General features: G+C 43.1%; 1 protein-coding gene across 3 annotated transcripts; it reads left to right on the forward strand.

Annotated features, from left to right (window-relative positions):
- Positions 1 to 7,699: 7,699 nt before the first annotated feature.
- On the forward strand, positions 7,700 to 59,217 carry LOC112069982 (four and a half LIM domains protein 3). Of its 3 annotated transcripts, none has more exons than XM_024137381.2 (6): positions 7,700 to 7,991; positions 44,052 to 44,236; positions 45,184 to 45,358; positions 56,018 to 56,187; positions 56,424 to 56,610; positions 56,959 to 59,217. In XM_024137381.2, the coding sequence occupies exons 1-6, from the start codon at positions 7,913 to 7,915 to the stop codon at positions 57,114 to 57,116; spliced, it is 954 nt and encodes a 317-aa protein (XP_023993149.1). In that variant the 5' UTR covers positions 7,700 to 7,912; the 3' UTR covers positions 57,117 to 59,217. The 3 variants fall into 3 exon arrangements, with proteins under 3 accessions (XP_023993149.1, XP_070294894.1, XP_023993150.1); XM_070438793.1 differs by lacking the exon at positions 7,700 to 7,991 and adding an exon at positions 14,547 to 14,677; XM_024137382.2 differs by lacking the exon at positions 7,700 to 7,991 and adding an exon at positions 32,582 to 32,650.
- The last annotated feature ends 12,872 nt before the right edge of the window (positions 59,218 to 72,089 follow it).

Consider the following 72,089-nt stretch of genomic DNA (forward strand, 5'->3'; position numbering starts at 1 on the left):
AGTGTGCAAAGCTGCCATCAAGGCAAAGGGTGGCTACTTTGAAGAATCTCAAATATAAAATATATTTTGATTTGTTTAACACTCTTTTTGGTCACTACATGATTCCATATGTGTTATTTGATTGTTTTGATYTCTTCACTATTATTCTACAATGTAGAAAATAGTAAAAATAAKGAAAAACCCTATAATGAGTAGGTATGTCCAAACTTTTGACTGGTACTGTATGTCAAAACATGTGGGGCCACAGTGCATGAACCAGAACCATGMCGGAAATTACACACTCCCCATCTCTCTCGCACAAAAATAGTTATTATTAATACATTACATATACTGTCACGGGCATCGAAAGCATGCTCTTCTCCTCAGTGACATGGTTTCATGGCCACATCATTCCATGGAGGATAAGGGGGTACAACACCTCCTTGGGGAACACCGCTCTCTCTCGCTCCACTTCCTGATACAATAATCCAAAGAGAGACCAGGCAAAYCCACAGTGGCACCAGATCCCTAATCCCTAATCTCATGTAGAATCTCACTTTGGGAATGCTATGGAAAAAGCTCAAGAAGGAAGAGGGATATTCCACTATTCCACAAACCATCTTTTTTTCTGGATTTGCACTCTCTGTGCTCTATCCCACATGACCACAAAGAATCTGTTTAATATGTGTGAGATTTGCCCAGCGAGCAGAATATTCTGCGGGTGATGAAGAAACCTCTGAATGGGTTCAGTGTTTCCACTTTATGTCACTCACTTGTTTTTCATTTTCATCTCTAATGACCCTACTGTTCGGGGTCTGCCTCGGGGCCACTGTGATATACTAGTCCACTAACATGAGTCTAATTACCAAAACACAGATAGCACTTTAGGATTTACGGGTTAAATAATGTCTGCGTAGATTTGGACTAATCAGCACTACAAGCCCAAATGCCTGTTGAATTATTGTAAGGGGTAGATAGTAGAATGAKGATTGTGAGTCATAACAAGTAGATCCTAGAGTGGGAGGACAAGAGCATTCGCCAAGGGTCAGGGATTTCGGAATACCCTTATGGTGGCAGATCAAATCAAATCAAACTTTATTTGTCACATGCWCCGAATACAACAKGTGTAGACCTTACCGTGAAATGCTTACTGACAAGCCCTTAACCAACAGTGCAGTTCAAGAAGAGTTAAGAAAATATTTACCAAATAAACTAAAGTAAAAAATAATCAAATGTAACACAATAACATAACATCTAAACATATAACGATGGCTTAACCAGTTACGAGTCTGTGTGCGGGGTAAGGTTAGAGGTAATTGTACATGTAGGTAGGGGTGAAGTGACTATGCATAGATAATAAACAGCGAGTAGCAGCAGTGTACAAAATAAATGGAGGGTGGGGGGGCATGGCCTGTGCCATTTAATAATTGTTCAGTAGTCTTATGGCTTGGGGTAGAAGCTGTAAGGCGCCTTTTGGTCCTAGACTTGGCGTTCCGGTACCACTTGCCGTGCAGTAGCAGAGAAAACAGTCTATGACTTGGGTGACTGGAGTCTCTAACAACTTTCCTCTGACACCGCCAATTATATAGGTCCTGGATTGCAGGAAGCTTGCTCCAGTGAGTTACTGGCCGTACAAATACCCTCTGTAGCGCCTTACAGTCAGATGCCGAGCAGTTGCCATACCAGGCGGTGATGCAACCGGTCAGATGCTCTCGATGGTGCAGCTGTAGAACGTTTTGAGGATGTGGGGACCCATGCCAAATCTTTTCAGTCTCCTGAGGGGGAAAGGTTTGTCGTGCTGTCTTCACGGACTGTTTTGGTGTGTTTGGACCATAATAGATCGTTGGTGATGCGGACACCAAGGAACTTGAAACTTTCGACCCCCTCCACTACAGCCCCGTTGATGTTAATGGAGGCCTGTTTGGCCCGCCTTTTCCTGTAGTCCACGATCAGCTCCTTTGTCTTGCCCACATTGAGGGAGAGGTTGTTGTCCTGGCACCACACTGTCAGTTCTCTGACCTCCTCCCTATAGGCTGTCTCATCGTTGTCGGTGATCAGGCCTACCACTGTTGTGTCATCAGCAAACTTAAAGATGGTGTTGGAGTTGTGTTCGGCCACGCAGTCGTGGGTYAACAGGTAGTACAGGGGGGGACTYAGRACACACCCCTGAGAGGCCCCAGTGTTGTGGATCAGCGTGGCAGYCGTGTTGTTGCCTACCCTTACCACCTGGGGGCGGCCTGTCAGGAAGTCCAGGTTCCAGTTAGAGGGAGGTGTTTAGTCCCAGGGTCCTTAGCTTAGTGATGAGCTTCGTGGGCACTATGGTGTTGAACGCTTAGCTGTAGTCAATGAACAGTATTCTCACATAGGTGTTCCTTTAGTCCTGGTGGGAAAGGGCGGTGTGGAGTGCGATTGAGATTGAGTCACCTGTGGATCTGTTGGGGCGGTATGCAAATTGGAGTGGYTCTAGGGTGTCCGGGAGGATGCTGTTGATGTGAGCCATGACCAGCCTTTAAAKGCACTTCATGGCTACCGACGTGAGTGCTACGCGGAGGTATTCGTTTAGYCAGGTTACCTTCACTTCCTTGGGCATAGGGACTATGGTAGTCTGCTTGAAACATGTACGTATTACAGACTCAGTCAGGAAAAGGTTGAAAATGTCAGTGAAGACACWTGCCAGTTGGTCCGTGCATGCTTTGAGTGCACGTCCTGGTAATCCATCTGGCCCGGCAGCTTTGTGAATGTTGACCTGTTTAAAGGTCTTGCTCACATTGGCTACCGAGAGCGTTATCACACAGTCATCCAGAACAGCTGGTGCTCTCGTGCATGCTACAGTGTTGCTTGACTCGAAGCGAGTATAAAAGGCATTTAGCTCGTCTGGTAGGAATATGTCACTGGGCAGCTCGCGTCTGGGTTTCTCTCTGTAGTCCGTAATAGTTTTCAAGCCCTGCCACTTCCGACGATTGTCAGAGCCGGTGTAGTAGGATTCAATCTTCATCCTGTATTGACGCTTTGCTTGTTTGATGGTTCGTCTGAGGGCATAGCAGGATTTCTTATAGGCTTCCGGATTAGTGTCCCGCTCCTTGAAAGCGGCAGCTCTATCCTTTAGCTCGATGCGAATGTTGCCTGTAATCCATGGCTTCTGGTTGAGATATGTACGTACGGTCACTGTGGGGACGATGTCGTCGATGCACTTATTGATGAAGCCGATGACTGAGGTGGTATACTCCTCAATGCCATTGGATGAATCACGGAACATATTCCAGTCTGTGCTAGTAAAACAGTCCTGTAGCGTAGCATCCGCGCCATCTGACCACTTCCGTATTGAGCGAGTCACTGGTACTTCCTGCTTTAGTTTTTGATTGTAAGCAGGAATCAGGAGGATAGAATTATGGTCGGATTTGCCAAATGAGGGCGGGGGAGAGCTTTGTATGCATCTCTGTGTGTGGAGTAAAGGTGGTCTAGAGTTTTTTTCTCTGGTTGCACATGTGACATGCTGGTAAAAATTAGGTAAAACTGGTTTAAGTTTGTCTGRATTAAAGTCCCCGGCCGCTAGGAGTGTCGCTTCTGGGTGAGCATTTTCTTGTTTGCTAATGGCCTTATAGAGTTGGTTGAGTGCGCTCTTAGTGCCAGCATCGGTCTGTGGTGGTACATAGACGGCTACGAATAATATAGATGAGAACTCTTGGTCCACACTCTCTGTGTGGGCTACAGCTTATCAGGCGAGCAATATCTCAAGACCTCTTTAATATTAGACATTGCGCACCAGCTGTTATTGACAAAAAGACACACACCCCCCCTCCCCTCGTCTTACCAGACGTAGCTTCTCTGTTCTGCCGGTGCATTGAAAATCCCTCCAGCTCTACATTGTCTGTGTTGTCGTTCAGCCATGACTCGGTGAAACACAAGATATTACAGTTCTTAATGTCCCGTTGGTAGGATAATTGTAATCGTAGGTCATCCATTTTATTTTCCAATGATTGCATGTTAGCAAGTAGAATTGATGGCCATGGGAGTCTACTCGCTCTCCTACGGATTCTCAAAAGGCAGCCTGATCTGCGTCCTCTTTTCCTTCATCTTTTCTTCACGCAAATGGCGTGGATCTGGGCCTGTTCCCGGGAGAGTAGTATATCTTTCTCGTCGGACTCGTTAAAGGAAAAAGCTTCTTCCAGTCCGTGGTGAGTAATCCCAGTTCTGATGTCCAGAAGTTATTTTTGGTCATAAYAGATGGTAACAACAACATTATGTACAAAATAAGTTACAAATAATCCAGATCTATGGCCTGTTTGGTTTTTAATATGACCCTGTAAAAATAACAGCAGTGAAATAAGCCTGCTGGACAGTGGCTAAGTTCAGGACTCTGGTCCTGTRTCCCTGGCCCTGACCATTGKAGGGCCTTTTTTACAACAGGCCGACCCCGTCAYAAAAGTCCTCGAAAGGAGTTCCTTAGTGTGGTTCCAGATCTGTTTGTGCTGTCTTTCTAACTCCTATGGTCATTAGCGTGACAATGGTCATAGAAGTTGGCAAACAGCCCAAACAGATCTGGGACCAGGTGAGGAGCTTAACATTTTAGTCCCCCAACCAAGACCACAGTATTTTTCCAGCACAATTACATTACGTTTCTATGAGGAGACCCAGCCTCTAAGACATATAGCGCGAGACATAACATTCTTCCTGTCTTTTCTCCCCATCTCCCCCTCTGTTCKTTGAGAGCCAGCAACAGTGACTGCACCCCTGGACCTGATTCCCACCCTCACTCTCCGACCACAAATTCCTATAAAACGTAAATCATCTACAATTAACTGTTAAGTCTGCTGCTTAATTTCTCTGCTTGAGGTTGTGGTGTATATTACTGGATTACCTGTTATATTATGGAGCCTCAGAGTGAGGTAGAGTGGGTGGTGGATGTTGTAAGTCTCCAAAATATGTCTGCAATCCTGAGGTAAAGACAGTTCATCTCAGGCTTCAGCTCAAGCAGCTGTGAGCTCTGGGCCTAGGATTCTCTCATTGTCTTCTACTTATGCATAGCCTACGTTTAATTTTTGGACAAGCAACCAATTGGATATTGCATTTGGACAAGCAACTACCACTTCTTAGACGTGGTCAAAAATACGTGGTCTTAGACATGGTCTATATATAGCTACTCTAGCCTATGGTGACCCATTATGGCTAACTCTCTTGGCAGATGCGACAACACCCTTCAGAAATGAACATTTATTTTTTGTGCCGTTTTATTTGACACACACAGTACATGACAGTCACCTGGCTGAACTCACAACAGGTCATACKAGGTCGTATTCCGAACCGCATCCAAATCTGATTCTAAATTGAATCTAAAAATCTAAATCTAAATCAAAGGTCAAAATGTGTCCTGACATTACTGGACTCTGGTGGAAAATTGGCACTCGTGTTATTTTTGCCGTGACGGTTCCCAACCCGACACCACACACACACACACAAACACGACAGGCTGGGTGCAGAACAGGGTCAGCCGTAAAGCAACACCCCTGGAGCAGTTTGGGGGATAATACCTTGCTCAAGGGCACAATGGCTGTACAATAGGTGGTACCTGAGATAAATGCCAGCCTCCAATGGCCAACTCACTCCATATTTTTCCCATCAGCACGGTAACCCACCCAATCAGGAAATGTATCATACTCATATCTCTAGAGTCATAGGGCTTCAATTAAACTCTGTGCTTCTTTTCCAAAATMGAGACAGAGAGTTGTTCTGTGTTGGGGTATAATATGGATCTCAACATTTCTCAACATCTCTGGGAAGATCACTTTTTCCCTGTGTGAATAGAGCGGCTTCTATTCTCTAATTTGTTGTGCAGGACTGACAGGCTTCCACCTAGGTGTGTAAAATAAGAATMTATAATTAGGGGAGTGAGGTGTTGAGAGGTCCTGACAGTATCAGAGACACACTCTTCCAATTGTCTTGCCTTTGAACCGTGAAGACTGAMGAGTCTCACATGTCTTAGGAAACATGTGAAGAATCCTTGTTTATCAACCCTCATCCTTTTAGGAAATGTGATACAATAGTTTTTTCCATAAGGTTTTGCAACCCATGATGCAGGTTGTAAAATATAAAATAGGGTTTCTAATATGGTTTACATCACATGCGTGTGTTCTTTATCCCATTAAATACAGTATACTGAATCTAACAGTAACTTGCACACTCTTGGTAAGGACCCTGCTTCAATGTCAAGACCATATCCACCCAGTTACTTTTCCAAATTACACTATCTTGTTTTCCATCTATGTACATTGATGATTTCGAGGCAGCACTCAAAACACTTTCTTTTAAAAGCTGCTTTTCAGAATAATCCAASCTGTGCTCAAAACTATTTCCTTGTTCCTTTTTTAAATTATTATTCGAAAACCATAGATTTATTTGATCACATCCATCTTTTTATTGACCAAGTCCTCAGTGAACTGGTACCGTTGGCACCCAGTTGGCARTCATGCCTAGTTATGTCAAATGTGTTTGGACTGAGTGCAGAACCATGTGAAATGGTGATCTGCTAGAGCTAGCCCAGGCACTTGTCTCCGTGTAGTCTAAATAAAATGTGACGGTCAAAACACACCAGTTCAGACCAGAACAATATCATGGTGTAGGGTGATGCATGTGTCAACATCATGTTCTACAGGCTCAGCACAGCTTGCTGATGAAACACTTGGATTAACCTCTCCTCTATTCCTGGGAGTGTATAAAAAAATGTTTCTAGAAGTGCTGATCTAGGATCAGGGACCGTCATGTCCTTATAATGTTATTCGTTATGATCTAAAAAGCCAAACTGATSCTAGATCAGTAATCCTACTCAGAGACACGTTTTGCTGTTGACATTTCTATTGAGAACGCTCCCTCTTGTTGACTCATATAGACAAGATGAGACAAATGAAAAAACGGGGGGAACAGAAGACAAATCGTACGAAAGAGGAAGTGAGATCARTACCCATATTGGGGCAAAGTGCGCCAGATAGATCATGCCTGAGTTAAGAGAAAGAACAGCTGTGCTGTTTTGGGAAAATAAGAGAAAGTACTGATTCTGGTCACACACACACACACACACATATAGGTTTCAGTTTAYCYCGTGTAAAAGCTATCAATAAACTTACAACAAGAAAAAACGTAATGAAAGAATGACCAAAGGATATGAAAGCAATACCAATCCCAGAGGGCCTATTATGCACTTATTAATTAACAACATTGGATGAACTCAACGCAATGGCAATTCAAGTCCATAACACAAAACTATACAGTAGTAGGCTTACTGTCCATATTGTTGTGCAGGTTTGTTTGTCAGTGTTGTGTATAAGCTAGGCCTACTTGTCTGTTATCCCCACCTACCTGTTATGTGTGTCTAGCAAAATAATGATATCAGCTGTAGCCTAGATTGCAATCAAATCACCATTTACATTAGGATATTTTTGGGAGAACTTGCATCTGTGTAAGGTGTGAATATACTTTGTTTGGGCTAATTGAGTGACATAACAATAGAACAACTGCTGAGGTACAACCCAATTTTTGAAATTGCACCTTGTGTATTCTACTATTAGAAATTGCACCTTGTGTATTCTACTCTTCTTACTCAACAGTAAATTGAGACCCCGACTTTTGGAGGGAAATTCATCGCGGGCCTACAAAAGGGGGGCTGCCAGTTTCCCATCCCTGGCCTACATGACCAACGCACAGCACAGCACAGTTCGAAGGTTCGAAGTTAGAGGGAGGAGATTTTTCTCCAATATCGGGGCGGGGTCTTGTGACTCACCATCAACTTCCTCATAGACAGTAGAGCCGGTGAACTGTGTCACACTTCAACATTGTACAGTTAGAGGTCTGAGTAGACTGCAGTGAAAAAGGAACGGGAAAAATTGTACAGTWTAATAATCTGCCACTGGAGTAGCGACCGGCAGAAATTCTCATCGTTTGAATGTCTGGTGACACAGCGCGAGAGGTGGGCTTCGATTGTCAAGTCGCAAAGGTGCATTCAACAGCAGATATAACGTCGGGTAAGCGCGATCACCCACTCTACCTAGAATAGTGAATTACAAACTTTTCGCCATCATATCTCCACTGTTCTTAGGTAGACCTACGCAAACTCTAGAGTAGGCCTACACACACGTTTCTTATTCTTTGCACATGGATTTACTGATGAAAACCATTTTCTTTTTAATCATTCTATTGTGCTATTTTGAGTCCCATTCATTGCGCATTTTAGCGTGATGTCAGTAATGTAGGCATAATATGCATTTATTGAAYTAAATGCGTTTAATTTGAACTTTTCAGTTTTGAACTTTTCATTTGCAATGTGAGGCAGAAAAGAAGTTCAGCAGTGCTCCCGGATTCTGAATGAATGAAGGATAGATACAGCAATGCATATAATGCATGTCAGGACAGGAAGAAAGGAACATCCGACAATTTAGAAAATAACCTACTTTGCAGCTGTTTTGTCCATATTATACTAATGAGACTAAGTAACCTGAGAACAACTGGAAATTGAGACTAGACTATACTTGTAAACTAAAGCTTTCTACTGGACAATGCAACAACGGGAGTTATAAAGTAATTCCATTACAGCATGTACGCTTTTGTTGTCTCACGTCATGCACGTCAGAGCCTCAGAATGGGATCTTGTGCCTGATGATATGTCAATTTCCATATGACGTTTCTACTTACCACATTTCTAAAGCAACAAATGGTCAATAGCTCCCACCTAAACAACTCCAATTATGTCCTTTATAAGTATAGTAGGAAAGGTGACCTAGTAGGCTATATCACTTCATTCGTGGATTTCTCCAAGTCCAAGATATTTAATATGTCTACACATTGTTATTATGTCTACTAACTCAGTATTTAACCATGTCTTCTATACAAGGGTATAGAAGTGCTGAGATAATTGGAGGTTCTCTAGACTTTTTAGTGTCCCTGAACATGCTCCAGTTGCACTGAGGGAATATGAACATTCTTGCCACTTAGCACCTTCAGTAATTACACACAGTGATAACTGGGACTGAAGACAGAGGGAGCCATGAGTGGAGAAGAGAGGGAACGATTGCAGGGAAAAGGGGACTATTCTTGTCACGGAGTMCTGGCCTGTCCAGTGCCCACAGATGGGTTGCATTCCAAATGGAGCCCTATTCCCTACAGTGGAGGCTGCTGAAGGGAGGACGGCTCATAATAATGGGTGGAAAGGAACACATGGAATGGRATCAAACACATGGAAACCATGTTTGATCCCATTCAACTGATTCTGTTCCAGCCCTTACCACAAGCCTGTCCTCCCCAATTAACGTGCCACCAACCTCCTCTGATTCCCTACAAAATATGCAACCCATAGGGCCCATATGGCTCTGGTCCAATGTAGTGCACTATGTAGGGAATAGGGTGCCATTTGAGACGGAGCCATGGAATACTTACCACCACTATTCCCTCTGTTTTTCCCTGGCTTTCGTGCTACATGTCGTACCTCAAGGCTGTCATCAGGACTGGCATGCCTGGGGCATCCTGGCACTGATGGAGGTTGCTAGCTGAGCAGTTCCCCCCTCATTGATTCGGTGGTCAGTCCCCAAGGCTGAGCAGTTCTTGGTTAGAACACTTTGGGAATCAGTATGGAATAAGCAGGAAAACCTGGGAATTTTGCAACCCTAGTCACGTTTCTGTCTCATCTGTTGCCGTTTCACACGTGTTACATTGGGCGAGAAAGGGAAGATGTGGTCACTGGAAGATAAATCATACCCTTAAAATAGCTGTGTTACCAGGCTTACTGTGAGTTCCAGACCGACTAGGTAAGGCGCCAGCGCAGTTGGTTCTCCCTTGCATGCTGCCTGCCTCCTGCTTCACCTGGGACAACTTTAGAGATCCCTGGTTTCCTACACCTAAAAGACTACAATAGACACAAGGCTGTTGACAACCAAAGCAACCATTACTGCAGTTGTTTAGCAGTTAACCCATTTCCTGTAGTTTGTTTCATGTAGTAATTTTATTTTCAATTTCTACTTCAAGTGGCGCACACTTTGTTAATAACATGTATTAAATAATGTCATTAAAATAAGTTGACTCACCCACATAAGTATACCTGGATGCACATGTATCAACTTTGAAATATGTTTTTCTTTGTTTGGCTAATGGCTAGGCTAATGTGGATTCTACCTAAGTGCAGACATGGCAGTGGTAATAGCCTGCAATTCACATCTCCAATGTAGATGGCAAAAATTAGTTTAACTCAGTGRCCGGCCTTTTTCCCTCCAAACATTGTTCATTTAGCAGCATTGCTGCGGGAGCTAGGCGATGGAGACCAGCTACAGCGCTGCTCAATTCACTGCCCTTTCGCCGACGCAGGRGGTGARTCTTCTTCCGTCGGCGGCACCATTTAGGTTGGCCCCTAAGGTATACTTTTTTTTGGCTATGAACCGAGCGCGAACCGGCAGAGTTCCCACATTGGTTGTTGCGTCACCTCGCCTTAGCTGAGGAACGCACCCTTAACCTCTCTCACTAAGGTGTCAGAGGTCTGACAAACTACAGTGTTCTTTGACGGAGCCTCTCTTCTGGGTGTGTTGGTACAATATAACAGATGCTCAAGCTAATTTATAAATCGGCACCATTCCAATTACACTATATATATATATATATATATATATATATATATATATACATACATACATACATACAAAAGTATGTGGACACCCCTTCAAATTAGTGGCTATTTCAGCCACACCCGTTGCTGACCGGAGTATAAAATTGAGCACACAGCCATGTAATCTCCATGGACAAACATTGGCAGTAGAATGGCCTTACTGAAGAGCTCATTGACTTTCAACGTGGTGCTGTCATAGGATGCCCCCTTTCCAACGAGTCAGTTCGTCAAWTTTCTGCCCTGCTAGAGCTGCCCCGGTCAACATTAAMTGCTGTTATTGTGAAGTGGAAACGTCTAGGAGCAACAATGGCTCAGCCGCGAAGTGGTAGGCCACACAAGCTCACAGAATGGGACCACAGAGTGCTGAAGCGCGTTTGCAGCACTCACTACCAAGTTCCAAACTGCCTCTGGATGCAAKGTCAGCACAAGAARTGTTAGTTGGGAGCATCATGAAATGGGTTTCCATCGCCAAACAGCCYCACAAGCCTAAGATCACCATGCGCAATGCCAAGGGTCTGCTAGAGTGGTGTAAAGCTTGCCGCCATTGGACTCTGAAGCTATGGAAACGTGTTCTCTGGAGTGAGGAATCACGCTTCACCATCTGCCAGAAGAACACTACCTGCCCGAATGCATAGTGCCAAATGTAAAGTTTGGTGAAGGAGGAATAATGGTCTGGGGCTGTTTTTCATGGTTCGAGCTTGACTGCTTAGTTCCAAAGTTCTTAATGCTACAGCATACAATGKCATTCTAGACAATCCTGTGCTTCCAACTGTGTGGCAACATTTTGGGGAAGGCCCTTTCCTGGTTCAGCWTGACCATGCCTCCGTTCACAAAGCGAGGTCAATACAGAAATGGTTTGTRGAGATCGGTGTTGAAGAACTTGACTGGCCTGCAAATACAAATACTGGCCTGCACACAGCCCTGACCTAAACCCCATCAAACACCTTTGGGATGAATTGGAACGCCGACTGCGAGCCAGGCCTAATCGCCCAACCTTACTAATGCGCTTGTGGCTGAATGGAGGAAAGTCCCTGCAGCAATGTTCCAACATCCAATTTGTAAGTCGCTCTGGATAAGAGCGTCTGCTAAATGACTTAAATGTAAATGTAAATCTAGTGGAAAGCCTTCCCAGAAGAGTGGAGGCTATAATCGCAGCAAAGGGGGCATCAGCTCCATATTAATGCCCATGATTTTGGAATGAGATGTTCGACAAGCATGTGTCCACATACCTTTGGTATTGTAGTGTATGTCTTATAAAAGATCTCATCAATTATTTTAAATAAGCTATTGATTCATAAACAAGGATGGAAATAAGTGTCTTACCATTGTTAATCTTATGCAAAAACCTTCATTTATTAGCTCAAATACAAAGCTTGTTTCATAAACATGGATATAAATAATAGTAATCCTTGTCTTTGATCTATGCTAAATTACATTTGATTTATAAAATTAGATTAGACGAGAATTAGATTACTTTCGACATCGATGCTCTTAATTTTACTGTGGCATCACATTGTCACTTATGAAAGTCAAAGATCATATCCCCAAGACATGCTAACCTCTCACATTAACAATAACAGGGGAGGTTAGCATGTCTACGGGGTATGATCTTTGTCCCTCTCTAGGGTCCTATAAAATCAGTGTTGCGGAGAACGCGCACGGAATCACAGAATCCAGACATTAAAATGGAATTCAACAATATTAAAACATTTTATTGAGCATAGGAAATCAACTAAATGCAGTAATATGCCAAATGTCATAAGACATGAACAAAATGCATCAGTGAATCACATTTTCCCATAAGCTTTCTGAAGAGGCAACGGCACAGGAATCCCCCTGTCCTAATTTGCGCATTTGTCTACCACTTTGTGTTGCTGTTAGCGATGATGCTAATGTAAGACAACCTCTTCTGGTAGATGGAAAGGTTCCAAAAAACCTTCTCAATTAAATCTTAACTACAAAGTAGCCTATGCCTACCTGATTGTTTGTATCAATCCAGTGGCCYTTTGTTTTGTAAAATCTGCAATCACATGAGCATTACAGAAACATTGCTAACKAAATGGTCTCAGGATGGTGCACAGTTATATTTAAAGGGTAACCACCCAAAAAACGAAATTGTCTTAGATTTTTTCCAGACCTCAAGTGGTCTCCTGATGTGGTTTAAGCATTGTTGTGGACTTAGAACACCCAATTTTGTTGTTTTCTATTAAAGGTGTGATTTTGAGAGCAAAAAGCAGGGGAAAACAGAAACCTGGAAAATAAACACATACTTTTTTTTGGGGGGGGGGGACTAACTGAATCGGGGCATAAGATTTGACAGATTTTTATAAGGCCCTACCTATGTAAATCCAAAATGACACACTACATTATTTACCATTAATATCTCTTGGGCACAAAATAATCTGAACAACAAAACAAACTGCAAATGCATCCWACAAGTTTGTAGTCACAAGCTTGATGTAGTCATTGCGTGCTAGGAATATGGGACCAAATACTAAACTTTTGACTCATTTATTTATAGGAATCTTTAGTAGTGATGGGAAGTTCGGCTCTTTTTACTGACTCTGATCTTTTCGACTCCTTCAGTCAAAAGAACACATCTTTCAACTCATTTTGTTCATTAGAGTCKGTAATGTCCAGAACACGCAGGACCCCTTACCAGTGAACAATGAACTGACAACTCTAAAGAGTCATGGTTCTGCAAGCCTCTCGTTCACATGTCATTCCTCATAAGGGACTTATTGGAGCTGTCGTTTGTCACTGAGACTTGGACATTGTTTAAAGCACAATTACATTTGTAATTGTGTGACCCCAACGATTCATTCTCGAGTTTGAGTTTGTTGAGCAAAGGCTGTGTGTACTGTATGTTTTGGTTCTTCAAATCTGTCCATAACAATCAATAATAAATTAATTGCATTAATTCTTGCACCATGCGATCAGTTATCAGTTCAATACATGTATATAATTGTGTATTTTACCCACCTTTTCTCCCCTATTTCATGATATCCAATTACGATCTTGTCTCATCACTGCAACTCCCCAACGGGCTCGGGAGAGGCAAAGGTCGAGTCATGCGTCCTCCAAAACATGACCCCCAACCCGCGCTCCTTAACATGCGCCTGCTTAACCACGAAGCCAGCTTCACCAATGTGTCAGAGGAGACACCGTTCAACTGACATTAGAAGTCAGTCTACAGGCGCCCGGCCCGCCACAAGGAGTCGCTAGAGCGCGATGAGCCAAGTAAATCCCCCCCCTGTTTTCTTCTTTATGCTGCCAGCAGCATGAAATGTTTCCCTGCGCGCATATATGACAGACAGCTGTTGGTCGGAGCACAGCTCCTGAGCCACTGAGCTGAAGGAGTGCGTATTAAGTCATTAGAATAATGAACTGTTTGCGAACTTCACATCACTAATCAATGTCAGTGTCAATCATTTTGATTTAAAAAAAAATACTTGTTAAACAAAATCTTTCTCTGAGCAATTTCTTTTTGTGTGAAACAGTTTCCCATTTTTTTGTTTTTTTGTTACATACAATATTATTTGAATCATTTATTTTATACAGTCATTATTGCTCCATCTTTATCAAGGGTGTCAATCATTTCTGACCCTACATGGACAGTGGTAGTTCAGCTCAAAGCCACGTACTATCGTCAACTTTGAAATCAAACAAATGGCTCTTCCTCTCACTTGTACACCACAACTCAACTTCCTCCTATGAAGAACTGTGTATCTGTAGTGTCCTGCTGTGCCAACAAGGCCAGTCTGATGGTTTTACAGTAACTTTTTTTCACAAGAGGGCAATAAAAGCCAAAAGTAAACATCCTTTATGTAGTGTCTGGCATTCCAGCCTTGACCCAGCTTATGGAGTATATCATGTATTTGTTTGCCTCCCTTTCCTCTTTTCTCTCCATGGCATTTTAAGCGATCACATTCTGTTCCCCGGGCGCCGAAGACGTGGATGTCAATTAAGGCAGCCGAACCCCGTTACCTCTGATTCAGAGGGGTTGGGTTAAATGCGGACGACACATTTCAGTTGAATACGTTCAGTTGGACAACTGACTAGGTACCCCCTTTTCCCTTTCTCTTTATTTGGAGYTCTCTGTGTTTTGCTGAAGGTTAGCWGTTCTCTGTTTTTGYAGTGGTGCCATAATGACTRGTAATCAAATGTARCAGTCACATACACATTTTTTGCAGATGTTATTGCGGGTGTAGTGAATTGCTAGTGGGTGGGTTTGGGGGCTGACAGTTTCTAGCCCATAGTACAACGATGACGGACAATCCACAGTCAACTGCTTGCAGGTTGTTAGAGACTGGAATGTTGAATTGTAGTTTTGACACTGCACACCTTTCGTTCCCTCTTTCTCCAACTCTGTTGTTGAGGAAGCTACTGGAACCTGTTACTTTTTGCGGTCTGCTTGCTGTCTATTTGCTGACTCTCAAACACTCTAAGGGGAATCAGTATTGCGGTATGTGAAATATTGGTTAAGATGGCCAGTTACTTTAAGACCGATGTAAAAGCTACCCAGGCAATCTGAACACTAGTTCTTCAGAAAATAGAACATTATAAAGGTATTGAGCACACAAGTGATCCTGAAATGAACCTGTCAAGCATTACCTCCAAAGCAGGCTTTTGTTTCTGTATCCTATATCCTCAAACCACAACAGCCATTTCCCCCTTCTTCCTGCCTTCCTCTGGTAGTCASACTAGCCACTAACCAAGCACCCTTCAATTGAGTATGGGGGTGTGTGGCAGGCAGCTGGAGTGTGTCTGGCCTGTCTGTGAATGGGGGGAAGTGACCTCATGTTTCCTGCGTGAGTGGGGGTGGGTGTCCAGGTGCTGCAGTGTTATTGTGAGGGGGCACGGCTTCCTCCAGCGGCTATTTTGTTGGTAAATGGCTGAAATCCGATTCTGAGAGTTTGACCCCCTGCGGGAGGCAACGTYGTTAAAAAATWAAWAWAAAATCACCTTTATTTAACCAGGTAGMCCAGTTGAGAACAAGTTCTCATGTACAACTGCGACCTGGCCAAGARGACGCAAAGCAGTGCGSCAAAAACAACAGTTACACATGGGATAAACAAAAGTACAATCAGTAACACAATAGAAAAATCTGTATACAGWGTGTGCAAATGAAGTAAGGAGGTGAGGCAATAAATAGGCCATAGTGGCGAAGTAATTACAATTTAGCAATTAACACTGGAGTGATAGATGTGAAGATGAGGATGTGCAGTAGAAATACTGGTGTGCAAAAGAGCAGAAAACAAGTACAAATATGGGATGAGMTAGGTAGTTGGTTGGATGGGCTATTTACAGATGGGCTGTATACAGCTGCAGCGATCGGTAAGCTGCTCTGACAGCCGATACTTGAAGTTAGTGAGGGAGATATAAGTCTCCAACTTGAGTGAATTGTGAATTTACTTATTTTTATATATAGTTTTTTGCAATTCGTTCCAGTCATTGACAGCAGAGAACTGGAAGGAAAGGCAGCCAAAGAGGTGTTGGCTTTGGGGCTTTGGGGATGACCAGTGAAATATACCTGCTGCAGCACGTGCTACGGGTGGGTGTTGCTATGGTGACCAGTGAGCTGAGATAAGGCGGCACTTTACCTACCAGAGACTTTTAGATGACCTGGATGGAGTATGTAGCGAGGACCAGCCAACGAGAGCATACAGGTCGCAGTGGTGGGTAGTATATGGGATTTGGTGACAAAACGTATGGCACTGTGATAGACTGCATCCAATTTGCTGAGTAGCGTGTTGGAGGCTATTTTGAAAATGACATCGACAAGTCGAGGATCGGTAGGATAGTCAGTTTTACGAGGGTATGTTTGGCAGCAWGAGTGAAGGAGGCTTTGTTGCGAAATAGGAAGTCGATTTAATTTTGGATTGGAGATGCTTAATATGACTCTGGAAGGAGAGTTTACAGTCTAGCCAGACACCTAGGTATTTATAGTGGTCCACATATTCTAAGTCAGAACCGTCCAGCGTAGTGATGCTAGTCGGGCGGGCGGGTGCGGGCAGCGATTGGTTGAAGAGCATGCATTTCGTTTTACTAGCATTTAAGAGCAGTTGGAGGCCACGGAAGGAGTGTTGTATGGCATTGCAGCTCGTTTGGAGGTTTGTGTCCAAAGAAGGGCCAGATGTAGGTGCTTCCTGCTCTGCTGTCTCTTCTCTGGTCTCTCTCTCAGGTATAAAGGTTATTTAGGCCATATTGTTGTTCACTTCTCCCCTCACCCCTTACACTCTTTCTATCATAAATGTTTCTTTGGTCCCTCCTATGACATCAAGTAATCCTTACTGTCTACCCAATCTTGTCAATGCATGTTGTGTAAGAGTTTGGCTATTCCAATAACATTTTGTGAGAAAGCCCTGTCCACGCTCCGAGCTGCGTTGGCACTGCATGATGTCAGCGACAGCTCCGTGGTCCTGTGACGAAGCAGATGTTTTAGGTGCGTGATTCCTGTCGCGTCATCACCCCCCCCCCAGTCATGTATCCGGCTTTGTGAGTCAGCCATGACTGGTTCCCTGGCTGCGCCCAGACCTACAGCAGGAGGATGTTGTCTACTGCAAGACTATGAGAAGTACAGCTATTGAGTTGTTGAAAGGCATGTAATCATATTTAGGCCCCTTTGCACAAAACAATCATGTGACATAGTACAATTTTTGTTTTTATCCTGTATTTTAAGCCTCATCCAAAAATAAGAATTAGACAAATGAAAGCAATTGGCTGAGGATGATGCTGGACCATCTGACATGGAGAGGACAGTTTTGATAAATAAAAAAAGGTATCAAAAAGAAAAACACATGGCCCTAGTCATGACGCAAGACGGACTGTCTAGTTAGTATCAACACCTCCCTCGTGATTAGTGTTATCCTGTTAGAAAAGGTTCACCATTTGATGGCACATCTATAGCGAGTTAACCTGCCATCTAAGTTGAACTGTTGTGCAACAATAGTGAGGACAGTGTTCAGTCTGGTTTAGGCAGGCTGATGGTTGTTTTCAGCGTTTGGCATGCGTTTCTATTCCCCTCGCCTAGACTTGCAACACTGTTCGAGAATGTGCCCTAGAACACTGGCAGCCACACCACAGTGCCTTGTCAGTTGTAAACATCACTCTTATTTTCCAATAAATGGAGGCCATATATAAATCTTTATTTTTTTTCAAGCAAACATGCCTCCAGAACCAACAAGCAAGTCCCATCAAGCCGTGTAAAAGTGCACAAGGCACACATTGCGAGTTTGAGGACACATTGCAGCAGTTTTGAGATAACGAGTAATGTGATGTGTATTATGAATTTCATACATACAGTAATGGTTACGTTGGGATGTGGCTAATGATTAAATCATAGGATAGGCCTATATGGTTAACAGAGGCACTTGGGGGGGGGGGGGGAGAATGTAAGGCCAATAATTTATACAGCGTGGTAGGGTGTGTAATTTCGCCTTGCAACAAACTGGGAAAGACATTGTGATGAGGCCTCTTTGCTGCTGTTCACTCAGCAACTCTATGTCCTCCATTGAATTGGGAGTMTATATGTTATACAGATATATTCGCCATACAGTAACTTAAACAGCCCTTCCGRAGCTGTCCCCTGTAATTACTTTGGCAACTCCCAAAGCATTTATTTTCGAGGACCGTGACCTACCAGAAACCTACTGTCTGATAACAATAAAAGGAATAACAATGAGGAAGAAGGACGAAGTTTTATCGAAGTCCATTCATCAATCAACCACATAAACCCAAACCTTTTTTCTGTTTGATTTCTTCTGATGATAATAATACATGGGTTTTATATAGCATCTTTCAAGACCAAGACACTTCTACTCTGTGAACTTAAGGGCGGGCCCAAAAACCACATCTGTGGGACAGACTGTCCTGAACTCACCCTTTCGTGATAAGCATGTAGTATCTCTTGTCATCTTTCAGTAATCCTATTCTCGCCTAGATTTACACCTTTTGGGTTGTTCTCACACACCAAGCATATGGCCTAATTGGCCTTCACTTTGAGGCATTGTGGCTTGCTATGATCCCCACCACAGAGTGATGCTCAACAGCCCTGAACAAGGCCCGGCGCTAATGCTAACGATACAACCAGAGAGCATTAGAGGGCCTGACATCTTTCCACAACAGCATTCTCACAAGGCTTTCTCGTAACAGTGATGTCCTGGCGTAGCAATTTGCCTGCAATCCTTGTTTGTTCCAACARGCCATCAGCGCCATCAACACCACCGCAGTGGCTTTGTCTTTATATGGTTCGGCTACCCACCTCGCCCCAGCACTCACTCACCCGCGCACACGCTGAGCTAAGTGCCAAGGCCGGTGTATTAGGCGTGATTGCTTCCCAACACTTAATGAGCCTAGCCTCCCACCACATCTGCAAGAAATGAAACCAAATGACTGTGACATCATCACAGATGTGGCGTAATCGGAGGAGAGTCTGTGTGTGCGCATTTCCTTGAATTTGTGTGTGTTTGGATGCGTGTGGACACATTTTTGTGCAGATATTGAACCCTGTACCATAAGTTGTTATTCACGTCTCATCTTTTCTGAAGGGGCTGTGGTGAAGTGTGTCCGTGCGTAAACTCCTCAACCCAAGTTATGGATTGGCTCACCCTGGACGACCCGTCTTGCATGAATGCGTTAAAAGCTGTTACTTGTACAGATTAGATATGCATTTTCTCCTCTTAAATTCATATGGCTGTTTATTTGGAGCACAGCTGCGAGTGAGTGTGTTCCCCTCTTTAAGTAACACAAGCAAATCCCTGTTCCGCATGATGAAACTGGTGGGCCATCAAGAATGTAACTCCTTATCGGGTATCTTCAGTAGCCGTCTCTCTCTCGCTCTCTCTCGCTCTCTCTCCATCTCCGTGGTTGAATAGACAGTCGAGTTCTCTACTCAGAGGCAGGCAGGCTGAGACAGGCCAGACCGACCTGCCACKTTCACACATTCCGATAAAGGTGTGAGCGTATGTCACTCCGTGGACCTTAAATCGAAGTGTATATGACAAGTTGCCCAAGTCCAACATAAACATAGGGGAGTGTTTACTTGGCAGCAGCATGGGTACAGGTTGGCACTAATGTGCAAGAGTCAAAGGCAGAGTGGGAGGGGGGGGGCTGTTCCCATCACAATGCTTTGTACTTGCAGGAGCCATAAATGGGAGAACGTGTCCTTGGCTTGGCTATAAAAGAACACAAGCTCCTGGTTGATGAGGAGTAGACGGAGGTGATTTACGACAGGACGGGCAATGGAGAGCCACTGCCAGTGATCTTGAATGAAGGGATGCAGAGAGATGGCCCAAGAGGAACACCGTTAATGCTCGTAGGCCACTGACAGGTGTGCCTGTCACAGCATGGCTTCCTCTGAGATTGCTGCAAGTCCCTACTGTTTGGTTGGCGTTCAGTGCATACTAATGTTATTGACTCTCGCTTGTAATGGTTTGTGTTAGGCAACTAGGCCGGAGAAATTCCACTCCCTTTTTTCCCCCCTGCGCATTAAAGGTAGACTCAGTAATATGACGTAGATGCAGAAAATAAACACACTTCCGCAACAGTCTTGCATCTCTCTATCTGCAGTGCTGCTCATGGCAATGTAATTTAGCGGCAACTACCTTTAATTCAACAAAGAACGGAAGAGAACGTAATTTTATCAGACACACTTGATTAAACTGTTTACCTTTAGTCATACAGTCGGATCTATGAGATCATTGGACTAATGTTCTCCAAAGAGCGTAATCTGTTTGTTCGATAGGGCTTGCAGAACCGAAGGGCGGATTAAGCCCAGGATGTRTGTGGTAATTGAATATACACTGTAAAAAAAATAATATCTAGTTTCAACTAATAATAATTATTAACAGCCTTTTTTAGTTTACTCAACTTTTCTGTTAAAGTGTTACCTGCATTTAACTGTTTTTAGTTGGCCCAAACTTGGCACCAATTTGAAGTCAGCCCAAAATTCTGTCAACATAATGTGTTTGCTAAATTTGTCTCAGGTTCGTTCAACTATTATTTTGGCATGTTAACTAACMAAAGGCTGAGGAACCAATAATAATTATACTTAACAAAAATATAAATGCATTGTGCAACAATTTCAAAGATATTCCTGTGTTTCAGTTAATATAAGGAAATTGAAATAAATTCCGTAGGCCCTAATCTACGGATTTCACATGACTGGACAGGGACGAAGTCATGGGATCCAGGCCGACCCACTGGGGAGTAAGGCCCAGCCAATCAGAATTTAGTCTTTCCCCACAAAGGGCTCTACTACAGACATCAATATCTCCCCCCCCCCCGCAGGTGAAGGTCCTGGGCTGGCGTGGTTACACATGGTCTGCGGTTGTGAAGCCGGGTTGGACATACTGCCAAACTCTCTAAAACAACATTGGAGGCGGGTTATGGTAGAGAAGTGAACATTCAATTCTCTGGCAACAGCTCTGGATGACATTCCTGCGGTCGGCATGCCAATCGCACGCTCCCTCAACTTGAGACATCTGTGCCATGTTGTGTGACAAAACTGCACATTTTAGTGGCCTTTTATTGTCCTCAGCACAAGGTGCACCTGTGTAATGGTCATGCTGTTTAATCAGCTTCTTGATATGCCACACCTATCAGATGGATGGACTATCTTGACAAAGGATAAATGCTCCCTTACAGGGATGGAAAACAATTGAGAGAAATAAGCTTTTTGTGCGTATGGAGCATTTCTGGGACATTTTATTTCTACTCATAAAACATGGGACCAACACTTTACATGTTGTTTATATTTTGTTCTGTGTAGTTGAAACGACTACAATTTATTTATTTTTCTTCTGTGTAACTCATTCCAGAGCAGAGACCAGAACATCTAACACGTTTACCAGCACAGATGGGACCCAGACCTTAAATGCCYTAGAGGTTCTGTTGATGTTGTGTTGTCTGCTGTTGTGCACATTTTCTTTGAGGTTCCCAGGCCTGTTAGACTCAGTAATGTAATGTCCAGACTTTCTGGTTCTCTGATCAAGACTTTTATAAGTGTCTTGCTACTGTCAATCAAGACAACTTTGTGTGTCTACATTCGAGAGGGAGAGATGTCTTCACTTGAAGGGGACTGTGACATCCATAGAAACAGAATCTATTGGAGTCTTTGTTCATGATGACATCACTCCCATGGCCCTGACCATCAAACACCAAGCTGACCCTTACTGCAGATGGAACCCTATCCCTACACATGACCACTGACTTTGACCGTGACCCTGAACTGAAAGGTTTAGAGGACCTTTGGTCAGGGTGAAATCTATAGTTTCCCAGCTGCATTCCTGTTTAGGACTTTTACACCCACACAGAGGCAATATTCTTSAATCCGTTTCAATACTATGCTTAGGTTGTGAAAAATACTAATGTTGCTCTAATTCTGCATTGGTGCGAGCTGGAATATAATCGCTGCTTTGCACTGTTCAGCTCTTCTCAAAAGGTGTAGAGCCGGGGTGCTAGATAGCCATCCATGCACGTTGCCATCTCKATTCAGACTAACTTCATGGGGGTTGCCYGATTACCTCTCTCTTCTCCACTGACACTGTCCAGCTGTACATTCTCAACGCATCCACCCATTCCTCTCGAGCAAAGTCTGGCAAACATTATTAGTTGTTTGTTCTCTACTTTTTGCCATACGTTAGCAATTCAGTTGCATTTTAAGGGGAGTAGGAGACCTCGGCATCCAGCATCAAACAGAACCACATCCAATGCAAGTGCAAAATAAATTAAATCAATGAGTAGAAACGGGGGAGCGCCAGACTGCTTGGTAAGCAGTACAGCATAGGGCCAATGACACCAACACCATGACTTCACCCCGAAAATATTTCACCCCCCTCGGCTGCCCTCATCCCCTCGCCAGCTTTCTCAAAGAAGCTAGTAGATGGAAACTGTATAATGTTTTGTGATGGCTGAAAAAAGAATTAAGAAAGCGGTGGCACCCCATTGGTCAAAAACTGGTTGAATCAACGTTGTTTTCACACTTCAACCCCCAAAAAATGTAAGTTATGACGTTGAATCAACATGGAAAAGAGATTGGATTTGCAAAAAGTCATCGACGTAAGGGCATTTTTAATCACTTTTCAACCATTAAAAAATACAAATAATAATCTAAATCCAATGACGTGACATTTTGTTGAATTCACAGAAGTTGACAAGCTAGACGTTCAACTGACGTCTGTGCCCAGTGGGACTGATGTTAGAGGGCTTTCGGTCTTAAGTCGGCATATAGATAAGGATCATTGGTCAGACCACGTCATACTTGTTCTCTGTTGGACACAGATCATTTGTGTATGGTGTATGTGTGTGCTCTTACACATTCCTGTGTTTTTGTATGTGTGTGCCAGCTTTTTAACCTTTACAGTGTAGCCAGATTGAAGGGTGTTTACTGTWGAGTGCCGTGGGATGCCTTTTGTCCCCATCTGTGGTTGACTGTGACGCTGTGCAAGCCAGCAGCCCACTAATCAGGGGTTGTGCAGTAAATTTAGTTAATTTACACCTTGTGTGACAAACATGTACTTTTAGTTGATCGATGGAGACGTTCTCAGAGCAGTGACTAAACCTGGCGCCTTTGACTAGGGAGTGTCAGTCTGTCTGCCAGGTTTCTGTCTTTTCCTGTCTCACTGCTAAAGTAATTTTCCTGTTCCTACTAGTGTTGCATGGTATACCGAAACTTCGGTACTTTTTCGATACTAGAACATGAAACGGTTTGGTACTAGAACTTGTTACTTTCGGTACTTCTGTGAAATGTGTCTCACGTCGTCTACTGATTGAGAGAGGATCGTGTCTGTCTTACAGCGCAGCCGATGTCCCCTTTTAGTGCGAACGCACCATTCCTGCTCCACTTACTCATTGCTAGCTCTAGCCTGTGCTGAGGAACCACTGCACTCACTGGGAGTCTGGGCTGCATCACCAGTTATGCTGCACAGAAGTTAACACACTTAAATAATGCAACACGGCATTTAGAAATGTTAAACTGTTAATTTACTGTTCGCAAAACAACGTCCATTACAGACTAGAACACTTTATAATGCAAGATTCCGGTAGCTTCCAGCTTTGTAGGTTAACTTTTTCTTACTAGTTTACAGCTGAAGCTAACATCAATACACTACCCTAGTACCTCGAAACATAACAAGAAAAAAAACATATTGTTGAAATCCAAAGCTGATTGAATAAAGMTTTTGGTGACATTCACTTCGTCTCCCCCGCRTCACATCTCTCCCAGTCAAGATCATATTTTCTCGAGCCTTGAACTGACTGTGGTTGTGTGTGAATAAGCGCTAACTTTTACTTTTACTTGCTTCTTCTATGCAAATGTTYTTGATCAGTATAATAAGMCCCAAATGGAAAGGAAACTGTTTCATCTGTAGCKYCATMAAATKAGTCAYACAAAGCTCAATAACACAATGAATGCACACACTTCTATTGAAWATGCATTCACCTGTATTGTGACTCGGCCTAGGTTACATCCTGATTTACCCAGTTTCAATAGATTTACCATACAAATAAATCAATACCATTGTTACGTAGTTGGATTGGTAAAATCGAATGGATTGTATAATTGATTCATTAATGCATACATTCAAAATTCAAACATTTCATCAAATGTAATGACATTGAACTAAATAAGATCTGTCTGGATCAAGTGCAATTCTGTGACTTTGGGTAATACGTCTTGTTTTTTGCCGTGGTATCYTTTRGGTATCAAGTATTGTCATGGAATCGTGATACTAAACCTGGTATCGAAGTAAATATTCTGGTCTCARGTCAACACTACTTCCTACTCTGTTAAACTGATCTTAAGTCCTAGTCTTGAGGTTTCCCCTATACGGTTTCCTATAGCCTACCGTCTCCTAAAGAAGAGACATGTATAGGGCCAGAGAAAGAGTGGGGAGATTGTGGGTGAGCGAGAGAGAGATAAGACATGTCTGCTTGGGACTCGACATAATTCAACTCCACTACCGGTGTTTACCGAAACACCTGTGCTTGCGTACGTTGTCGCTTTGTTTAACCAAAGCGCTGGGTGGACTTTGCATTTWATCACTTTGCAGTGAATTAGGCGGAGAAGACGAGTAGTGTTTTGCATGGCTGCATGATAAAGAGATCCCATGTGACACAGCGAGATAAGAGCGTGACGGATTGTGGCTCTCCTCTGGTAAAGTCGAAATCGGATTTCTTAGATCGGGCTCTCCTTCAAGCGCTTTTGAACACACCAACAGTCAAGTTCCCTGTCCATTCYCACCAAGGTATATCTGCAATTTTTGATAATGATTATGATGATATAAATGTGTCTGAGCATCTACTTATAACAACCTGCCACTCCCCAAATATCTTCTATGACAAGGATGCAATGACCTGSCCTTGACCTGGCTACTACTAGTTCTGACTCATTTRTCCTCAGCAGTGGAGGCAGAAGAAGGACGGGACCAGAGTGAATGAGCACTGAGAATGTGCCTGCATTGCAAAGTCCAGCAAATATTGCACTATATAGAATAAGGAGTTTCATCTCTGGGCCCATGCGCTACCATCTTTCATGCGCAACTGAACGTGGCCCAGGTTCTCAGGTTAGAGAAGGGCAGAGAGATGGAGGGGGAGGGTAGCAGAGGGGAACGGGATGGAGTCCTTGGCAAGGCAGCTTGATTTATGAACACCTTTTGAAGTGCGCTCATTCCAGCCACATGCACAGCCTGTGTTCTGAATATCAGAGCGGGGGGGGGGGTGTTTGTGTGTGAGCCAGGGCGTTCTCCCTGCGGTATGGAGAGGGAAAAAATTGACCCGCGGGTCGCTGACCCCCACTGGCTGCACTGTTGGCTTCTGCAACAGACACGTGACATTCTCTTCTCTCAGGTCCTATGTGAAGGTCAAAGAAAATGAGAGAAGGGAGGGGGAGGGAAGGAGGGGGAGAGAAGGAGGTGGTCCTTTTTTTTGATGTGTCCGCTGGGGATCGTACAATTGGGTCAGGAGAGGCGTGTTTCGGCACAAGCCAGCAGTCTTTCCTCTTTCTTCRTTCCAGAGTCCGGCATGAGGGATGTTTAGTAACTGTGGTTGTGTAAGTTTGTGGCATAATGCAGWTTRTTTTTTTTTTTTTCATGGCCAGCGTGTTTAAAAYTTGACACTTTTCCCTGTTATGTCAGCTTCAGTGAAATCACTGTTTGAATGAGCACAGCTTTTATTGGTCTCTTATACCAGTGAGGAGAGTAATTTGGCAGGATTATGCCTATTAAACCCTAGTGCTTCTTATCCCAGTCTGGTCCGCTCTCTGTCTGGATTGGTTATCCACTCAGTGTGCTTTGATGACAATGACCGGGATCTGCCCACTTTGTTTTTAGAGCTCATTTCCTAAATATATCAAGTTGTTTGATCTTATCGGGTTCATTTATGAGTGGAACAGTCGGAATTGTGAATATGAGCATTAATGACACTCAATGGGGAAGTCGCCACAAAGAGATTTTGTTTTCATCCCAAATGGCACCCTGTTCCCTATATAGTGCCCTATGTTTGACCAGAGCTGTACGTGCCCTTGTCAAAAATAGTGCACRATAGGGAATAGGTTGCCATTTGAGACTCCGCTTTAAACAAACTGCTGGTGTGTGTATGCAGCTGCTCACCGCTTCTGGTCTTCCTGCACAAGTCACCCATTGTCCCCCGATTTTATTTTTGTCTTTGAACCCTCGATCTTCCCATTTTAGCTTTTCAGTGTAAAGAAATGGTGTGTATGCAWACTTTTGCATGTGCTGTATATGTTTGTATATGAGAGCAGTGTCCTGTCTGTTTCTTTGTCTACTTGCTTGTCMCTGTCTGGCGTGTTTATACAGTACGTGTCTGCTTTTCTTTGTGACCGTGTGTGTACTGTGTCTGTGATGGGATCTGTGAGAGCTCTGGGATATATCTCTGTTCTGGGGACAGGAAGGAGCAACTGGCCCCCGCATTGTCTTCGACCCCACGCTAGTCATAGGGGTCACCGTCCAGCAGGAAAGGAACCTACTTCTGGTGTCCCCTACAAATACCAGAATGAAAGAAATGGTCATTATGTTTTTTATGAGTGGAAAATTCAATTTTTATATGTATCAGACAGGTCAACTAGGGGAATGGGACTCTCGAAATAGAAATGCCTGTCTGTCTGCCTGTCGCTCCACCACCATTATCACACCTAGTTATTAGGTCTATTATTCTATTTTTGTACAGTAGATCTTTAGTACGCTGCTTTTAATATGCTTCTGTTATACGGRCCCTTACTGTACAGACATGGATTGACTTGATCCTCAGGTTCTGGAGGCTTTTGGCCAACTTTCCAAGAGTTGCATCAGTTTTGTATACAAGTTTTATTTAGGGCACCTTAGATCCAGCTGTCAGCTTCTACGCCAACGACATGTGTTTATTTATTTTTTTTGATCAGGGTAAAAGGAATGAAGTCGGCCCACTAGTCATGTACAYTATCCGATGAAAGTGAAATAGTTCATCGACGAGCTTGTGCGTACTCATTCAGTGCAAAATTGATCATACGGGGTACGTTGAGTGTGAGAGTCAACATATTTCGRATTGCCACGGTATCACCTCCAGAACGCTGGTTGCTGCCCTCAGTGAACTCTGGGAGGACTAGAAGCAAGGGAAGACTTCACTGCCAAGTGTTTTATGGTGCTGAGGAATGAGGGCACTGTTTACACGTTTCCAAGGAGACCTTACTCTGTGGGGGGGAAGGACCTCTGCATATTACTGGAAATTACTTTTAACGGTGATTCATCCCAGTCGTTTCCCATTTGGCAGGTTCCCTCAGCATTTTCTGGACATACGTAATGTTTTTTTCCCCCTCAAATAAACCCATCTTTTCAAGGTCGTGGAGCGAGTGAGAGAGCGCGAAAGGGCTGGTTTTTGGTGACCGCAATTTACTCTTGTGAGTTGCAGAGAACATAGCTAGGGTAGATGTCAGCTTTGATACTCATTACAAGTGTACTTAACTAGGAACGTTATGCAACACTTCTAATAGGACATGTCTCAGATGCCTATACCTGCAAGCCACAAAGCCTCCAGATAGTCCCTATATAGGTTTGAAATAGAGAGAGCGAGCAATAGGGAAGGAGAGCATTGCCACATTGGTCAYAAATCTGGCGTCTTAACCCAAGGATCAGGTGCCACCATAGCAATCATGAGTGGCCATGTGTGTGAGAGGAATAATTGCTTGCAGTTGTGGCGAGCAGCAATTGCATGTGGCCATCAAAGGGTGCTCAAATTACTGACTGTGCGGGCTCTGAAACTRTACACCAGCTCCTTGATGCCCTCGCTAACTGTGCTGAGTCGGCAGAGTCAGGCGACCACCTGGGAATGGCCAGTTTACAGGAGCCATTTTGGCTCTGTGGCGCGTGGTCTAGCCTTGGTTTTTTGGTCCGTGTGGGTTGGAAATAAAAGGCGGCAGGGAGGTAGGGCATGAGGGGGATGATGTCAAATCAACTTGCTGATGTATTCATGAACATTGTGCTTTACTCTATGTTAAATGGGCTGTGTAGCATTTGACTAGCCAACTTTGTGTCAAAGGTTTAAGGGAACTACACAGATGACCATTTGGTAAGCAAATACAGAATGTGAAGTGTCATTCAGGTCAGATCCCTAGAAACCAGGAAGGATGGAATTTGCATTGTCCGTTACAGACGAACGGAAATCCACGGCTCTGGAAAGGAAGGATAAGAGGCAGTGTATCTTTCACCACTGTCTCTGCATGACGGACCGGGCTCTGAGAAATGCCTTTGTACTGTATATCAAGTTCCTGGTGTCCTATCTCAGCCTTGAGACCAGTCCTACTACAGCAGGGGTCTCCAACATTTTCTAGCTACTTTTAAATTATGAAATAGGTTGCAAACTACTCATGAATTCTTTCCTAGCTTTCAAATAGGCACTATTTAGTATTTTCACATTGTTTTATTTTTCCTGGTTTGGGTTTTTTTCTTCAGTTTTTCACTCTCAAAATTGCAAGTATTCATAGAGAACAATGACATTGGATGTTCTAAATCCATGTCAATGCTTAAATTGCATCAGAAAATCTGAGGGCTGGTGTYATACCCCTTTTAATTGTGCATTTTGCAAAAGAGGAATGTGCTGGTCTAGTGTTGTTTTTACTGCTGCATATATCCCGTGGTGGAAAAGTACCCAATTGTCATACTTGAATAAAAGTAAAGATACCTTTTTTAAATGACTCAAGTAAAAGCAAAAGACACACCCWGTAAAATACTACTTGAGTATCAGTATAAATAATTGCAAATACTTTATATAAAGCAAACCAGATGTCACAATTGTTGGGTTTATTTATTTTTTTACTACGGATAGCAAGGGGCACACTTTGTGTTTCGTGAGTCCGCCAGATCAACGGCAGTTGAGATGACGACCAGGGATGTTCTCTTGATAAGTGTGTGAATTGGACCACTTTCCTGTCCTGTTAAGCATTCAAAATGTAACAAGTACTTTTWGGTGTCAGGGAAAATGTATTGTGTAAAAAGTACATTATTTTCTTTAGGAATGTAGTGAAGTAAAAGTAGTCAAAAATGTAAAGTACAGTTACACCAAAACAACTTAAGTACTGTATTTTTACTTAAGTACTTTACACCACTGCATATATTACGACAGAGTTTGTAAATCAAAAGCCCACCCGATTTCATATAAATAGTCATTATATAATTCCGCCAGGTAAGCTTACTTTGCAGTTAACATTTAATTGAAGGTTTTGGGGGAAGTATTTTTCTACCCAGAAGACAGTTCTCATTGTCACGAACTGGTTACAAGAAGTGAATAAGAGACAACGTGTGCAGCACGCAGACATACAAGGTTAATATTGATGGAACTTAATTGGCAGATATTGTGTCACGTTTGGCTTTTTAAGCCAATTCTGGCTAACTAYGAGTGGGATCATGTGGATTTGATTGGTTAGAGCTTGAGGTGTCTGATACTTGTGAGATTTGTTTATGGCAGTTTGCGCTGGAACACGTGAAAAATACATGCACTTTCAGAATTGTTTGGCGAGCTAGTGATAGGTGGGCTGCGAGCTACCAGRGTTCAACATGTTAGACCCCTGTACTACAGCATAAAATGTGTYACTGAATCCATTTCTATGACTGAATCACTGACCTCTAAATTAGAAAATCACAATTTCCGTACCAATTTCCGTCCCAAAGTGTCAAGTCTTCACAGTTCAAAAATARCTAACAGGTTTTGTTTTGTTTCTGGGTCCAGACATAACAGCCTTGGGGAGGTTGTTGTGTCTGGCTCTAGGTACAAACGAGGGGAGCGGGGAGGGAGGCGATGTACAACACCGGCAGAGATTAAATTGTCACCACGCCAGTAAAGATATTGCATAGGAGGACTCCCTCCGTTTCCCCTTCTGAAGATTAGTGCAAACACCATCCTCTCCGGAGACCAGCTAGGCTGACCTGCTGAATCACTCTGAAAGGGAGCCAGAATGTACTGACCTACTGTAACTAAATATTCTGGTCGTACTGCTCTAGTAGCGCAATTCTCCTTTAGGTGGGAGAAATACAATACTTTTTCATGGATCAAGCTAAGGCAGCATGTTTAAGTTCTGTTGCAAGCATTAATGAAATTTGCCACCCCAAAAAAATAACTACAGCCTCTGACAGATATTCAAACAATCAACTTCCCATGGTATCTACACGTCTGCATTTCCACCTTGCTCCAATGAAGCCTCAGAGGATGATATTGAGCCAAACCCTCCCCTCACCCTGCCAGTYTCTGTAGTATTCAGTAGAGTTCTGTTTTCAAAGAGATGAAAGTGATGCCCTGGCCTATCCCCTGGATCGGAGTGCAGATGACCGGCAGCCCAGCCAGGGGAGGACAGGACCGTGACGAGAATTATGGGCTGGCCTTGTTCGGTAATACATCTGCACGGTGCTGCTGGTCAGTGGGAAACGGGGTAGCAAGGGGACTCCTGGGAATCAGGGCCGTGTTTTGTTCAAGGAGGAATAATATACGCCACCTTCTCATACAGTGGCTTCTGAACTGTACTCACCCCACTCCATATAATACACTCCCTACCCCTACCAATGTCCACTAGGGCCCTAACTGAGACGATTTTCTGTGATGACTGTCAACTACATGCTTGCTCCTTTTTTCAGACATTTCTTTCTCTCTCTCCTTAGACTTAAATGCTACCTTGTTTATAACTTCAGACGCTATCTTTTATTACTACGGCTAGCTTTTTATCCTTTTGTTGAACATGATCTCTATATAGCCTTTTCTCTCAGCTCTTTTGTCTCTGCATTCTTTCACTTCCTGTGTTCCCCTTGCAATGCTGACAGTCTTGTCATTATCTCTCCATCAACTAGTGTTTCCCACTCCGATCTAGGCCGATATCTTTTCCCGCTTGCCCCCCGTCTTTGTCACTTACTGTACCTTTCTCTTTCTCGCTCTCTCCGTTTTTCCCTCTGCCCTCTTAACATTTACCGYCAAATACCAGTGCCGCAGAGAAAGTAAAGACACCCCTTCCTGCATTCTCCAGTCAGTGACTGTCCAAAACCTCCTTTGGCATGCTGGAGTTGACTGCATACTTCCCCGAATCCAAACCAGATGTGAAATTGTAATGTATGGCAGCGTTTTGTTTTTTTTCCTCTTCAAAGGAAGACAAATGTGGGCCAAAAATGTAGTCTTTTGACCATCCACACCGTGATATAAAAATACATCCAGATACATTTTCCAGAATCTAAAGCTGTCCTTCATGATTGGTTGAAAAAGCACTGTAGGATTTAGGCACTTTTTTTCTGTTATCGTTGGGGGAGTTATGGTAAGRTTGGACAGACAGTTGGGGGGGGGGGGGGGGGTATATGTCTTGGCAAGTAAGAATATGGTTTTATCACAATGTCAATTTTGGCATTTACAAAAGTCTGTAATAGGCCTACAGAAATGACTGATGAGCGCTGTGTCACCTCTTCTGTGATTAACTGACATTCTCCATATGATGGTCTGAAACTTCTGTTCCATGTTGAGCCCCATTTAAAAAATAATATATATATTAATTTTTTTCCCTTCGGGGCCAGTTAGCACATATCCCTACTCACTGTGCAAAGTAAACCCTGCTAACATTCTAGCGGAGGTTTGTGTCCCACATAGGCCTGTCCTTTTCCTGGGTTTTCCTCTGCKTCTCTTCAAATCTATAAATCACATCTCTCCTCTACACCTGCTCGCTCATTAAAAGCTAAGAGGAGAGASAAATTACAATTGCCCTGCCACTCATTTGGCCTCCTTTATGTTTACGACACTCTCCCTCATCGGAGTCCTCGGTGTCCTCCCACCACCACACCAGGCTGTGTTTAAATGCTCAGGGACAATGACAGGTTAGGCCTCCTGTGTCTGGTCCTCTGCCCAGCCCTCTTTTGGTGAAGTCAAACCCTCCGCATAGGAACKGTGTACCGCTTTCTCACTACTGAGCTAAACTAAGCTGAGCTGTACTGGGCCTGCCTGTTTACGGTTCCAGCGTAGTTCGCCGGAACCATGTGTGAAGGGCGATATGAGAAGAAAATATCTGAGCCAGCACAGTATGGCTTGAGTCTGCATGATATTATGAAAATGGTCAGTAGAGACAAAGCGTCTCGGTGCTGTTATTTTAGGGATCACAGAGAATAGCGGTGGCCACAGCAGTAGTGTGTTATTGGGCCTCGGGCCTACTGATTGTAGCCTCATGAAATGTGTGAGGAATGAGTATGTTGGTGGGTGGGCCAGGTTGTTCTCGTCTGAKYGTGGGGGAGGAAAGACGTAGAAGTGGCAACTCTTCAGCTGGATCCTCTGTTTGTTTACCAACGGCGTCCGATRTGTGGCTCCACTCCGAGGCTGGAAGCGTAAACAGCGGCGGCCACAGATTGCGCAATGGCTATGCATCCCGACCCGTGGAAGCTATGGAGTGCTGGGGGCGGAGTTGGCCTGTTCCAACCGCAATTAAGGAAATGATGCATTGCTTAACAGGAAGTGTTGGTTTGACGAAGGTTTGACCTACCGAGACGCATCAGAGTTTAAGATATGCCTAGGGCATTTTAATCGTGACGAGTGAGTGCTTTTGTCCTTGTTTTTTTGATGTTGGGTACTATTGGAAAGCAGCTAGCTAGGTTCGGTGTCATATTATCCCCATGTGAATCGTCATTTGGCAGTTAGAAGCAGTGGTCTGAGTGTCTGTTCATTGGGTTGTTATAGTGACTGTGTGTTTGTAAGCGTGGTGTTATCTCGTTTTCATTGGGTTGTTATAGTCACTGTTTTTGCAAACATGGTGTGATCTCGTTATCATGAGCAATTTCCTCTGCTTCCTCTGACTTCATTGGCTCACCCCCTTCCTCACAGTTACTGTAGTGTCTTTATCTGATACAGCGAATGCCAGCGAGTGCAGCTCACAACTAAAAAAAAAAGTACAAACAGATGTTGCACATGAAATGTATCCCCTAGTTTGACTTTGTTGCTTCATTGTGCCTCTAGCCTCATGTCAACCGACTTGCATAGGCCGAGTTACAGTGGCTTCAGAAAGTATTCAAACCCCTAGACTTATTCCTCATTTTGTTGTTACTAAATTCAAAATGTATTACATGGGTTTTTTCTCACCCATTTTCACGCAATACGCCATAATGACAGTGAAACCCTTTTTTTTTCTTTAATTTTTTTTCTTCATTTATTGCAAAAAGTATTTAGGTATTCACACCTCTGAATCATGAATCAATACTTTGTAGAAGCATCTTTGGGTAAGTCTCTAAAAGCTTTCCACATCTGGATTGTGCAACATTTCCCTATTATTTTCTAAATTCTTCAAGCTCTGTCAAATTGGTTGTTGATCATGGCTAGATGAAAATCTCTGGCAAGACCTGAAAATGGTTAAGTAGATGTAAGTCCAATCTGTAACTCGGCCACTCAAGAACATTTACTGTCTTGGTAAGCAACTCCAGTGTAGACTCCCTAGTCCTTAACGGTTACAAGCATACCCATGACATGARGCAGCCACCACTATAGTAAAAAATATGGAGAGTGGTACTCACTAATGTGTATGTTTGGGGCAAATCCAATAACACTTTGTATTCAGGACAAAAAGTTATATTGCTTGGCCCCTTTCTTTTGCAGTATTACTTTAGTGCCTTGTTGCAAACAGGATGCATGTTTTGGAATATTTTTTAAATTATGTACATGCTTTCTTCTTTTCAATGTCAGTTAGGTTAGTATTGTGGAGTAACTACAATGTTGTTGATCCATCCTCAGGTTTCTCCTATCACAGCCATTAATCTGTAACTGTTTTAAAGTCACCATTGGCCTCATGGTGAAATTCCTGAGCGGTTTCCGTCCTCTCCGGCAACTGAGATGGAAAGGACACGCATATCTTTGTTGTGACTGGGCGTATTCATACACCATCCAAAGTGAAATTAATAACTTCTTCATGCTCACAGGGATATTCAATATCAGCTTTTTTTTTACCATCTACCAATAAGTGGCTTCCTTTGCGAGGATTTGGAAAACCTCCCTGGTCTTTGTGGTTGAATGTGTTTGAAATTTACTGCTCGACTGAGGGACCTTACAATTATCTGTATGAGTGGGGTACAGAGATGAGGTAGTCATTCAAAAATATTGTTAAACACTATTATTGCACTCCGTGAGTCCATACATCTTACTATGTGACTTGATAAGCACATTTTTACCCCTGAACTTATTTAGGCTTGCCATAACAAAGGGGTTGAATACATATTGACTCAAGATTTTTTTTAAATTAATTTGCAAGAAAAATAAATTAATTATAACGTAATTGCACTTTGACATTATGGGTTATTGTGTGTAGACCAGTGACAATTTTTTTGTATTTAATTTTTTTGTTGTTGAAAATAACATAAAATGTGTAAAAACTAATGGTATGTGAATACTTTCTGAAGGCACTGTACTTATCCAGCACAAGACTTGCAGTAGCTAGATCATTGTGTCCTCAAAAGCCTAAAAAGGCAGTTGAACCTGACAGCCTGTTGATGTCCTGATGTTAAGGGAAGTGGCCAGGCAAATGTCCAGTCATCATGGCCTCCTAGCTTTCTCTGTGGAGAGTGTAGTCCRTGAATTATCAACTGTTTAAATCCCAAAGGACACTGGCCTTGCCTTGCATTCCTGTTTAAACGTAAAGGGATTCTAATCCTAATCCTAATGACAGTCTAACACAAACAGGTTCTGGACCATGAAAATATTGTTGTGTAATTCATGCAATTGACATTTTAACATTCGTCACCAAATGGAAAGTCTTATCTAGCGGACACMGCATGATGCATTGAGTAAATAAGCCAGGGAGAGGTTCCCCGTTTGGCTTAGTTTTGAAATGGCCAWTGCGATTGGACTGTAACACAAATGAACTMTTCTCYATATGCTCAACCGGGCCTTAAATGATATACTGAAGTGTCCAGCGTTGTATTTTCTACCCGTCTCAAAGCCAGCCAAGGAGCTTTACTCTGTCTGGAAGACGTCCAGACAGTAGAACTGAGGAACATAATGTGGTGGTATGTGTTTATCCAAACCCAATGTTTCACTTTTCCTCTGCTCTGATTTATGACGTGTCATAGGTTTCAGATCCAACGCCAAGATTGGATTTTCCTCTAAATGTCACCCTCTTCTTTGCTCTTTCTATCTATTCCATTTGATTTCTTCTTAATTTCTCCTCACTCTCCTTGCCTTTTCTCTGTCCCTCTCATATTCCCCATTCTAGCCAGTTTAGCTAATGCAGCAATTGTCATGTTTAATTCGAAAAATACTAAGCAGGTTAATATTAACTGATACACTACATGACCAAAAATGATGCGGACACCACTTCAAATTAGTGGCTTCGACTATTTCAGCAACACCGGTAGCTGAAAGGTGTAGAAAATCGAGCACACAGCCATGCAATCACCATTGACAGACACTGGCAGTAGAATGGCCCGTACTGAAGAGCTCAGTGACTTTCAAACGTGGCACCATCATAGGATGCCACCTTTACAACAAGTGAATTCTCTATMTTTTTGGACCTGCTAGAGCTGCCCCGGTCAACTGTAAGTGAAGTTATTGTGAAGTGGAAACGTCTAGGAGCAACAACTGCTCAGCTGCGAAGTGGTAGGCCACACAAGCTCCTGAAGCATGTACCATGTATAAATCATATGTCCTCTGTTGCAACACTCACTGAGTTCCAAACTCCCTCTGAAAGCAACTTCGGCACAAAACTGTTCTCTAGAGTGATGAATTACGCTTCATCATCTGGCAGTCTGACGGACGAATCTTGGTTTGGTGGATACCAGGAGAACGCTACCTGCCTGACTGCATAGTGCCAAATGTAAAGTTTGGCGAAGAAGGAATAATGGTCTGGGGCTGTTTTTCATGGTTCGGGCTAGGCCCCTTAGTTCCAGTGAAGGGAAATCTTAACGTTACAGCATACAATAACATTCTAGATGATTCTGTGCTTCCAACTTTMTGGCAACAGTTTGGGAAACAGTCCTATTTCAGCATGACAATGCCCCTGTGCACAAAGCGAGGTCCACACAGAAATGGTTTYTTGATCTTTGTGGAAGAACTTGACTGACCTGCACAGAGCCCTGACCTCAACCTCATCGAACACCTTTGGAATGAATTAGAACGCTGACTGCGAGCKAGGCCTTATTGCCTGACCTGACTAATGCTCTTGTGACTGAATGCAAGCAAGTCCCCGCAGCAATGTTTCAACATCTAATGGAAAGCCTTCCCAGAAGAGTGGAGGCTGTTATAGCAGCAAAAAGGGGGAACAACTCCATATTAATGCCCATGATTTTGCAATGAGATGTTTGACAAGCAGTCCACATACTCTTGGCAATGTAGTGTATATGCATTGATGTTTTTCTATAAACCAATGGTTAGTTCAATGTGTGTAAACTATATTCCTTTGGGCTGCAATAGGAGCCATCTTTGTTTCCCCTCTACTCCTCCATGTCTTTGAGATGTTGTAATGTAGGAGAACTATTGGATAGACTCTGACGGACTGGCTTATCTTGACCCTTTTACTGAGGAGTGGCCACAGACTGTATGGGAGTGCTCTTTGCACACCAGACTTGCCTGACCAACTGCAGAGCGCCGAGTGGTTAGAAGTAATATTCCTAAGGACGCCAGCTCATGTCTAACACACAACCACTCCCCATATTCTGGTASTCTATCCTTTCTTTTCTCACACTTTAAGATGGCCATTCATGTCCTCCTTCTTTATACATGTCCTTGAAATAGAACAACAGTGGTCTCATTCCCAGTCGGTAAAATAGAAGAGGTGTTTTGAAACCGGGAGCACACGTTCTTGCCGAAGTTAAAACCGTTGTAGTCGGTAATAATAGCAAGGTTTTGTTTGAATCTCAACGAAGCCTCAACGATACAGCAGCATTGATTGTGGTTGATGTATGTGTGTGAGGACACTCTGAACCTTTTGAGGATCTGTGTGTGTGTGTGTTTTGTATGCATATGTATGTGCTTAATCATAGAGTACACACAGACAAGCAAGAGCTTGAACTCTACACAGAACACCTGTTGGGTGAAGTACGCAGGGCGATGTCGCTGTCTAGTACGTCAAGGGCTCTCCTTGCCATGTTTACATCGGCTCAGCTCCAGCAGCCGAACGCTTACTCATCAACACTCTGATCCACTCCGACAGACTAATCCTCAACACATGATTCTAGATGAAATTTCCAGAAATGACACGAGTACAGTAGCTATGGCGTCACATTTTTCCGCCTCTAAGACARGCATGTGTTTCCCATAAGATTTACACGTTAGTAGTGTGCACTCCGGCTATAGATGGGCCTATAATGTACTTGGTTTATTTGGTTGTCTCATAAATATCACCCTTTATATCCACATTTTGAAATCCTTTTAGAATAACTTTCTCTGCTCATGCTCCTAAATAACATTTTCCTTCACAACAACTTGTCTCATCAATGGTATTCCTGTGTCTGTAATCGTGAAACATTAGATGGTTATGTCATYATTTGCTTGTGTAGCATACTTTGGTGGAACTCGCTACAGTCTCTCTTTCTAAACAGCCAGGGACTGACTCTCTCATCTGTTGATGTAACACACTGTCTACTGCTTTGTCTGGCAACTCTGACCGTAGCCAAACAGACGTTTTACAAGCGGATACTCTCATTGGGCGTTTGGGACAGGGGAAGAGTGCTAGGGACTGTTCCCAGCGCGGAGTGCAACGGCCGGCTCGTTTGGAGTGAACCGAAGCGCGAGCAGACTTATCAGGGGATTAGCGGGCCGTCAGTTAAACCCGGACCGAGCACAGGGGTTGGTGTGAGGGAGCCTTAYCTAACCCATCTCTGGCGCACATCCTGAGTCTGAGCCTGATCAAACGGCATATWGTGCTGACTGACTTGGCAGCAATGAGTAAACAACTGGCCTAGACCCATAGAGAGCAATCAGCCGCTCTATTTTTTMATCTCTATGCATAGAGAGGAGAATCGCATTTACATTGCTAGGGTTCTTTCTCTACGCATAAACCTCTGTCTCTGTTGGGTCTCCCATAAGCCCACCAACTCGTCAATCGGGGGGTGAGTAGATGTGATGAGTAGACTAGACTGACCTCGACGTTCTCTAGCTATCTCACCGGATGTTCTGGCTGAGAATGAGAGACTTCAACTCCAATCAACGGCCTTGAAAGTCAGAGGAKAAGGCACTGGTGAGGAGCCGCTCCATTTTACCTAAAGTATATAGCATTTGCAGCATCTGGATGTGTTTCCATTGAGCTAAATGTCTTTCAGGCAGTTACATTCCCTTTTGGGAATTATGCATGTAATATACCAGAATGTATTACAAGTAACCTTCCCTACTGTAAGATATGATATCATAAACAGAATTGTTGGGTCGTTGGTCATCCTTGGCGGGGGAGGTAGTGCTTTCCTAGAAGTCTCTCTCAGGGGAATGTGTCACTCACTACTCTAGTGTTTGGGAATGTTACGAGCAGTAAGTGGTTTTTCTTAGTCACTGTGCCCCAAGCACGGAGAATATGGACTCCTTCCGGGATACACTGGGAGCAAAGCAGTGTGAGAAATAGTCTAGATCGTAGTTCACTGAGTACCACTTCCACCCCCTTCAACCTTCCTCTCTCGCTCTGAGCAAACAGCAGCCCTCACTGTCTTTTTAGGGTGTAGTGGGGATTTGAAGGGTGGTCATTTTGGTTTCTGGATTTAATCACTTGTGGAGCCCCAGGGTTGTACACTGACGTCATGCTCTCTCGCTGTGAGAGCCCAGGTCCTGTGGCATCCGGAGTTCATTTACCCATCACGGCTCTCCGCTCGCCCCTCACGGATTGTTACTCTTGCATTTCAATACTACAAGACGTGAAGTTAAAAACAACCCGTTCTGCCTACCATAATATGTATTTATGTTTCGGGCTTTGAATATCGACGAGTGTAAAGTTCCATCTGTATGGGATTGAGATCCGGGCTCTTCGATGGCCATGGCAGAACACTGACATTCCTGTCTTGCAGGAAATCACGCACAGAAGAGCAGTATGACTGGTGGCATTGTCATGCTGGAGGGTCATGTCAGGATGAGCCTGCAGGAATGGTACCACATGAGGGAGGGCGATGTCTTCCCTGTAACGCACAGCGTGGAGATTGCCTGCACTGACAACGCTCAGTCCGATGATGCTGTGACACACCGCCCCAGGTGCAGGTGTTGTTACACGTGGTCTGCCACAGCGAGGACAATCAGCTGTCCGTCCCGTCTCCCTGTAGGCGGTCTTAGGCGTCTCACAGTACAGACATTGCAATTTATTGCCCTGGCCACATCTGCAGTCCTCATGCCTCCTTGCAGCATGCCTAAGGCACTTCACGCAGATGAGCAGGGACCTGGGCATCTTTCTTTTGGTGTTTAGGGTCAGTAGAAAGGACTCTTTAGGACACAAAGTTTTCATAACTGTGACCTTAATTGCCTACCGTCTGTAAGCTGTTAGTGTCTTAACAACCGTTCCACAGGAGCATGTTCATTAACTGTGTATGGTTCATTGAACAAGCATGGGAAACGGTGTTTAAACACTTTACAGTGAAGTTATTTGGATTTTTACGAATTATCTTTGAAAGACCGGGTCCTGACAGGGACGTTTCTTTTTTTGCTGAGTTTAATTTGGATGTTGGGCCAAATCTGCCTGGATGGGCCACGCAAGGGGGGCATAAGTGGGCTCCAGAATGCCTTGGATGATCCATTCCAGACTCCGAAAGCTTGTACCCTTTATTGTTTAGACATCTCCAATGCAATATTGGTCCAGCCTTCACAGAACTAGTGCTTACATCAAACGTAAGTGCTTTCTGGTCATACTTTGAACGACTTGTTTGCAAGCTACTAATACAAATGAACTGGGAAAGGGCAATAAACAGATCCTCCATTTTTTATTTTAGATGAAGGATGATGTCAGAACACAGGCTAACCTTTGCTTTCAGTACCGCATGAGTATGCACATGCCTGGTCTCGTTCACCTGTTTGGAAAGCAAGGCTAGCGCATACCTGGTGCGGCAGATATGTTTTGGTTTGATGGTGCAGACTACATCTTAGCCTTGTGTCATATGTATAGACAAGTCATTGGCATGAAGCTAGCTAACATTTACTTTGGCTCACTAAAAGTCATAGGTATTGAACTGTGGGGTTGCAAGCTCAAATTCCATCCAATCATCCATGTTCGGTTTAACCAAGGTGGTTGACAGTGACGCCAGCCCCCCCCCCCAGTTTCATGACAATGAAGTGAATAATGGTTGAGTCTCTCAGGTCCTAGGGGGATAGATATCAGTTGCCTCATTAGTTGTAGAGATGTGGTTGGCTAGTGACGTGAACCAGAGACCACAGGACTCCCCAACAGCAACGCTCCCTAATTTATGGTTCTGCTTATTGAAGGGGGAAGAGAGGGGGTTGAAAGTGCCTCGCCAAAGTGGTGTAATTTCAGAGAACACATCATTGGGTTATTTATGAACATTAGGAGCAGGTGAGGACATTTTTAACTTGACTCCATCACCCGACTCATTTGAAGCAATTCCACATGAATGACAGACTCCCATTTTTAAAATAAAAAAAAATCTACGTCAAACAAAAACCAATGATCGCAAAGTGAAACGAACCTTACAACTCTATGCACAAGGACTACTTCTAATAATTTCCAAAAATGTAATAAAACACATTTACTTGAACAGTGGAATTGCCCCTCACCGAGAGCTGAAACATGATAGTGTAGGTCTGTGGTCTTTGAACCAGTATTATGTGTTGTGGTGATTGCACTTCGTGTGTGTGTGCATATTAACACAGGCAGCACTAGACCTCTCAAATCTTGATTTCATTATTTTATCAGACATGATTATTATTTCTGGGTGGTTGAACACTTATCACAGGGCTTTCCTTCAGCGACGCTGTAATGTTTTGGCAAACAGATACCATTACCATAATGCGCAAACAATATTATTATTCACTGTGTACTTCAGCTAAGATATAGTATGTCATCAAACTGATGTTCCTTTAAAAGCGGTATAAATATAACATATGTTAGTGAATATACACTACATGACCAAAAGTATGTGGACACCTGCTGGTCGAACACCTCGTTCCAAAATCATGGAGATTAATATGGAGTTGCCCCCCCCTTTCCTGCTATTAGGATCAAATCCAAATTGTATTAGTCACATGCACCAAATACAACAGGTCTACACCTTACTGTACAGTGAAATGCTTACTTACAAGGCCCTAACCAACGATGCAGTTTAAAAAATACAAATAAGAAATAAAAGTAACAAGTAGTTAAAGAGCAGCAGTAAAATAACAATAGCGAGACTATATACWGGGGGTACCGGTACAGAGTTAATATGCGGGGGCACCGGTTAGTTGAGGTAATATGTACATGTAGGTAGAGTTATTAAAGRGGCTATGCATTTATAATAATGGAGAGTAGCAGCGGTGTAAAAGAGAGGGGGGGAGCAATGCAAATAGTCTGGGTAGCCATTTGATTAGATGTTCAGGGGTCTTATTGCTTGGGGGAAGAAGCTGTTAATAAGCCTCCGAAAAGAAAGGAGGATCAAGGCACTCTTCATATAATTAATTAAAATGCCTTTATTTGTATGGCGTGTTCAATAGAAACAAAGTTTTAAAAATCCGCCGCGTTTCGGCTGCATGGCCTTCGTCAGGGAGTATAGTTTACTCCACTTGATTCATCTCTCTCTGCTCGCCATGCCGCTTTCCACACAGACCTAGTCCCATCCCCTGTCACTCAAGGAGCGCATTTGTTGTTGCTTGCCCACGAGACACCTTCGTTCAGTCTGTTGSATGTGCTGCATTAACCATTCAATGTTGATGACAACCATAATGGTTTGCAAGCCCTGCCACATCCGACGAGCATCGGAGCCGGTGTAGTACAATTTGATCTTAGTCCTGTATTGACGCTTTGCCTGTTTGATGTTTGTCGGAGGGCATAGCGGGATGTCTTATAAGCTTCCGGGTTGGAGTCCCGCTCCTTGTAAGCGGCAGRTCTAGCCTTTAGCTCAGTGCGGATGTTGCCTGTAATCCATGGCTTCTGGTTGGGATATGTACGTACATTCACTGTAGGGATGACATCATCGATGCACTTATTGTTGAAGCCAATGACTGATGTGGTGTACTCCTCAATGCCATAGGAAGAATCKCGGAACATATTCCAGTCTGTGCTAGCAAAAGTCCTATCGCTTAGCATCTGCTTCATCTGACCACTTTTTTATTGACCAAGTCACTGGTGCTTCCTGCTTTAATTTMAGCTTGTAAACAGGAATCCGGAGGATGGCATTATGGTCAGATTTGCAAATGGAGGGTGAGGGAGAGCTTGGTACTTGTCTCTGTGTGGAGTAATGGTGGTCTAGAGTTATTAAAAAAAAAAWWTMTTTTATCCTCTTCTGGTTGTCTAGAAGTTATTTTCGGTCATAAGAGATGGTAGCAGCAACATTATGTACAAAATAAGTTACAAACAACGCAAAAACATGAACACAATCTGTTAGGAGCACGTAAAACGTCAGCCATCTTCTCCAGCGCCGTCTTGGAAGTTGGAAGCACAGAATTGTTTAGAATGTCATTGTATGCTGTAGCATTAATATTTCCCTTCACTGGAACTAAGGGGCCTAGCCCGAACCATGAAAAACAGCCCCAGACCATTATTCCTCTTCCACCAAACTTTACAGTTGGCATTATGCATGGGGTAGGTAGCGTTCTCCTGGCACCCACCAAACCCAGATTAGTCCGTCGAACTGACAGATGGTGAAGCGTGATTTATTACTCCAGAGAATGCGTTTCCACTGCGCCAGAGTCAAATAGCGGTGAGCTTTACACCACTCCAGCCGACACTTGGCATTGCGCATTTTAATCTTAGGCTTGTGTGCAGCTGCTTGGCCATGGAACCCCATTTCATGAAGCTCCCGACGAACAGTTTGTGTACTGATGTTGCTTCCAGAGGTAGTTTGTAACTCGGTAGTGAGTGTTGCAACCGAATGCAGATGATTTTTAAGACCAATGCAATTCAGCACTCGCTGGTCCCGTTCTGTGAGCTTGTGTGGCCTACCACTTTGTGCTTGAGCCTTTGTTGCTCCTAGATGTTTCCARTTCACAATAACAMCACTTACAGTTGACCAGGGCAGCTCTATGGAGATTGCATGTCTGTGTGCTTGATTGTATACACCTGCCAGCAACGGGTGTGGCTGAAATAGCCCTATCCACTAATTTGAAAGGGTGTCCACATACTTTTGTGTGTATATATAGTGAATGTAGGCCTATCCTCGATTTGTGTTTTCACAAGTCGACTGTCATGAGTTTGACATGAGGGTAGTCAGTCTTCACCGCTGTCTCGGTTGGTGGTCCACGCAGATCTCCATCTCTTCCCAACATAAATATTTACCTCAAATATTTGCATTTACCGTTTCATTCCTTTCATCTCGGAGACAGTAGATTCAGAGGGGTTGATAGTGTTACGGAGGAGTGCAAGCAAAGCCCAGAGTGATAGCTCTGTGCCACTTCTCTCTCTCTCTCTGTGTGTCTGCGTGTGCCTCTCGCTTTCATCACACAGCAATAAAAGTTAATAGCTGTTTTGAACTACCTCTCATGAATGCCATGTCTCCATCTCCTGTTCCCTCTCTTTCTCCTCTCTCTCTCCCTGTCTCTCTCTCTCTCTCTCTCTCTCCATTGAGTGTTAAGTTTTAGTTTAACTGAACTGAAGTTTAAGGTGAACAGTAGAAAGTGAAGAGAATGACAGACAGAAAAATGCTTGCAAATGACAAATTTAACAGACCAAAACACTACAGGTGTTAACATTTTAAGTTCACTGATGTCTCTCCTTTCCAGAGTTCATCTCATCTCCCCCTCCACCCTGTGTGTCCCCCTCTCCCTGCCTCCTTGCCTTCCCTAGCACAAAGGGTTCATTTTAAAGGCTCATGTTCACGCCYACACTGTTTTTCTGTTGCAGGGATGGAACAAGTCACAATGAGCGACCGGTTCGACTGCGACAACTGCAAGGAGTCCCTATATGGACGCAAGTACATCCAGGCAGATGGGGGAGAGGGGGACAACCCCTACTGCATCCCCTGTTACGACAGCCTGTTCGCCAACACCTGCGACGAGTGCAAYGAGCTAATCGGCCATGATGCCAGGGTAAGACTTTTGATGGATCCACTAGTGGGTTATGTTCATTAGGGCATGCATTACTTGTTGAGTCATTTCAACACTGCAAACTGTTGTTACATGGTAATGAGTGGTAGTTGGTAGTTCTCGTTAATTATGCATTCTGTATGCTAAATGAGGCAGTTGTCTTTCATGGTATGAATGTGGCAGTGCAAGGTTTAGGCTAATTTAACATGCCATTACAGATGGTTTCCAACCAKGCTCAACTAGCCAGCCATGCCGTGTCAGACCATGAAATGTTGTGTGAGGAAAATGTCTCCTTGTTCTCCACAATGAATGCAGTTTTAATATTTCCTTAATGGAAAACAAACACGTGAAGCTGATTGGATAAGCGATGTGGGTGGGTGTGTTCTCTCAGCCCCTCTCTCTCACAGCTCGGGGATTCGACCTGCCGCCCCAGGTGTCTTCCTGGTACTTGCAGTGTCAGGATGACCTGGGAGTCACCAGAGTTGTTTTCATTACAGATCCGGAACACTTTAAATTAGATGTATAATGCACAATTTTTTTTGATAATTTGCAATACTTGACCATGGTGGTCACAGTAGTTCACTGGTCATTTGAAACGGGGTCACCAATGCAATTGTATCCAATGTACATGTGTAGCCAATCACTTCTACATTACACCTTCCATTACATTGTGTGGCCTACATTGCACTCCTTTCCAGGAAGTCCTAGGAATTTGTGTCTATAAATTGTCTTGGATGGAAGAATAGAATGACCGTAAAGTACTAATCTTGCAAATGTAACCGGTATTTTGACCTGCTCCCAACTACTCCAAACACGWCAAAGCACAGGGTCAGCATCAGTGCAGTGCCCCTGGAGCAGTTTAGGAGTTAAGTGGCTTGCTCAATGGCACAACGGTAGTGGATGGGTAGCTATGATTCTGATCTCTACTGTTGCCCTTGTTGTATCTTCAGGAGCTGTTCTACGAGAACAGGCACTACCACGAGCACTGTTTCCGTTGRTTCCGCTGTGACCGCTCGCTGGCGGACGAGCCCTTCACCAGCCAGGAGGAGGCGCTGCTGTGCAACGACTGCTACTGCAATGAGTTCTCCTCCAAGTGTGTGGCCTGCGACAAGACCGTCATGCCAGGTACTGGGGGGGGGGGGGGGTGTAATGAATGAGTGTAATGAAATGAATGGAACTTTTCCATTCCTTTCCAGCCATTACAACGAGCCCATCCTCCGATTTTAGTGACACCAGCCTCCACTGACATGAAAACACTCCTAGCATATATATTTAACATAGGCTACACATACTGTACACTACGTGACACAAGACTGTAATCATGATCTCCCCCACGTCCCTGGAAATTGTTTGTCCTTGCGTCACCCAGGCACTTCATAATTTGTGCAGCTGAGTGTTTAAGATGGTCTGAAGATATAGGATATTGAACATGAAAAGCACAAAGAGGCTTTGTCGTAAAGCTTGAGATATAGAGAAAAATKTTTGACAACAAAACATTTGCACCTAGCCAGAGAAAGAGATACAGAGGAAGCGAGAATGTCAGAGAGACAAAAGAGAGAGAAGAAAGAGTTAGCGCGGCCGGGGCAGAATGTGACAGAGTAATTGCCAGTTTGCCTTACTTGCTGTCTCTGAGCCAAATCCCCGTGCCTTGGAGAGTGGCCAAGTGTCTGATGATAACGAGATAAGCCCGTAAACTATTTCGGCACCACTGAATCAGCCAAAACGGGGGAAAAAAATCGTAAAACAGCAAATGATTCCAGGAAGAGTGTGGTGGAGGTGGTGTACATTTTCTTTTTCTTTTTTTTTTGGATACTTCTTTTTTAGTTTAGACAAAAATTCCCTTCACTGTATTCGGTATGCGTTGATGGTGTTGGATGGTGTCAGTAGAGATGTCAGATAGCTAACTGTGAAGATAAATGTATCTTTCCAGAGCCTGGAAAATAATGACATGTTTTAGTGCCAACCAGATTGGGTATAGTGTCATATTATTCCATCACACTTTATTTGGGCAAATCATTTTTCTTTAATGAGTTGGACAAGAGGGATTTACTCCAGACACCCAAACAGGCCCTCATCCCCGTCATTCGCAGGAGAACGAGGCGGAGGTAGGGCGGAAGGAGATCGGGGTGCCTTGTGAGGATCCGGCGACGTGTGGCTAATCTGCCTTTGCCATCGTTGCAATTGGCCAACGTACAATCGCTGGATAATAAAGTAGACGAACTAAAAGCACGTATATCCTACCAACGGGACGTTAAACTGTAATATCGTATGTTTCAGAGTCGTGGCTGAACGTCGACCTCTTCGTGAACTGCACTGTTAAGGGCTTGTCAGTAAGCATTTCACGGTAAAGTCGACACTTGTAGGAAGGAAGTAAAGTACTTTAAGAATATGTTTTCGTTTCAGGCTCCTCCATCTCCACTAACTGAAACTAATTGTATGGATTTTTTTCCTATTTAATAATTAAATGTTATGCTGATTAATGCGGACCCAAAAGCGACTTAAAGAAACAGAGTCTTTATTCCAGGCAAAAACACGACAGGGCGAACAAGGACGCAGGACAGCAAACATCAAACAAAATCCGACAAGGACAGGAGCGGAAAACAGGGAGAAATAGGGACTCTAATCAGAGGCAAATAGGGGACAGGTGTGAAAGAGTAAATGAGGTCGTTAGGAGAATGAGAAACAGCTGGGAGCAGGAACGAACGATAGAGAGAGAAGCGGAGAGGGAGAGAGGGAGGAGGAGAGAGAGAGAGAGAAAGAGGGAAAGAACCTAATAAGACCAGCAGAGGAAGCACAGGACAAGACATGAAAATAAATGACAAAACATGACAGTACCCCCCCACTCACCGAGCGCCTCCTGGCGCACTCGAGGAGGAACCCTGGCGGCAACGGAGGAAATCATCAATCAACGAACGGTCCAGCACGTCCCGAGATGGAACCCAACTCCTCTCCTCAGGACCGTAACCCTCCAATCCACTAAGTACTGGTGACCACGTCCCCGAGAACGCATATCCATGATCTTCCGTACCTTGTAAATAGGTGCGCCCTCGACAAGCGAGGGGGGGGGGGAAGACGAACGGGGCGCGAAGAAAAGGCTTGACACAGGAGACATGGAAGACAGGTGGACGCGACGAAGATGTCGCGGAAGAAGCAGTCGCACAGCGACAGGATTGACGACCTGAGAGACACGGAACGACCAATGAACCGCGGAGTCAACTTGCAGAAGCTGTCGTAAGGGGGAGGTTGCGAGTGGAAAGCCACACCTCTGACCGCGACAATACCTAGGACTCCTTATCCTACGTTTATTGGCGGCTCTCACAGTCTGCGCCCTGTAACGGCAAAGTGCAGACCTGACCCTCTCCAGGTGCGCTCACAACGTTGGACAAAAGCCTGAGCGGAGGAACGCTGGACTCGGCGAGCTGGGACGAGAACAGAGGAGGCTGGTACCCAAGACTACTCTGAAACGGAGATAGCCGGTAGCAGACGAGGAAGCGAGTTATGAGCTACTCAGCCCAGGGAGCTGTTCTGCCAAGACGCAGGTTTCGAACGAAAGGCTGCGTAATATGCGACCAATCGACTGATTGGCCCTTTCCTGCTTGACCGTTAGATTGGGGATGAAACCCGGAAGAGAGACTGACGGAAGCACCGATCAAACGACAGAACTCCCTCCAAAACTGTGACGTGAATTGCGGACCTCTGTCTGAAACGGCGTCTAACGGGAGGCCATGAATTCTGAAACACATTCTCAATGATGATCTGTGCCGTCTCCTTAGCGGAAGAAGCTTAAGGAGGGGAATTGAAAGTGCCGCCTTAGAGAACCTATCGATAACCGTAAGAATCACAGTCTTCCCGCAGACGAAGGCAGACCGTAATAAAGTCTAAGGCGATGTGAGACCATCGGTCAGAAGGAATGGGAAGCGGTCTGAGAACGACCGGCAGGAGGAGAGTTACCTGACTTAGTCTGCGCGCAGTCCGAACAAGCAGCCACAACGGCGCGTGTCACGCTCCTGAGTAGGCCACAAAAACCGCTGCGATAGAAGCAAGCGTAACCCGAACGCCGGGGGCCAGCTAACTTGGCAGAGTGAGCCCACTGAAGAACAGCCAGACGAGTAAGACAGGACACGAACAGAAGGTTACTAGGACAAGCGCGCGGCGACGCAGTGTGGCGTTGAGTGCTTGCTTTACCTGTCTCTCAATTCCCCAGACAGTCAACCCGACACAACGCCCTTCAGGAGGAATCCCCTCGGGGTCGGTAGAAGCCACAGAAGAACTAAAGAGACGAGATAAGGCACTCAGGCTTGGTTTCTTATTTCCCGGGCGATAGGAAATCACGAACTCGAAAACGAGCGAAAAAACAACGCCCAACGAGCTTGACGTGCATTAAGTCGTTTGGCCGAACGGATGTACTCAAGGTTCTTATGGTCAGTCAAACGACAAAAGGGACGGTCGCCCCCTCCAACCACTGTCGCCATTCGCCTATGGCTAAGCGGATGGCGAGCAGTTCGCGGTTACCCACATCATAGTTGCGTTCCGATTGGCGACAGGCGATGAGAAAAGTAACGCAAGGATGGACCTTATCCTCAGAATGGAAGCGCTGGGACAGAATGGCTCCCACGCCCACCTCTGAAGCGTCAACCTCGACAAGAATTGTTTTAGTGACGTCAGGAGTAACAAGGATAGGGGCGGATGTTAAAACGCTTCTTGAGGAGATCAAAAGCTCCCTGGGCGGGAACCGGACCACTTAAAGCAAGACTTGACAGAAGGCAGAGCTGTGAGAGGGCAGCCACTTGACCGAAATTACGAATGAAACGCCGATAGAAATTAGCGAAACCGAGAAAGCGCTGCAACTCGACACGTGACTTAGGAACGGGCCAATCGCTGACAGCCTGGACCTTAGCGGATCCATCTGAATGCCTTCAGCGGAAATAACAAGAACCGAGAAATGTGACAGAGGAGACATGAAAGGCGCACTTCTCAGCCTTCACGTAGAGACAATTCTCTAAAAGGCGCTGGAGTACACGTCGAACGTGCTGAACATGAATCTCGAGAGACGGTGAAAAAATCAGGATATCGTCAAGGTAAACGAAAACAAAGATGTTCAGCATGTCTCTCAGTACATCATTAACTAATGCCTGAAAGACAGCTGGAGCATTTGCGAGACCGAACGGCAAAAACCCGGGAATTCAAAAATGCCCTAACGGAGTGTTTAACGCTGTCTTCCACTCGTCCCCCCCTCGAGCGTACGAGATGGTAAGCGTTACGAAGGTCCAACTTAGTAAAGAACCCTGGCTCCCTGCAAAATCTCGAAGGCTGACGACATAAGGGAAGCGGATAACGATTCTTAATCGTTTATGTCATTCAGCCTCGATAATCCACGCAGGGGCGCAGAGTACCGTCCCTTCTTCTTAACAAAGAAAAACCCGCTCCGGCGGAGAGGAAGAAGGCACCACGGTACCGGCGTCGAGAGAAACAGACAGATAATCCTCGAGCCTTACGTTCGGGAGCCGACAGAGAGTATAGTCTACCCCGAGGGGGAGTGGTCCCCGGAAGAGATCAATACAACAATCATACGACCGGTGAGGAGAAGGAGTTGGCTCTGGACCGACTGAAGACCGTGCGCAGATCATGATATTCCTCCGCGCACTCCTGTCAAATCACCAGGTTCCTCCTCTAGTAAGGGACAGAAGAAACAGGAGGGATAGCAGACATTAAACACTTCACATGACAAGAAACGTTCCAGGATAGGATAGAATTACTAGTCCAATTAATAGAAGGATTATGACATACTAGCCAGCGATGACCCAAAACAACAGGTGTAAAAAGGTGAACGAAAAATCAAAAATGAAATAGTCTCACTTGTGATTACCAGATACTGTGAGGGTTAAAGTAGTGTCTCACATCTGATACTGGGAAGAGGACTACCATCTAAGGCGAACATGGGCGTGGATTTCTCTAACTGTCTGAGAGGAATGTCATGTTCCGAGCCCATGCTTCGTCCATAAAACAACCCTCAGCCCCAGAGGTCTATCAAGCACTGCAGAAGCAGCCGAACCGCGTCCAGCGTAGATGGACCGACAAGGTAGTACAGGATCTTGATGGAGAGACTTGAGGTAGTAGCGCTCACCAAGCCCTCCGCTTACTGATGAGCTCTGGCCTTTTACTGGACATGACATGACCAAATTCCAGCAGAACCGCAATAGAGGCAAAGGCGGTTGGTGATTCTCCGTTCCCTCTCCTTAGTCGAGATGCGAAATACCTCCCAGCTGCATGGGCTCAGTCTCTGAGCCGGGGGAGGAGAAGGTTGAGATGCGGAGAGGGGAAACACCGTTAAACGCGAGCTCTCCTCCACGAGCCGGTGACGAAGATCTACCCGTCGTGTCTATACGGATGGCAGTGCAATCAAAGAGTCCACGCTGGAAGGAACCTCCCGGGAGAGAATCCATCCTTAACCTCAGCGTGGAGTCCCTCCAGAAAACAAGCGAGCAACGCCGGCTCGTTCCAGTCACTGGAGGCAGCAAAGTGCGAAACTCTATAGAGTAATCCGTTATGGATCGATCACCTTGACATAGGGAAGCCAGGACCTGGAAGCCTCCTCTCCCAAAAACTGAACGATCAAAAACCCGTATCATCTCCTCTTTAAAGTTCAGATAATCCGATAGAACACTCAGCCCTTGCCTCCCAGATGGCTGTGCCCACTCCCGAGCCCGACCAGTAAGGAGTATATGACGTAAGCGGATCGCGAGCTCTCTCTCTTGAGTACGTGTTGGGCTGGAGAGAGAACACAATATCACACTGGGGGAGAAGGAGCGACACTCAGTGGCTGCCCAGAGTACAAGGTGGTATTAACCCTAGTTCGGAGACTTGGAAGACCAGGAAGTATCTGGTGGCACGAGACGAAGACTTCTAAACTGTCCAGAGAGATCGGAGACCTGAGCGGCAGGGTTTCAACGCGCATGACGAGCAGAAACAATTCCTGCTCGTGTCTGCCGAGCATTGCTCCCTTGAACTCGACGGCAGTGTGAGAAGAATCCATAGTCGCTGGGTCCATCTTGGTCGGATTTCTTCTGTTATGCTGATTAATGCGACACCAAAAGCGACTTAAAGAAACAGAGTCTTATATTCCAGGCAAAAACACGACAGGGGCGGAACAAGGACGCAGGACAGCAAAACATCAAACAAGAACCGACAAGGACAGGAGCGGAAAACAGAGGGAGAAATAGGGACTCTAAATCAGAGGGCAAAATAGGGGACAGGTGTGAAAGAGTAAATGAGGTCGTTAGGAGAATGAGAAACAGCTGGGAGCAGGAACGGCACGATAGAGAGAGGAGAGCGGGAGAGGGGAAGAGAGGAGGAGGAGAGAGAGAGAGAGAAAGAGGGAAAGAACCTAATAAGACCAGCAGAGGGAAGCACAGGGACAAGACATGAAAAATAAATGACAAAACATGACAGGTAAAATTAACATCTGTACAGAAAGACTCATGTGAAGGCCAAATTACAGAGGAGGAACTGCTTGATGCAATTGGGCCTTTAAGGATGGGAAAACTCCAGGCTGGGAGGCATACCAGTGGAAGTATACAAAACTTTTTTTGATATACTCAAAGGACCATTATTAGCTTTTTTTAACCACCCTATATAAATGGTAGATTATCAGACACGCAACAAGAAGGTCTGATATCGTTATACTGAAACAGGACCCAAGTGGTATATATAAAGATCCAGTCCAATTAAAAAATTGGAGACCTCTTACACTTCAGTGTTGTGATGCAAAATCCTAGCAAAATGCTTGGCGCATAGAATAAAAAAAGTTTTGTCAGATATTATCATCCTAATCAGACAGGTTTTTTACATGGACGATACATTGGAGATAATATAAGGCAAGTACTGGAAACAATAGAACACTATGAAATATCGGGGACACCAGGTCTGGTTTTCATAGCTGATTTTGAAAAGGCTTTTGATAAAGTACGACTGGAGTTTATATAAATGCCTAGAATATTTCAATTTTGGGGAATCTCTTATAAAATGGGTTAAAATATGTATAGTAACCCTAGGTGTAAAATAGTAAATAATGGCTACATCTCAGAAAATGTTAAACTATCTAGAGGAGTAAACAAGGTTGTCCACTATCGGCATATCTATTTATTATTGCCATCGAAATGTTAGCTGTTAAAATTAGATCAAACATTAATATAATGGATTAGAAATCCGTGGCTTAAAAACTAAGGTGTCATTGTACGCTGATGATTCATGTTTTCTTTTAAAACCACAACTAGAGTCTCTCCACGGCCTCATAGAGGATCTAGATACCTTTGCTATCCTCTCTGGATTAAAACCAAATTTATGATAAATGTACCATATTACGTATTGGATCACTAAAAAATACACACATTTTATATTGCCATGTAGTTTACCAATTAAATGGCTGACTGAGATGTGGACATACTCGGTATAAAAATCCCAAAAGAAAGAAATGATCTCACTCCAATAAATTTTATAGAAAGTTAGCAAAAATAGATAAGATCTTGCTACCATGGAAAGGAAAATACCTGTCTATTTGTGGAAAAATCACCCTGATTAACTCTTTAGTCATATCACAGTTTACCTATTTGCTATGGTTTTGCCTACACCTAGTGACCTGCTTTTTAAATTATATGAACAAAAAATATTCCATTTTATTTGGAACGGCAAGCCAGATAAAATTAAAAGGGCCTATTATTAAATATAAAGCATTAGACCTCTCACTAAAGGCATCAGTCATACAAAAGTTATACTTAAATCCAAACTGGTTCTCTAGTAAATTGGTACGAATGTCTCATCCTATGTCAAGAAGGGCCTTTTTCCCTTTATTCAGATTACACCTGCTCACTTTCGGTTTTTAAAAGGAAATAATCTCCAAAATATCCTTATTTTTAAACAAGCCTTAGAAAGTTGGTTGCAATTCAGTTTAATCCACCTGAAAGGACGGAACAAATAGTACAACAAATATTGTGGTAAATTCAAATATAGTAATTGATAAAAAAAACTGTATTTATCGAAGAAATGTTTAAAAAAGGTATAATTTTTGTGAATGATATCATAAATAGGACTGGTGGAGTTATGTCACACATGCAGCTAACACAGACATATGGAAATGCTGCTCTACCCAAAATTACAACCAATTAATTGCAGCATTACCACAAAAATGGAAGAGGCAAGTAGAAGGGGAAAAAAGTAAGGAACTTGTATGTCGGCCCTGTATTAAAGAACATAAATGGTTAAAGAAAAGTGTGATAAATAAAAACATATACCAATTTCATTTAAGGACCAAAAAACTGACAGCTGTGCCATATAAATTGCAAAATAGTTGGGAAGAGATTTTCGAGTGACCCATTCCATGGCACATGGTTTATGAATTGATACGCAAAACAACGCCGGATTCAAAACGTCGAATTTTTCAATTTAAATTACTGTACAAAATTCTTGCAACCAATAGAATGTTATATATATGGGGTATACAATCTTCCCAGCTCTGCAGATTCTGTTGTGAGGAGGCAGAGTCATTAGATCATTTATTTGGTATTGTCCATATGTAGCTCGTTTTTGGTCACAGGTCCAGGAAAGGCTGAAGAATTGCCAACATTTGCCTAGAACTAACGCTACAGATAGCAATACTGGGGGATTTGAAAAGCCATAGTCAATCAATCAATAATATAATAATTATTTTAGCAAAAATGTTTATTTTAATTTACAATCTGTAGAAGCTATGAGAATAGAAAGGTTCAAATCTTTTTTGAAGCATCACAAGCACAGTTGAAAAATATATGGCAAATAAAAATCCGAAATGGATGATGTTGGAAGATAGATGGGAAGGGTTGAGTGGAACTGAAGGGTGGACTAATAACAAGATAAACAATGTAGGCATACGGGATCTGTGAAATGTGGTATAGGTGCGGAGCTTTTGTGAAATAGCACAGTTACAAGTTGGAAATAAAATTGTATGGACAACAGAAATAGAGGAAGGACTAAGAACAAACAAGAGAGAACTATTATAAAGTAGACTGTGTCTGTAAAATAGGTATAAGATGTATAAATTGAAGGTAAAAGCAGAAGTGTTTATTAGTTTACTCCAATTGGGGGAGCGGTGGTAGGGTTGCGGGGAATAATAATAAAGGTATATTCTTTAAAAAAGTATGTATGTCTATATAGGTATGTGTATGTATATATGTGTATATGTATGCATGCGTGTATGGATATATATATTTACCCCCAAAAAATATGGGGGATTGGAAATGATGCAGACAATTACATTGGAAGCAACATTCTTTCCGCAATATTAAGCTGATCCACCCCTAGAAAAAAAACAAAAAAATATATAAAAAATAAAATAAAATAAATAAATAATAAAAAAATAAAAAATAAAGTCGACACTTGTATTCGGCGCATGTGACAAATAAAGTTTGATTTGATTAACATACAGCTGGCGGGTTATACACTGTATCGGCATCAGCCTCTGGTAAGACACCCTAGTCATAGACTGTTCTCGCATGGGGGAGGAGGTGTGATGGTGCTTTGCTGGTGACACTGTCAGTGATTTAATTAGAATTCAAGGCACACTGAACCAGTATGGCTACCACAGCGTCCTGCAGCAATACGCCAACCCATCTGGTTTGCGCTTAGTGGGGCTATAATTTGTTTTTCAACAGGACAATGACCCAACACACCTCCAGGCTGTGTAAGGGCTATTTGACCAAGAATGAGAGTGATGGAGTGCTGCATCAGATGACCTGGCCTCAACAATCACCCGACCTCAACCCAATTGGGATGAGTTGGACCGCGAGTGAAGGAAAAGCAGCCAACAAGTGCTCAGCATATGTGGGAACTACAATGTAGAAAATAAAATTTAAAATAAAAACCTTGAATGTGTAGGTGTGTCCAAACTTTTGACTGGTGCTGTAGATGATCTACAGATAGTCATACTATCGACAAAGTATCTTTAGCATCTAGGTTTAGAATAAGGGTTAGGGTTAGTGGATTGTTTTTTGAAATGTTGTTGACAGTTATTGAACATCTACAAACCATATACTGTAATTGGGAGTCGGGACTATCCAAATAAAGTGTTAGCTATTATTCTGATGTTGTGCTGCCGCTAGTGGCTTCTTGCCTAGGGTGTAGTTTTGCACTGCCAAGCTTCACTTGGTAAAGCTCAGGTGTCATTTTTCTTAGAACTCCATACCAAACTTAAATCACCTCAAGAATATCCCCTAAGCCTTTCCAATGGAATCCTGGAATCCTCAGAAGCACTCTGTCACTTAGACGGATCTGATAGAACAAGACCTGGGTTCAAATACTATTTGAAATCTTTCAAATACTTTGAGCATTCGCTTTAGCCAGCCTGGTGTACCAGGTGGGCGGGGTTTGCAAATGTTGGACTTTTCTATTGGTTCCATTGCAACAGGCAAGTTCAATCAAGCACAGCTTTAAGTATTTGACATTGTTTCAAAAAGTATTTGAACCCAGGTCTGGATTGAGCTACAYTAATGTCGGTTGCCAGGGATATTCAGCCAAGCGGTGAAGTGTTGTGCACTCTTGACGGGGCTTTTTCTTTTTTGTTCTCACTCAATTTTCCCTTCAACAAAATATTTCCTCAACAGTGGGACATTCTGTTGCTATTATCGCTGTCAACTGCCATTCATCTTCTGACTTGGACCTTCTTTTTCGTAAAAAAAAAAAGCTTTTTACTTCAATATTGTCTTCTACCAAATAAATATCTCCTTCTTGCTCACTCCTCTCTCTCTGCACTCCCAGGCACGAGGAAGTTGGAGTATGGTGGCTCCACATGGCACGAGGGATGTTTCATCTGCCACAGCTGTGAGCAGCCCATCGGCTCCAAGTCCTTCATCCCAGACAAGGATGAYCACTACTGCGTGTCCTGCTATGAGGACAAGTTCGCCCCGCGCTGCACCCGCTGCAAAAAGGTCCGTGTGAACATTTCCCCCAAATTCCCTCTTTTTATTCCCTGCTTATTCCCTATTTCCTGATTCTGGGAACCAAAGGGGTTAAGGAGTTGTGTGGCAAACGCCTTAACAGAGGGTATCCATTCTGTATTATTATGAAACATTTTTATCACATCTATTGAGTGTATTCCATTCGATCATCTTGACTTGTGGTCTTTGACTAACTATGATGACCTTTGACCCTCTCTTCCCTCCAGGCCCTGGCTAAAGGGGGCGTGACGTATCGGGATGAGCCGTGGCACAAGGAGTGCTTTGTGTGTGCGGGCTGCAAGGTGCAGCTGGCAGGGCAGCACTTCACCTCGCGCGAAGACAACCCCTACTGCATCAAGTGCTTCGGCAGCCTATACTCCAAGAAGTGTGAGGCCTGCAGCAAGCCTATCACAGGTAGGGTCAAAGGTCATAGACGGCTATTATGACCCAGTAGCAGGGGACAGTTGAGACAGGCTGCTATAGACATGTGTTTTTTTTCCTGAGGATCCAGGTTTACTGAGTAATTGTTGGCCATGTTCCAGACTGCCTACATAGCAGTCGCGCACCAAATCTCAAAAGGGATGGATAACATGGCATTCAATCATTGGTTATTTTTTACTCGTGGCTACTGCATTGCAGATCATCTGGAACGCGGCCATTGATTACACATGTTTATGTATGGGAGGCAACCTCAGTGGCTACTTGCTGTTTTGTTAAATAACTATTTCAATGTTGAAAATAACACCGTCCTGTCTTGTCCAGGTTTTGGCGGAGGGAAGTACATCTCGTTTGAGGAGCGCCAATGGCACCAGCCCTGCTTCACCTGCACAGAGTGCTCGGTCTCTCTGGTGGGGGCGGGCTTCTTCCCCAATGGAGACCAGATCCTGTGTCGCGACTGCAACACCAATAGCAATCTATAGACCACACACAGACACCGTACCGCCCCTCTCCTCACACACGCCCACCTAGGTCAACCCCAGGGCCCCCCCATCACTGCCAAGGTTGTTCACAGACTGCCTCTCAGGTCATGCCAACACACACAYCTTGCTCACTAGACCACAGCTCGATCCCTCATCCTCCCCCAGAGCTTTCTGCTGCTTGCTGTCAAACACCAGAGCGAAGCATCAGGCTACTGAAGCACAGACGCAGACAAAAATCAGCCAGACTAAGGTTGATATAACTTGGCAGAGGCACGTTTTCATTGTTTTCTTTGCCAAATAGACCTACTTTTTCTTCACCTGTATGTACGAGTGACTTTCAGGTCAGATTATGTTTGGTTTAACAGAGGGGGGAAGTCTTATCTTCGGACAGAACTGAACCGTTATGAACGATTAACTGATTAGTGGTGTCATTTGATGGATTGCCAATGATCTACCAACCAAAAGAATGATCTACCAACCAAAAMAATGATCTACCAACCAAAAGAATGACCTACCAACCAAAATAATGACCTACCAAAGAAATGTAATATCTGCCATCAAAGAATTAACTGGTATGGGGGAAAACCATTGATCTGAATTGAATTCCACGATCACTACTCCAATATGCTGTATTAGAGGCTATAGCATTTGAATATGTGAGGATAACATTGACCAACATGCAAATTGTCCATCGAACATTGGTCGAAATCATACTATTTTGATGTAGTTGCTATCTAGACTGGGGAGGGGAGATCCACTCCAAGGCTTTCCTTCTCCACAATAAGTTGTGAAAAAGTGTTATGTGCCTTTAAAAAAAATCCCTTACTTTATATAGTATGTATTATCAAACCAAAGAAAAGAAAAATGCTTACAGCTATGCYTACTTTTTTTGCTAGATTTTTTTGTATGAACGCATCACCACTAATCTATGAAAGCAACACTTTGTAAAGCAGCCACAGAACCCTGWTATTTACTCCATTTGTAAATATGTTATGCAAGTCAAATATGTTTGAGTGATTCAATGCTGATAATTGCAGTTTTGTGCATATGACTGTTCRCCTGTGTCAATTCGGGTTTCAAAGCAGTATTTGCTGTCATGCTTTAGTTGTTACTTAACCTGTAGCCGGATCATAATTATTTGAAGAGAATAATATGTTGCAGTGGTTTGTTTATGCRGTTGTCCAACACTGCTCCAGACAGTGAATGTCTTCAATAGTATACCAAAGAAAAGGTCCAAGAGATGAAGAAAAATTGAGAGAACGTGAAAAGAAAGAAAGCTTGAGAAAAAAACAATGAAGTCAGTTAAGACACAAGCAGCACGTTGTCATGTATTTGCACTATGGGTAAAATATTCCCCTTTCTCCCATCATTTGTGAACATACAAACGCAACTCGAGCATTTTATATATGGAGCAACACCTAAACCACTCTTTGCCTTTAAATAACTATTGTTTACTTTTTTCCATATTGACATTTATCTATGATATTTTTCAGTAAGCATATTTCCTTTTTTCGCATTTTGTATTTAACCTTTCTGCTATTATCGCTGTTGTTTGATAATAAATGGGCTAGTCCCAAAGAAGCTGAGCTGCATTTCATCAACTAAGTGGTATGCATGTCTTTGTCATTACCAGACATGGGTTCAAATTCTATTTGAAATAATTTAGCTGGGCTTAATTGAGCTTGCCTGGCGCAATGGAACCAATAGAATAGTCGCAAAACTGCAAACCCCACCCATTGGCACTTCAGGCAGTCTAAGGCAAATGCTGAAAGTATTTGAAAGATTTCAAATAGTATTTGTTTGCCAAAAAATTATATTGATTGTTGCTGTTGATTGTCAGGTATAGAAGAAAATTAAAATAAATATCTTTATTTCATTATTTTGAGCTTTGATGCTGGCAAGTCAGAGTTGGCAAATGTGCTTTTTATGATTCTAAAAAAGATGGAGAAACACGCCATCGGTGTGATGGAAGAGTTGATTCAAATCAGTTAAGTGTATTCTGTTAAATTGTTCATTTGTATGACCTGTTTATAAAATGTTATTAAAGTCTTAATTCAAACTTAGTAACTTTCATTTAAAAATAAAAATGTTTAACCGAAAACCAGATGTTTTGGACTTAGTGAAACACCTCTTCTGGTCTTAATTTTGACAGTTCATTGCAAAAGTGATATTTTGGTCTTTTTAGGAGTAAATCTATCTCTTTTTGCTCTTAGTGGTTCAACTCTACCATTGAAATTGTGATGTAGAGGCACCTACAAGGTGCCTCTAAGTCATCTCAAGGGAGGTATTCGGTYTGAAATACACTCCCTTCTATATGAGCTGGTGGTACCACCTCAAGGATAAATATAAAAGCAGGTGACACAATGGTCTTGGTAAGTGGAGTGTGCCAATTTATATATTGCATGATGCTTCCTTGACCTAACTACWGACGTTACACAAAATTCAAAAGGAATTAAGGTCCATTTCCGCATATGACCAAATTGAACGTTTATACACGTACTGTATGTGCTTTAACGAATAAATAAAACATGTAGGCTATGAGGATTATGTTTATATTCATAGCTACATCCATTGTAACAAGAAATTGATGACAATGGTGGTCATGTCAACTAGTTATTTTTTTTCTCCCCAAACCGCTATGACTGATTTAAAACAGTTGGCTCATAGTTCAATCAATCAATCAAATGTATTTATAAAGCCCTTTTACATCAGCCGATGTCACAAAGTGCTGTACAGAAACCCAGCCTAAAACCCCAAACAGCAAGCAATGCCGACGTAGAAGCACGGTTGCTAGGAAAAACTCCCTAGAAAGGCCGGAACCTAGGAAGAAACCTGGAGAGGAARCAGGCTCTGAAGGGTGGCCAATCCTCTTTTGGCTGTTCAATGATTGTGAGTTCTAATTCCACATGGGCCTGTATTTACAATATTAAACCCGTGCCAACAATTAATCTAATTCTGAAAAATGAAAGCATACTTGTGAGATAGGTCACCCTGGTAGTAGTTGTAGGTTTTAATACAGTACCCAAGACCAATCTGTGAGTTAATTTGACCATTGGAAAAAAAGGTACTGCGTAAATATTGCAGTGCAGGTTGGATTGAATTGAACCSCTYGTCTTCATTTTCAAGGTGATGATTGRACTTTTCTTCCCAACACAATACTGCAATAAATGTGAGTCTACATTTCAAATATTTGTTGTGTGCCCAATGGTGGATTTGAACTTACTCTGCAAGTGGCAGGAACTCCCCAAAGCCATATTTACATCCGATGCACATTATTTTATTATCAGAACGTGCCAGTGGACTTCTGGTAAGTATGCTTTAGTGAAAAAGTGTTGGGATTAGGTACAACTAAATTGACCCACCCCCAAAATGAATATTTCCGAGRAATTCCCCCCACCCACAACTTCTCACCTGAATGCATTTTTTGTACTTATTTGAAAGGGTTGGGAAAAGGCTGAAATTGGGGTTGAGATTTACCCTAATGTGTGGGTTGATGTTGRGCTAGTGATCTTATACTGTATACAGTAAGTCATCCAGTTCGGCACTTGTTTGTGCAACTAGCTTTAGACAGTCAATGTATGTAATTCAAATGATATTTTACTGGCAGTATAGTATATGTCCAAATTCCTACTTCTTTGTTGGCCGAGGTTCAGTGTAACCCAACTACTGGAAACCTCTCGGCCTGATTCAGTATATAACACAAGGGTGTAGGAACTACACATCTTTGCTATGACGGTGTGTGTGTATGCATGTATGTGTGTTTATGCTGAGTAGGCCGTTTCATCGCCTTGATAAAGCAAACGGGCCAATAACAAACAGACGGCCAGATACTCTCTCTCCTGCGGGCATTGGTTCAATGTCTTTCTCCCTCCTGCCTTTCAGATTTTTTCACCAAAAAAGGAAATGGAAAACTTTGCTCATGGGAGGGGAAGAGGACTGGAGGGAGCGAGAGAAAGAGGGAGGACGAGCACATCTGGAGCTGCTCCATGGTAAAATTCACTCGGGGCCAGTTGCACACACATGGCCCCTCAGATTTATGGGAAGATGACTAGGGTAGTGAGGTGAGGGCTGATCGGAGTGGTCAGAGCAAGCCCATATGACTGAACCATCTCACAAACAGACATGAGCTGAAGTTGTTTATATGGAAACTGACCTTAAAGATGGTATCGGCTACAAGACTCTGGGGCTCTAAGAAGTCGACTATATTTGTAATGACTGAAAGTGTGAATAAAACAATTACACAATCTAGCAGGGAATAAAGAAAGATTCAGGGTATTGTGGTAATAGTATATTGTATACCTTGTTCTATAGTGATTGGTCAGCCAACAGCAGTGACTGAAAAGTGGTCCTCAAGTAGACAAATGGCGCTGAGGGGGAGGGCTTATACCTTAGACCCACTTCAATTTGCATACCGCCCCAATAAATCCACAGACAATGCAATTGCACTGCACACTGCCCTATCCCATTCAGACAAGAGGAATACCTATGTAACAATGCTGTTCATTGACTATAGCTCAGCCTTCAACACCATAGAACCTTCCAAGTTCATCATTAAGCTCGGGGCCCTGGGTCTGAACTAGATGTCGACCGATTATGATTTTTCAACGCCGATACCGATTATTGGAGGACCGAAAAAAGCCAATACCGATTAATCGGCCGATTTTTAAAAATGTATTTGTAATAATGACAATTACAACAATACTGAACGAACACTTATTTTAACTCAATATAATACATCAATAAAATCAATTTAGCCTCAAATAAATAATGAAACATGTTCAATTTGGTTTAAATAATGCAAAAACAAAGTGTTGGAGAACAAAGTAAAAGTGCAATATGTGCCATGTAAGAAAGCTAACGTTTAAGTTCCTTGGTCAGAACATGAGAACATATGAAAGCTGGTGGTTCCTTTTAACATGAGTCTTCAATATTCCCAGGTAAGAAGTTTTAGGTTGTAGTTATTATAGGAATTATAGGACTATTTCTCTTTATACGATTTATATTTCATATACCTTTGACTATTGGATGTTCTTATAGGCACTTTAGTATTGCCAGTGTAACAGTATAGCTTCCATCCCTCTCCTCGCCGCTACCTGGGATCGAACCAGGAACACATTGACAACAGCCACCCTTGAAGCAGTGTTACCCATGCAGAACAAGGGGAACAACTACTCCAAGTCTCAGAGCGAGTGACGTTTGAAACGCTATTAGTGCGCACCCCGCTAACTAGCTAGCCATTTCACATCGGTTACACCAGCCTAATATCGGGAGTTGATAGGCTTGAAGTCATAAACAGTGCAATGCTTGAAGCATTGCGAAGAGCTGCTGGCAAAACGCACGAAAGTGCTGTTTGAATGAATGCTTACGAGCATGCTGGTGCCTACCATCGCTCAGTCAGACTGCTCTATCAAATCATAGACTTAATTATAACATAACAACACACAGAAATATGAGCCTTAGGTCATTAATATGGTCAAATCCAGAAACTATCATTTTGAAAATAAAACGTTTATTCTTTCAGTGAAATACGGAACCGTTCCATCACAAAGCCCCACAAAGCCCAAGACTCAGTTACACCAGCTCTGTCAGGAGGAATGGGCCGAAATTCACCAAACTTATTGTGGGAAGCTTGTGGAAGGCTACTAAAAACGTTTGACCCAAGTTAAACAATTTAAAGGCAATGAAACCAAATACTAATTGAGTGTATGCAAACTTCTGACCCACTGGGAATGCGATGAAAGAAATAAAAGCTGAAATAAATCATTGTCTCTACTAGAATTCTGACATTTCACATTCTTAAAATAAAGTGGTGATCCTAACTGACCTAAGACAGGGAAATTTTACTAGGATTAAATGTCAGGAATTGTGAATTGTTAGATACTACTYSACTGCTGGAGCTAGAATAACATCTGCTAAATATGTGTATGTGACCAATACACTTTGATTTGATATGTCGGCTCATTTGGAAATTACCTTAACATTTCTATTGCGATATCTGTAATGCTTCAGCGGAACAGATTGAATAGAGCCCTTAGTGGCCCAAGYCTACACACTGTCTGTTGAGTCTCGTGCAGTGTCTCTCAAGCTAAAATATACAATCTCCAAATTTCATGTCACAAGTGCTATAAGAGAAACAATCAAACTTATCCCTCACTGGCCTCAAGTGTCCAGATCCTAACTTGAGATGGTTGTGCATAATTTAAATTTCAGTGCAAATAAAATCKAAATAAATCCAAAACAGACTGTAAAATAGACTATTGCCATTTAGCAACCACCAGATGCTTACGAACAACCTTGGCCTTTCTAATATTGTCTACAGATGTTTTTAGATGGTTCACAGTAGGACACAATGAAACAATTCAGGTTTGGCATCTGTATACTGTAAAAGCTAAGCTCCTCACCTGCGATTTGAAAATGCAATCCTCTGGCGAACAATCGGCGTCTTTCGTTACCGCACCTATTAACAACATTAGATTATGTTCAATTAGGAAGGTTTTCTTGGAAATAGAATTGTGGAATTGAATCACAYTGAAGGTCTGGTATCWAGCCACAACTGGCAAATGAGAGAACATCACAGACTCTCTCAAGGTTTCTACCACAAACAGGAATTGGGAAGAGCACAAAATTGCATAATCTCCCGCTCTCTCTCTCCCTCCCTTCCATTGAATTTGTTTGCCATCCATTTCTCAGTTCCAAGCCAAATCATCCTTGCCCAGCAAAAATGCCTGGGAAACAACTCAGGCCAGAAAGCTGGACAAACATCTAGACTGCATCCAATTTGTTGAGTAGAGTGTTGGAGGCTATTTTATAAATGACATCGCCGAAGTCGAGGATTGATAGGATGGTCAGTTTTACGAGGGTATGTTTGGCAGCATTTGTGGATGCTTTTTTGTGAAAATGCGGTGAGTTGATGAGTTCATGTTACACATGCATGATAAACTACAGTATGGGCTTTCACTTGGCTCCATCAGGCTCTKGTGACACATTTGGTTTAGTTTCTTAATAATGTCCATTTGAAAATGGCTTCACAAGTCAGTTCTCACACGCATCCACGCTATTCAGAAGTCATTAGTTTCTGAAAAAAGACGGTAACTACGGTATCTGACTTAACATACACAGTTTGACCGACCGCTAAGCAATCATGACAACCATGAGTGAAAAGGAAATAGTAGCTAATGCATATTTAGGCTGGGAGGCCAGTAAGAATAACAAAGTAGTCGTGACATTACTTTAGTTTCTCACTCAATCAAACATACTGACAAGCTTTGTCATTCAAAACTGCCTGACAATTTTTGTTTATTTCTAATCTTTAATTTCCACTGATGTGGGGGAAAGGAATGACAGTTAAGAAAATAATATGATGCCTCTGACTCAAAGTCCAGAATATTTCTCCCAAAATATTTTATCTTAACAAACTAGATGTTTTATTTTTTTATTCTTAAAATTCTAAGCCTTGGTTGGGGTGGGGGTACTATGAGTTTTTATTTTAGGGCCCCTTTAGGTGTCAATTATTTTTATTTTTTTATGTATTTGATAAATATTGAATTACGCCTTTACTAATATAGCCCAGAGAAACGCATTGAATAACACATTCATAAACGGCAAAAAAGACAATCAAAATAGAAATCATAAGAAACACGGTGATATAAGAAAGCTTTTTTTTTTATATATATTTTTTGAAACACATTAACCCCTTTTTTGGGGGTAGGCACAAAATACCTTCTTACTTCCATTCATTTTTTTTTTTACCGGTACTGMCTACCTTCAGAAGAGTCCTGTGACKCTTGTGGAGATCCATAGAGCTAAACGGAGAACACCATTGTGTTTGTGAGAATCTCCCCTTTCCACATTAGTTCGTAGGTCAAACCATTCGGACGCTACAGACGTTTTCGTGAGAAGACCGATTTTCGGTATGTCTCCTGGTCTGACAAACACCACTCTAGCTCTGTCACTTTTCACCGCAGATGTGGAGGTATGACATAGGCGGATGCGGTGGATTGAGACGCGTACGATGCAAAAACATACAATGCACCAGTGCGTCAATCAACTCTAGGGGGTTTACACAAAGGCAGTCTATTGCTCCACATCTCCAGCTAAGGCACCTCTGGTGCACATGTGAGTTTCATCCCACTAATAATTATGCTCGTCGCACTTCCAGCACGTGGCACAAAATCATTTCCCCGACAATAAAGGGCATAACTGGTTATTAAAAAGTCCATAAAAGTAGGAGGGAGGCCTGATTTGACACTAGTTCCAGTGATCCTCAGGCCTTACAGGAAGTCGGGTCCATAAAGCCAGCTGTATAGGGTGATAACAGGCTCCATGTTGTTCCCACATGGCGGTTCCCATTCTCATTATCCTAGACCTAGAGGATCAAYACTGCCGGTTACCGGACCAGTTAACAGAGGCAGCAAAACCAAATGGCTGGTTGAATAGTGTAATAATCATTGTTTATTAATAGTTTATAAGTATGCATATGTAAATACAAATACATAGTGAAACTTCATACTAGACTTGTAATGTTTCAACCACTGAAATGTAATGATGAAGTGAGATCCCCCCTCAATTTGGATTTGTGGTAATTGTAACCCTTGGGTAACACAATTGTTGTTATTCAGTTAGGGTGATTTGATATGCCGAAAACATTACCGTACTAAGAAACCTGTCGAAATATAATAGTTCTGACTCCTAGACACGTTATCTCACTCTCATGACGAATCAGGCCTTTCATCCACTAAGTGGACACATTTGGGATTCTGAGAGCAGTTGAACAATTGAATAAAACAGTTTTTTCTGTTAAAGCTGCTGCATTGTTGAAACAGGTGGTTTCATGGAAGACTGATAAAATAAGTAGAAAGTAGGAACCAAAGTGTGTTATACTCAAGAGGAGGGGAGGGAACATAATTAAAGTCACACAGGAATTACACAYATCACCATCTACACGGCAGCCATTCTTTGCATATGATTTTGGCTCATTTGAAGGGAGACATTTTCAGAGATGAAAATCACACCATTCGCACTTAGCACTGGAGTTGGAGAATTAGTCTACTGGTAGACCGTCGCAAGTCAGACATGATCAAAGACGGATAAACCAGTTTTGTCGAGACATTTCGTTTCTTTTGTCTGTTCCAAGAATTCACACATACAGACAGTGCTTTTCTTATTAGCTCTTAAAGATAACTTCCACCAATATTTCTTTCGCCAAGCAGACATAAGCCTGATTGCTGTAATGCCATTAGCCTGTAGCCATTAGCCTTGTTAGCTACAAAACTGATAAGCCAAAACGTTGTTCTATTTACCAGACAGAAGACTGTGAGTTCATTGGCTGTTTGAGGCAGTACTAATGATCAAAAGACAGTGGTTAAGTGTTTGGCTTATGCTGCCACTGTATTATTAGCTATGACAACGAATGAACCTTTAAGGCCTACACCTTGACATTGTGAACAAGACGCCATGTTGGGAAGAGTATAGGATCATGGCCATTAAAAAGTATAGCCTACTAAGTTCATTGAACAAGTTGCTAAAATCCAAAATGGAGGACAATCATAAACTAGTCTTCTCATTGCTCATGGACCAGTTGGTCAAAAGTGAAGTCTTGTGACGCCTACAGTATTCATATGGCTGTCCTAATATGGACACCATACCAGTGTCAATTTCTCCTGTGATACTCGATGACTGACGATGACGTAATCTGAAAACCTCAATCTGTCCAGCCACTCAAGCAGCTGCCTTTCTCTCAGTAGTAACTCCTCGCTTTGCCCTGTGTGACGTCTGTGCAATGTCTAGACAAGCACACCTAAAGATTAGTCACTGAGATGGTGTTACTAAATGTGTCTGTAATGTGCCCTGAAACTAACCATAAAAATGGAGGCCATAAATTATGCCATGTCATGGCGGCTACTGATGCTGGGCCAAGGGGAAGGGCCACGGAATGTGGTGAGATGACACCATCACCATCTGATCTGACACACTTGTGTCCTCCGGCAGCACTGAGGCCACCTGCCATTCCTGACCCATAAACAGACAGAGCTATGAGAACAAATGGGATGGTGCCATTTCACCCAGGCATTTGAGTCAGCAAATGCCCACACAAGTTTGTAATAAATGTCTATAGACATTGCAATGCCATGATGTCATCAACTACTTGATTAGATACCAGTAAACAAGACGACATCAGTGTTATCAACTTTTTACTATGTTTCTCATGTTAATACCAATGCAATAATAACTTTACAATAATAGCATTATAACCTGCATTGGTTCAACTGAGATGAGGAATATTAAAGAGAAAAGCMGAGCACGCATGAGAAAAACTTTGTTGGATCGCAAAAAGATGACTTGAAGAAACCTCAAAGCTGTCTTCTTACTACCTCTTCCAAAACAAATGATAGATCAGGGTTTGTTCGTCATCATTTTTGATTCCATCGGAAATGATGGGTCTCCGCGGAGTACCATCATCCCCCAGTTGAACATAATCCTTGTCTCCAATCAAACACAAGTCAAAACTGCTGTACGTGTGAGTGGAAATGCATGAATGTGCAACCCAGATGGCCACAGTTATCAGCAGTGACAATCCACTATCAGTGGGTGTGGGTGACGAATCAGAAAGCACGTTCTTTCCTTTCCACAGTGGATGACATCTTCCACAGATGTTCATAGATCACAGTGAGCGATGGCACAGAGCTGCTCAGCTCTGAGTTGTAATGTGTGCCGTGTGTGTAGCCAAGCTACTGTTCCACTGAGGACAATAAAGAATCCATCAGGACTCGTGTGGAGACGGTAAAGTAAACTGGCTTGTGGGAATCCCTGTGTTTGGGGCTTGTCTGATCTGCTCTCTGGCTCCTGTCCCTCCTGTCTCTGGCTCCTGTCCCTAATCATCTCAATGTAATTGAAGAGTCCCATAGACTGTAACCACTTCTGGGAAAATTGGAAAACACTAAACAAACAACACGAAAAGTTATCTATCCAAAATGGAGWTGTATGGGTYTACCACTTCTCCAATCTTGTTTTATTTTTTATTTAACCAGGCAAGTCAGTTAAGAACAAATTCTTATTTACAATGACGGCCTAGGAACACTGCCTTGTTCAGGGGAAGAACAACTGATTTTTACCTTGTCAGTTTGGAGATTCGATCTAGCAACATTTCGGTTACTGGGCCAACGCTCTAAACACTAGGCTACCTGCCGCCCCTATAACAAAGAACAAACAGCAAAAACATATACATGATCAAACACAAATCTTAGAGTCAACTATTAAAGACTACCAGAACCCACTGGATTCTCCAATTACATTGAATGAACTACCAAACGAAATACAAACCCTCCAACCCAAAACGGTCTGTGGTGTTGATGGTACTGTATCCTCAGTGAAATGATAAAATATACAGACCACAAATTCCAATTGGCTATACTTAAACTCTTTCACATCAATCTTGGCTCTGGCATCTTCCCCAATATTTGGAACCAAGGACTGATCACCCCAATCCACAAAAATGGAGACAAATTTGACCCCAATAACTACCGTGGGATATGCGTCAACAGCGACCTTGGGGAAATCCTCTGCATTATCATTAACAGCAGACTCGTACATTTCCTCAGTGAAAACAAACTTGACAAACAAACAAACCAAAACAAAGGCAAAGTCTTCTCATTCTTTGTTGATTTAAAAAAAAGCTTTAGACTCAATTTGGCATGAGAGTCTGCTATACAAATTGATGGAAAGTGGTGTTGGGGGAAAAACATACAACATTATAAAATTCATGTACACAAACAACAAGTGTGTGGTTAAAATTTGTTTTAAAAAACACATTTCTTTCCACAGGGCCGTGGGGTGAGACAACTCTCTTCAACATATATATCAACGAATTAGCATGGGCACTAGAACAGTCTGCAGCACCCGGCCTCACCCTACTAGAATCTGAAGTCAAATGTCTACTGTATGCTGAAGTTCTGGTGCTTCTGTCACCAACCAAGGAGGGCCAACAGCAGCACCTAGATCTTCTGCACAGATTCTGTCGGACCTGGGCCCTGACAGTAAATCTCAGTAAGACAAAAATAATGGTGTTCCAAAAAAGGTCCAGTTTCCAGGACCARGAATACAAATTCCATRTAGACTCCGTTTCCCTAGAGCGCACACAAAACTATACATACCTCGGCCTAAACATCAGCGCCACAAGRAACTTCCACAAAGCTGTGAACAAGCTGAGAGACAAGGCAAGAAGGGCCTTCTATGCCATCAAAAGGAACATAAAATTTGACATACCAATTAGGATCTGGCTAAAAATATTTGAATCAGTTATAGAACCCATTGCCCTTTATGGCTCACCAAAGAAGAATTCACAAAATGGGACAAACACCAAATTGAGACTATGCATGCAGAATTCTGCAAAAATGTCCTCTGTGTACAACGTAAAACACCAAATAATGCATGCAGAGCAGAATTAGACCGATACCTGTTAATTATCAAAATCCAGAAAAGAGCCATTCAATTCTACAACCACCTAAAAGGAAGCGATTCCCAAACCTTCCATAATAAAGCCAACACCTACAGAGAGATTAACATGGACAAGTGTCCCCTAAGCAAGCTGGTCCTGGGGCTCTGTTCACAAACACAAACAGACCCCACAGAGCCRCAGGACAGCAACACAATTAGACCAAATCAAATCATGAGAAAAACAAAAGATAATTACTTGACACATTGGAAAGAATTAACAAAAAAACTGAGCAAACTAGAAGGCTATTTGGACCTAAACAGAGAGTACACAGTGGCAGAATACCTCACCACTGTGAGTGACCCAATCTTATGGAAAGCTTTGACAGACTCAGTGAGCATACCCTTGCTATTGAGAAAGGCTGCCGTAGGCAGACCTGGCTCTCAAGAGAAGACAGGCTATCTGCACACTGCCCACAAAATGAGGTGTAAACTGAGCTGCACTTCCTAACCTCCTGCCAAATGCATGACCATATTTGAGACATATATTTCCCTCAGATTACACAGACACAAAGAATTTGAAAACAAACCCAATGTTGATAAACTCCCATATCTATTGGGTGAAATACCACGGTGTGCCATCACAGCAGCAAGATTTGTGACCTGTTGTCACGAGAAAAGGGCAACCAGTGAAGAACAAAKKCCATATTTATGTTTATTTATTTTCCCTTTTTGTATTTGAACTATTTGCACATAATATGACATTTGTAATGTCTTTATTCTTTTGGAACTTTTACATTTTTTTTGCTTTTTAAACTTTTGTTTATTATCTATTTCACTTGCTTTGGCAATGATAACATATGTTTCCCATGCCAATAAAGCCCTTCAATTGAATTGAGYGAGAGAGATATTTGGGGTAAGGTGGGGCGGGGGCTTGATTTAAAAAATCTATGTTAGAACAACATTACTACTGTACTACATCACAAATGCAAGGTTGAAATGTCTGAAAATGAACGGCAACAAAAAATATTAAACGCAAGGTTGAGTGATAGTGACAAAGCAACGATATGTGCAAAACAGAGGAACAGGAACTGGTGTTGTCCTCAGTGAGTGAAGGTCAGACAATAACAAGCCATTTGCTTCTACACCTGCATTGCTTGCTGTTTGTGGTTTTAGGCTGGGTTTCTGTACAGCACTTTGAGATATCAGCTGATGTAAGAAGGGCTATATGAATACATTTGATTTGATTTAGAAATTGGCTAGTACAATCTGCCGGAAAGGCAAGATTATATGATTGTCTCACTCTACACAATGGCGACTTAATTGTACTGTATGCTTACTGTGTCACACCCTGATCTGTTTCACCTATCCTTGTGATTGTCTCCACCCCCCTCCAGGTGTCGCCCATCTTCCCCATTATCCCCTGTGTATTTATACTTGTGTTCTCTGTTTGTCTGTTGCCAGTTCATCTTGTTTGTCAAATAAACCAGCGTTTTGGTTCTCAGCTCCTGCTTTTCCCAGTCTCTCTTTTTCTCGCCCTCCTGGTTTTGACCCTTTCCTGTCCTGACTCTGAGCCCGCCTGCCTGACCACTCTGCCTGCCCCTGACCCTGCCTACCGACCGGTACCTTTGCCGCACCTCTGGATTATTGACCTCTGCCTACCCTGACCCAGAGCCTGCCTGCAGTCCGGTACTGTTGCCCCACCTCTGGTTTACTGACCCCTGCCTGCCTTGACCTGTCTATTGCCTGCCCCTGTTGGATTATTAAACCATTGTTAATTCGACGTTTCTGCATCTGGGTCTTATCTTGATTCCTGATATACTGGGAGACAAAATGAGACAGGGAGACACAGTGGGGTGTTGTCACCAGAGTTTAGATTTTAAAAAGTCAAAACAGCATAAAAAGATTACATTTGAGGAGCCATGTACTAGCTCTGTTTGTGCTGTCTTGCCCACTCTTATGGTCAATGTCATGCCAATGACCATAGAAGTAGGCAAGGCAGCACAAACAGATCTAGGATCAGGCTAACTTTTGAGTGTTGTCTCAGTGAAACGTGGCACCAGYCGTGCTCTGTATGGGAGTGGGATGGTTACGGTGTAAAAAACAGGGAACGCATTCCGAGGGTTTACTCATCATTCCAAAGAGGCTCTCCCCTGGCCTGTCTCAGGGCTTTGGGTTAGCCTGGGTGTCTTTAGCAGGCGTGACTCGACCCCAACGTGTCAGACGACAGGTCTTTCTTCCCAGTAACTGTACATTAACTGTATAGCCATGCCTCACCGACTACTGACCAGTAACAGCATGTTTGTTACCAAAGAAATTGTGTTTGTTACCAAAGATATGAGGACAAGTTTTGTAGTGAGTCAGTAACTACACCAAACATGTCTATGTACTGCCAGACTATGTATCGTCTATGAAATCATAATTGTTATCACAGCAATAGGAGCAAAGCCACTGTACACTGGAACAAGAGACAGGCCTGGTTGCACTGTGTAAAGTCRGTAACTACACCAAACATGTCTATGTACTGTACCAGCATTAATACAT

This window comes from Salvelinus sp. IW2-2015, unplaced genomic scaffold (assembly GCF_002910315.2).
Source record: "Salvelinus sp. IW2-2015 unplaced genomic scaffold, ASM291031v2 Un_scaffold1185, whole genome shotgun sequence".
Lineage (NCBI taxonomy): Eukaryota > Metazoa > Chordata > Actinopteri > Salmoniformes > Salmonidae > Salvelinus > Salvelinus sp. IW2-2015.